Here is a 60948-nt window from a genome sequence, read left to right as displayed (position 1 = left end):
GTAGAAAGCAAATGGTTTGAGAAGGATGATGGCAACAAATGTACAAATGTGTTTGACACAATGTCTATATGTATAGTTTGTGTTAAGAGTTGTATGAGCCCCCAATAAGATGATTTTTTTAAAAAGAAGGGCTCTTCTCTGCTGCCCCATCAAACAAAGTAATTTATACTCTGTGCCTTAGTAAGAACAGAGATCAAAGGCAAAACACTTCAAAGAAGAAATGGTGATTATTATGGTGAAAAATTTTTCTTGCGTTGTTACAGTACTTTTATGTGGACAAGTATTCAATTAAGAATGTCTGTTGCTTGTTTATTGTTTTGTTTATCCACATAAATGGGTATAAGATCCTTCTGAAACATAAATGATGAAAACCAAAAAAATAAATAAATAATGACCCAAACCAAGCAGTAGCAAAAGGTATAACCTTTTGTAATCTAGTTAATAGAAACAGTAAGTAGCCAAAGCCATGAACTACTAGAAAATGGTGTAAGTCCTGCACTGTATCCCAATGTGCTCCTGACCTGCTTTCCCCTTCCCCATCCAAAGGAAGGACGCATGTATGCATTCCTGTCGGCATTCTTAGTGTGAAGGCCTGCGTAGCCCTTTGACAAGAGTGGTTTCAGTTTGCATTTTGAGAGAAGTATTTCTGATGAACCTTCTGTTTTTCTTCAACTTAAAAACAATTACTTGCAGTGCTCTCTTGCTGAATTGCTCATGTGCTGATTTTCTACTTCACAGCTATTGAACAGCAACTCCGTTTGTGAGGGGCTGTGCTCGACGGCAATGGAGAAAAGATGCTGACAATTTCTAAAGCTTAAAAAAGAGTCATTGACAAAAATAGCTAGACGATAGGTTTGGATAACTTATCCGTGTTTCAATTTATTATTCTAATTCAATGTTTTTCCATGAGGTATGCTTCTGTGGTCGTGTGATTTCTAGGTTCTGGCTATTTTTATTAAACTTTCTGTCATCTGAAATCTTCCTAGTGATAACATTTTATAGGTAATATAATCTTTCAGTGTCTTCATATGATGGATAGAGATGCTTTTATGGTGTTGTGCTTATCAGATGACAAATCAGGAAACTAGAATGAAAGCAATCTAAAAGTGGCCATTTCCTACTTCAGAAAATTTTTTTTCAATAACAATAGCAACAACTCTAATAAATAGATTCTGAAATGTTTCCAAATCAGAGTGACTGGAGCAGCTGAGCAAGAATGACCGCGGCTAAGCTATGTCCTATGGAACGCTCTTGGGAAATTGATGAAGTCTTCCAGATAGATAAAGAATTGGCCTTTGCTCTGCCCAATCCACAGGTAAGAGAGGATACGGAAATAGGTCAAATGCACATATTTTTTTCATTACTTACCTGGGCTAGTTAACTTCTACTGGAAAAACGTGGTTTAATAGTTTTTATTAAACAAATGGACAAAATGAAAACATTGGAGAAAGAATTGTAATAACCTCTATTTCACTTAGCTTTTCTTAAATGTTATGCCTAGAAATTTAGTCTTAGAGACCCTCCTTATTTACTGTACACAGGTAATAGAGAGACGAAATAAGGAAATTTTAGATTATTTTAAAAACACAAAACGATAATAGCATAGAAATAAAATTTAATTTAATTCAAATGCATTTCCAGAGGCATTTTAAAAAGCCAATATTCTAAATGCCCACACATCAAGGGGAAAGTCCCTTGCCACTTGATGCATTATATTGTATAAAACATGAGATACTAATTAGATTAGGTTTCTGAGAGGGCACCTCTGAACAACTTTTGTACTGTATTAATATGCCTTTTTTTCATTAAGCATTAGCTTGGAATGAGAATTTAAAGTCTTTGGTGTTGTTGGCAATTTAGCTACAAAGAAGTATAATTCGTATGAGTAAATATATTTACCATAAGAACTACCTTTTCCTAATTTGTCTGAGAATGAATACCAATTCCAATAGTAACGACATTGCTGGTAATGTGCAAAGTCCATGAGAAAGACAAATTAATAGCACAGTACAATCTGTGCCATCAGACAGTGAGATAGATACAAGGTGCATGGGTTTTTGAAAGTTGATATACAAATGACAATGCTTTATCAATATTTTAAATATAAAATACTGATATAGCGTTTTTGTAAAAAACCTCCCAAGCATTAACCATGTCAGTTCCATAACCATCTAAAAAGGTATGTATGCCATTATGCATATTTTCCTGGTGAGGAGAGAATACATAAGTATCAGAATTTAAATCATTGTTCAAGTTCCTAGAGTTAGGAAGTACCAGAGCTAGGTAGGACATGAGTCTAAGCCCAATTTGTGATCCAGAGAAGATGAAATGATGTTGTTGTAATTATTATCATTATTATTTACTCATCAGTTAAAAATGTTACATGTATTACCCGGAGAAGATTTGATTTTTCTCCACTGGATCCATCTTTTGATAAGTTAATACATTTACAAAGGTATATCTTTATTTGTACCTCATACTACCTGTATTCACTAGCTAGAAAACACCTATACATGTAACAAATCCAGTAAATGAACTATATTTGGAAATAAAATCCTGCAAAGATGTTGCATAACATAGACAAAAATAAAGCAACTTCTTCCTCTCAACTTAAGTCTCCTCTTCAAATGATTGTTATTTTAGAAAATTACATGAATGTTTTATGTTAGTTACTAAAAGCACCTAGCTTTTATATGTACAAGTAGATAATATTCAGATTAACCTAAACACTCCTACTCCAAACACATACACACAGGTCAGGACTGAGTGATTTCAAGGAAATACTTTTAATAGTACAATAAAGCAATCTTTATTTGGAAATGGCTATTACTTTACATCAAAAAATTTAAGAGTTTTGTTTTTAAGTAAAATAGCATGGCAAATATGGAGACTGCTGAAACATATCTCAGGATCAAAGCAGATCTATATAGAAAGAATATCATTTTCTCAGCTAGCCTCAAATATGTAGGCTCTCAGAAGGAATCTTACTTGGATTTCATATGACTGTATTGGGCGTACACTGAGTTGACGGTGAAATCAAAGTCGGCAGTTAGCATATTTGAGTATAAACACAGTCCTACTTGCCCAGGACTCTGTAAAGTCCTACGAGAAATATCCGATTAAAAGCACAATATAATCCTTACTATCACCAAGTGAGAAAATAAAACAGGATTTTAAGGTTGGAAATACTTTATATAAATTAGTTTACTATATGCACAAACCAAATTACATATATATCTAATTATGAGGCAGATATAAAAGCCAACTTTTTCAGCTGTTTCAAGAATTGAATGAAAAATATATAAAGAGGGCAGTGGGTAGGATATATATTAATAAATTTAATTTTTCTTCCATTCAAAGATACTTTAAAAATTACTTGACAGTAAACAATAGATGAAAATAATCATTTAAATTAAATTAAAAATAATGTTAAAAAGTGAATCTACTAGAGGGTTTCTAATAAGGGATTACTGAAAGGCACAGTCAGGGTGATTTTAATGGGACTTTGCAGGTGAATTTAGAAAAAAAGTCAATGGAAATGTTTGAACAGTGTAGGAGAGCAGACAGACAGAGAAGATCTTGCAGGTGTCAATGCAGGGACTGCTACTACTAGACACACAGGTGAGTACCAGGGCACCTTTTCAGGGAATGAGTGTGGGTCACCCCAGTCTATCAGTGGGATGCTAATTCTATTTTACAGTAAGATCAATTAGTACCTAAAAGTCCTGTTTCTCCATATAACTTTCCTCTAGTTCTTAAATGCTTCCTCCCCCCACTATCATGATCCCAATTCCACCTTACAAATCTGGCTAGACCAGAGGATGTACATTGGTACAGATAGGAACTGGGCACACAGTGAATCTGGGACAGATATCCCCTCCAGGACCAGTGGTGAGAGTGATGATACCTGGAGGGTGGAGGGAAGGTGGGGTAGAAAGGGGGAACCAGTTACAAGGATCTACCTATAACTTCCTCACTGGGGGACAGACAGCGGAGAAGTGAGTGAGGGAGACATTGGACAGTGGAAGATATGACATAATAATAATTTATGAATTCTGAAGTGTTCATGAGGGAGGGGGTGGAGAGGGAGGGGTAAAACGGAGGAGCTGACATCAAGGGCTCAAGTAGAAAGCAAATGTTTTGAGAATGATGATGGCAACAAATGTACAAATATGCTTGACAAAATGGATGTATTATGGATTGTGATAAGAATTGTATGAGCCCCCAATAAAATGATTTTAAATAAATAAACACACAAACAAACAAATAAATAAAAGTCCCGTTTCTCTTCTTCCAGGAGGAACTACCTGAGAAGTACGCTGAATGGATTTGTATTGCTAAAAATCTGCCTGCGCTGATTGAGAATGACGAATTACGAGCAAGAGTCAAAGAGGTTTGAACTGTGTGTTATGTAATCGCCTCCTTTCATAGATTCTTAGTCTTGGTCTTGAAGCAACACCTTTCACCCAAACTGATTGGAGTCAACCACTCCTTGTGCTCTCAGGTGCCTGAGCTCAGCATTGATGACCTGAAGGGGCACAAGTCGCAGCGCCTGGCACACCTGGCCCTGGGCTACATCACCATGGCATATGTGTGGAACAAAGGTGGTGACGACGTCTGTAAGGTATGGAGTTCTCCTCATATCGCTTGTGCTACCTGGCAGCTATTCCCATTGAAATTTAAGGTAGCTGATTCTCAAAGCAATATAACTACATTTTGCTAAACTTGAATGTCAGAAAAGTAAATGGAAAAATAATCCAGCGGCTTAAATTAAATTAATTTTACATTAATATTGATCATTATAATTTTATTTTATATTATGTAATGTTTTATAATATTGACTATTAACATTTTATTTTAGCCATTTACTTATAACACAGTGGCTTTATTATTTTCATATATAAAATTTCCTTTCTTCTTTCAAGTAAATAATGTGAACTTTTTTTAGTTGCTACATAATTAACATTTAATGTAGCCCTAATTTTTCATTGAGTTTCTGAATTTTTACTTACTCGGTAGTCTTTTGATACATTTTACTTGTTTTTAATATTTTCTGTTATCAATAAAATCATATCAAATACCTAAAACATGTCACATTGTAATATTTTATAAATATTTTATGACTCATATCAATGTTTTGAACTCATCTTAATTAAAGCAAAGGCATTGTCTTACATCTGCCACTATAGAAAGATACATTTGATGGTCCTGTGAGCTGGGAGCTGGGTTGCTACTGACAATTAGTGATTCAAACCCACCACCTGCTTGAAGGAAGAAAGATGAGGCCATTTCGCTCCTTCAATAGTATAGCTTCCGAAAATGTATATAGAATCACTAAAGAATCACCTTGAAGACAGTGAATTAGTGTATGTTGTTATTATAATCTCACCAAGTGCCATTTTAGTACGTATTTGTGCTAAGTATATTCTTACTTTTACATAGAAATATAATTATGAATACAGACATAAATTTACCTTTCATGGCAATTTCTGACCATGCTCATGGTATAAGTATACGGCACTTGAGTGGAAGAGGTAAAATATCTGCAAACTACTGTCATTCTCTACCTAATTTTAAAACAAAGGCTTGTATTCTCATTCCATGTAGGATTTCAAAATTTGGCAGGGAAAATACAGATATCAAGTTTAATTTGAAAACTAATAGTTCAGCATTGAATTTTTTGTTTATGTAGACCCATTGTATAATGCAAAGTCACTTGAAAGTCCTGTATTTTATATTAAAACCTTCATTCCATGGGGATACAAACAGGCTGACTGCAATGCCTAACCAAAAACAATTTGGGCGCATCTTTATCGATTGATGGGAGTATACTTCTCTACTGGTGGAGACACTTGTCATGATATTATTTTTCCTTTCTGTTCTCTGTTTAAGACTTGATCAGCCTTTATTGTTCACCTATGTGATCAGTTATTTTCAGAAATTAAAAGAAGAGGAACTTTTACTGCATAATGATGGGGACACTTATAGTCATTGGAAGGAATTCCGGTGACACCCTGTGTTAATTGTTTGGTCTGCGAATCAAACACGTTTGGCTTGGTCTCACCAGCTCTGATTTGGGAGAAAGGTGAAGCAGCCTACTTCTGTTAAGGATTATGAAAAAGGAAGGAAGGAAATGAGAAAGCACAAAGGGAAAAGAAGAGGCTACGTTACAATCTAAATGTTCATTTCTAGACCTCCTCTGAAAAGGGGTGCATAAAAGCCAGAGTTGTCATCCTGATCGATAGATCCTTATATGGAAACATAGAGCAAGAATAAACGAAATTCTTCTTTCCACTACTGTAAATGTTTAAGGTTAAGTGTCAATATCATTTTATAAAATATTCAGACAAGAGTTTTTTTCTACATTGCGGTCCAAATCAGCAATCTAGCTGCATTCTATTACATTTTATTTTCAAAATTCTTACAAATGACTGCCCTAGTTTATCTTTATATCCATTAAGTATCTGTTGGGTGAACAGATGAATGAATGGATACAAACAACTTCCATGACAATTACAAAGTCAAGGGTAAAACAGATCCATCCATCGGGCCTGGTTCCACTACCTCTGCTCTTCTCTGGGGTCAGGTTTTGTCCACATTAATGCAAATTCAAAGGATGAGCATGTAATGATTACCAAGCTTACGTTCTGAAAGGATGGATAAAAATTAATATTTGTTTGGTTTCAAAGTTTCATCCTATAAAATAGATAATACTCGACATCCAAGAAGTATAAGAAAAGGTGAGAAACTTCATACTTCAATAATAAATAGTGTGTTTTAATTAGATTCTGCCAAGAAACATTGCTGTTCCGTACTGCAAACTCTCGGAGAAGCTTGGGCTACGTCCTATTCTGGCTTATGCAGACTGCGTCTTAGCAAACTGGAAGAAAAATGATCCCAAAGGGTATGTACTTTATGATTAAAACATTAATAAAAATCAGGCATTTTATTTAAATTAAGAAGCAATTATACATTGCTTTCATTCTTGCCAGCACAATTCTGCTGTTGGGTATCTTTCCTTTGATTGTCACATCTCAGCTACTGAAGAATGTACATATGTGACAGTGGTGCAAAAAGGGCAGACAGTAAAATGCCCAGATCTGTAGTTTTCACAAATCTCTAGAAGGTACAAATTATTTACCAGTCAATTTCTGTCAACTCTCTGGAACAGGCAAATTTATTCTTATTTGTTTCACAAAAACGTTTGCATGTATTCTTTTTTTATATATCTTGTAAATGAAATAGAATATGTAAATCATGTAAATATATTTCAATGAATATGTTTTTAAAATTCTAAAAAATTATTTTAAGTACCTAGTTGAATTAAATAAGAAAACATATAAATAAATAAAACAAAAACATATCCACATCAATACATGAATAAATTTGGGGTCTTGCTCAGGGACCAGCCTTCTCAGAACCCTTTAGTGATGGGATCTTACACAATAAAGCTAGATTGTAGCCAAGGTCTGGGAATATGTCTGCAGATGTGTGTTTAGTGCATAGAAATGCCTCAAATGAAAGGAACTGATTCTTATTAAACAGTCTTCAGCATCAACCAGTTTTGACTATCCACGTATGCTCCTTTCTTAGTGTTTTAATTTCACTTACAAAGACCTAAGTGCTCGCAGTTCCTGCTTAGATACATAAAATCATATCTGCATTTATTAATCATTTATTATCTATATCTTACCTTTGATAGTTTAATAACATCAAACTGTTTGATTGTAAATTTCTTTCTTTTCTTTTTTCCAAATGACCCATTGTATTCTGGGTGTTTCACAGGCCGATGATTTATGAGTAAGTATTTGTTTTTTTGGTTTTACTTTCAACATTACATATTATTCAAAGTGAATCAAGTTTATCAAATCCCCCAAGTGGATTTTTAAAAACTTATCAGTTAGATTTTGTTACAAAAGTAATTGTTTATAGGGCAAATAATTACATCCCTTGACTATATCTAATGACTGTGTCTGCTTGACAATATAACTATGATTATGTGCATAAATATTACCTGCATTAATATTGAGGTAATCAATTTTAAACATAAAATAAACTCCTCTATGTTTCTATGGCTCATTGAACTCTATGGCCTGAATTAGTTACGATCATCAATAAATTGCTGTTTTGTGCAGTGGATGCAGTTGCCTTTGTGCAAAAGGAACTACTATTGATTAATATGTACTCATACATAAAGTTGTTCTTTCACCCAATTCGTACTCTGTTTTCCTCATGTACTAAGTGTGGGTTAAGAGCTAGGAAACAAAAGCAAGTGTCTTCAGTATAAGTCTTCCCTGGCGTCCTCGAGTGGTGAGAACAGTTAACACACTAAGCAGCTTATTTAAAAAGATTGGACCTTCAAGTTCTCTATGAAGTACCAGGAGTGAAAACTCTAGAGATATGCTTATGAAATATCAGCCATTGAAAGTCCTATGGGGTGGGGGAATGGGAGGGAGGAGAAAAATGAGGAACTGATACTGAGGGCTTGAAAGCAAATGTTTTGAGAATGATGAGAACAACAAATATACAAATGTGCTTGGCATATAATGGATGGATGTATGGATTGTGGTAAGAGCTGTATGAGCCCCCAATAAAATGATTTTTTTTAAGTTAGACATTTAATAAGATTTCTTTTATGATGCACAAAAGCAATTGGACGACAACTAGAAAGGTGCACCTTAATGAAAAGAAACTAATGAAGCAAAAAATAAAATATATAAGAACTACGTATAAAAAAAGACAATAGAAAAGATGCTAAAGCACCAGGAGCACTAATCAAATGTACATGGTTACGGGGTAGGGAGGGACCCCTGGAGTGTGTCATGGACGCTGAGCCTCAATGGCTGAGTGGGAGTTAGCTGCTGTTGCTAGGTGCCTTTGAGTGGCTTGTGAACTTAGGAGTGATCCAGGTGACCGAGGAGAATTCCCATATGCTTTTCTTGGCTGTGGTGGTAACAGAAGTAGATTGCCAGGTGTTTTCCTGCAAAACAACAAACTGGTTTTCATCACTAAGTGTTCGTTTCGTAGGCACGTGCCTAAGAGTTGTGTTGCCAGTCCTCCGAAGGGATGAACTAGCGGAAGGGAAAGCGTCGTGCTTCCCCCAACTCCAAACCATCGATACTACAGAAAACACAGTGTAGAATCAGGTCTTTGATTCTTACCAATTCTTCGTGAGGCAGTTACATGTCCTTGAGAAATGGAAACATATTCATAGATTAAAATGTGAATATAAATATGTTTATTGAGCTACAGAAAAAGACTTTCTCTATGTGCTATATCACCTAGAGAGTTGTACAAATATTGAGAATATACTATTTGGTAAATATATATATATATATATATATATATATATATATATATGCACAACAATGAAAATGGAGCATAATTGGTCTTTGGAATTGTAAGAATACTGAATGTCTGGCCTTTTTCCTTAGGAACCTGGACATCCTGTTCTTCTTTCCCGGGGATGGCTGCGACAGAGGGTTCTTCCTGGTGTCCCTCCTGGTGGAGCTAGCAGCGGCTGCAGCAATCAAAGTACGTCCATCATCCCAGGGTCACTTAGCTCTTGACTGACATACAAAATAATCATCGAGAAATAGAAATAATTCTAAGCAGAAATTAAATTAGGTTTAATGTATGCAATGCTCAATACTTTAATTGAGGATTGGTCATCACCTGATATATATGTGTATATGTACATATACATACACTCACATATATTTATATAAATACTCGCGTGTATATATATTTTATATGTACTTATATATAATGATAAATTGTATCATATATTGTGAGGAAACAAGATGCTAAAAATAACTGCAATTGGATTTCTGACAGGCTCATGAAAGGGCTTGGTTCAGTTTGAAAGAATACATCTCCCAGGATCAAGCTCTTAATCCTAAATCACTATAAGGTCTGCAGTTCAAACCACCTGCTCTTCAGCAGAAGGAGGGATGGGACTTTCTACTCCTGTAAATAGCTATCGTCTCAGAAATGTATGGGTCCAGCTCTACCTTGTCCTATGAGCTGGCATCAATTTGATAGCATTGGGTTGTGTTTAGTGACATAATGTCAATGATTTGACTATTATTAATTCAACTATATGAATATTTTTTTAAATTGAGGAAGAATTATATACATTTATGTCAAATTCAAGCTGAATGAAATCAAATCTAAGTTTATATAAACATAGGACATAAGCCATCTGCTTGCTCAACCCTGGAAAGTAGCAGACATATAGAATATTTCTTTAAGAATGAAGGCATGGACGTTGTTTACTACGTGCCAATGTTCATCCTAGGAAATCTGAAGTGTCTTCCTTTTTCTTTTCTTCCTTTTCTTTAAAGAAAATTCCTGATTTATTTAATGCAATGAAGAAACAAGATCTGGTTCAATGTAGAGATGCGTTGACAGTGATAAAGTCTTGCCAGCTGGAAGCCCTCGAAGTGTTTAAACAAATCCACAGTAAGTATTGTCTGCAGTACTGTTCTCTTGGCTACCAGGCAAATGCTTCACGGGAATGGTAGAGCTGTGCAGGACAAAGGGACCAACCACCATTCATTCAGTATGTTTTCACTTCCAAAACTGTCTCAATATTATACTTTCCATGCCGTGTATTTTATTATTTGCACTTTCCAGATATGACTATCTTGATTCATGGAGATAAGTATCTAATCTGAGTTTGCAAAGTATTAGATGGAAAGCGTGCCACATGAATCAGCTGTTTTAAATTCTAGACAATTTGTTGCTTTGTAGGAGCTCTTGGCTACATTTTATTTTTCCTTCACAAAGCTACAGAAGAAGCAATATAGAAGAGTCATGATAAGGAAGAAGACCATGAGGGAGGCAATCCATAGGGTTTTGTCTGTGTGGGGGGCTTTGCTTGTGGTTAGTATTGAGCTGTTGTGTCAATAAACACACAAAGCAGTGCTGAAGAAAAGCTGACAGCTTAATCTGTTCAACCATCCAAAGCTGAGTGAGCCCAGGCTCCTACATACCTGGCATTGACCCTGCTCAGGGGAAGCATGTGAGGAGAGGGCATGCAGAGATGCACCAGATGCTTATGAGCTTGACCATGGGTGAGTTGTTCGATAGAACTAATGCACTATCTTTCCAGAGTCTGTCAGAATTCCAGTTTGTAACATCTTGTTTTCTCACAATATATAATGTAATTTCTCTTGCTAAGACTCATGCTCCTTAATTAAAAACAACTGGTTTTGTTTCTTTTTCTTTTTTTTTTTAACAGAACATGTGGATCCAAATATATTTTACAATGTTCTTCGCACGTATTTGTCTGGGTATGTAGTCTTATGCTTGAGTTTGTTTTCTATTAAAAAAATTAAACCAATTGCTATAGTGTCCTTTCTGACTCACACTGAACCTATAAAGCAGAATATACCTGCTCTCTAGGATTTTTGAGTCTGGACGTCCTTATGGGAGCAGAAAGACTTACCTTTCTCCGGAGGGAAATAATTAAACAATACATTAAGTCTCCCAACATAGTCCCAATAGGCATCAAACTTGTGCAATCATTTGATTCTAATTTGAAAATACACTTTTAGATAAAGAAGAAGTTCTCTTTTATTCCCTGTCTAGGGATGCACTGGAGAGATAAGAAAAAGCTAGTAATTTTAAAGAGAATAGAATGATTTGTGGTGATACTAAGTTAAAACTCCATTTTTAGAACATGTTGTTCACTTTGCTCAGATTATGTTATTGCTAAGTAGATGGGTTACTGAAAAATGTTTGGCAGTTTGAACCAATCAACAGGTGTCTCAAAGAAAGGCCTGGTGATATGATTCCAACAGGTCATGGTTGTAAAACTGTATGGAGTCATTCTACTCTAAAACACATGGTTCACCATGAGACGTATCGATTCGACAGTGATTGAGTTATCCTTTCTACTATCACGAATCTTCTTCACCCAGGAAAAGAATCAGAAATAAATAATGTGCAAGAAGATTTGTGAAATCTGCCTAGCCTATGCAGCCTTATATTCATCCTTTGTTGTAATTAATCAAAAGACTTTTTCTTTTCCCTTTCTGTTGTAGTTGGCGAGGCAGCTCACTGCTGCCGGAGGGTCTCCTGTATGAAGGGGTCTGGGATACCCCCAAGCAGTTTTCAGGGGGCAGCGCGGGCCAGAGCAGCGTCTTTCAGTGCTTTGATGCCCTGCTGGGCATCCGGCACAGTGATGGTGAGTGGGTGAAGACAGACCATAATCACCTTTTGTGATAAATGTGGTAGTGTCATAATATTTCAAAGAGCCTTCCTATCAGCATCTCAGCTGAGCTCATTCGATCCTTTAAGGACATATGGTCATTTTTCCATGTCCCAGATTGAGGAAGACCCTTAAAGAGAATACGGGTCCATCTCCCATTAAACCAGTTAGAAAGTAGCAGAGTTCAGACTCCAACTCGGGTTCATCACACTGTTCACCTCAGCATGGGAATGTAGAAGAGGGGAGAGCATAATTGACTGTGTTGAAACCAACACCGCATGTACTATGTAAGATGAGAATCAGAAAGAGAGAGCTGCCTGCCCTGAAGACAGGGCTGAGCACTGGAGCATGAGCCCGCAAGTGCCTTCAAGCTCTTGGAGCTCAATAGGACCATTCTCTGTGTGCTCTCCTGCCCCACAGGGGCCCAAGTTCAAAAGTGGCCAAGTTCAAAAGTGAGTCATAGCCATTGCATTCCATTTGGGGACTTAAAAGGGGCGGGGAGATTCTCTTAGAAGAACTTGTTTTAACTCCTCCGTGCTTCCTTAACTTCTAACAACAGTAAAGGAGGAAAATATTGAGTTGGATCAAACAGCTCATGCCATACCTTAGACATTTATCTAAATATGATCTCTGACACTCTTCTGGAATTGGACTCATGATTGACAAATACAGATTTGATATACTGTTGTTGTTTTTTTAAATTTGGTCTCTCTACTACCTCAACTTTCTTTGTCCATTTAGGATCCTCCGCTGGGTTCCTCCAGGAAATGAGGACATATATGCCACCAGCTCACAAAGCCTTTCTTGAGTCACTGGAGGAAGGTCCCTCAATCCGAAACTTTGTCCTTTCAAAGGGTGACAGGTGCCTGAAAGATGCTTACAATAAATGTGTGAGAGCTATGGTGTCCCTGCGGGACTACCACTTAGGAATAGTAGACACCTACATTATTAAGCCAGCAATGGCAAAGCAGATGGAAAAGCAAAATACCAAGTGTTCATCAAATCAACCAGAAACGGAAAGCAAAGGAACTGGAGGCACTAATATCATGACATTCCTACAGGCTATAAGAGATTCAACAAAGGGATTCATCTTGGTGTCAGGTGAATGACAACAGAGCAAGGGTAATTTATGCTAGAAGCAGGCAACAGGATATAGTCTGGCTCTGGCTCCTTTGATCACACCCAATCGCCACTACTCGCTGCCAATGGCTAATTCCAACTCAAATAGCATGTAATCATTTATAAATCACACATTATAAAATATTGCAAAATAAAAAGATTTTGTAATCTGTGGATTAATTGAGAAAATAACAAAAAATTAAAATAATAGAAGTATGATTGCAATGAAATATTGTAATGCCATGATTGTCAAATAAATATTAGCATGGTTGTAAGTGAAATATTAGAATGGAATAAAGAAATTGAATAAATAAAATTTGCTAGAAGGTAAAATGTGGTCATTACCATTGTGAAGCACCCATGCGTCAATTGTGATTCATAGCCATGCTGCGCACAGCACAGCGGAACAATGGCTGCTCCTGCAGCAACTTCACACTTGTTCCTATGTCTGAGCTCATGCTTGTGGGCCACTGTATCAAGCCTCCCTCTTTTTCAGTGACCCTCTGTGTTACCAAGCATGATGATCTTTTCCAGGGAGGAGTCTCTCCTGCTGAAATGTCCTAAGTATCGGAGAGGAAGTCTCACTATACTCACTTCTAATGAACACCTCTTACTATGCTTCCTCCAAGACAGATTTTATTTTTTGTTTTTTGGGAAGTCCATGGTACTTGCAATCTTCTTCACCAACACCATACTTCAAATGCAGCCACTCTTCTGTGGTCTTCTTCATTCATTGTTCCACTTCCATATGCATATGAAGTGACAGAAAATCTTATGATTTGCTAGGCACACCTTGGTCCTCAAAGTGAAGTCCTTGGTCTTTAACACTTTAAAGAGGTTTCGGGCAACAGATTTGCCCAAGGTAATATGTCCTTTGATTTCTTGACTGCTGCTTCCATGAGTGCAATGTTGCATCCTAGCAAGATGAAATCCTTGACAATTTCAATCGTTTTTATTTGTGGGTTATCCCGAGACTACCATTGCTCCACTTGTGAGGAGTGTCGTTTTCTTTACATTGAGTTGTTATTCACATTGAAGATCGCAATCATTGGTCTTCATTAGCAAGTGCTTCAAGTCCTTCTCGCTTTCAGCAATCAAGGTTGTCACTGTCGGCATGCAAAAGGTGGTACCATCTGCATATCATATGCTGTTTATAAGACTTCCTTCAATGCTGGTGCCATGTCCTTCTGCATATAAACCAGTTTCTCTGTTTGCTCAGCATACGGATCGAATAAGCATGGTGACAGGATTACCACCCTGATATACACACCTTTCCTAATTTTAACCCATATAGTATTACTGCCACTGGGTCTCTGTCCAATTATGCATGAGCACATTAGGAAGCACTTTGGATCTCCCCATCAAACACCTTTAACATATTCGGGAAGACATAAGTCAGTAGTTCCCCTGATATGCTCTGCTTTAAGTCCTCATCCATTTGACATGATTCTTGCCAGATTTAACTTTGAATCCAGTTTGAATTTCTGCTCAGGATGCACGTACGGTTGCAACCCTTTTGATTTAACTTCAGGAAAATGTTACTTGACCATGAAAATATCGTTTTACAATTTTCTGCATCCTGGTAGGTCCTCCTTTATAATGGAGAGAACGATGTACTCCTTCCAGTCAGTGACCAGGTAGCTGTCTTCTGAATTTCTCGCCATAAAAAAATTAATGCTTCCAAAGTTTCATTTGCATGTTGCAACATTTCAGTGGGTTTTGCTTCAATTCCCGGAGGCTTGTTTTCCAATAATGCCATCAGTTCAACTTGGACTTTTTCCTTCCACATCATTGGTTCTTGATCATGGACCACCTCTTGAAGTGGTTGACAGTTGAATAGTTCTTTTTGACATAGTAACTCTCTGCATTCCATTTATCTTTGTTTGATACTGAAAAATGGCCCAGTCAAAACAGTGACTTCCAAAATTATCTGCTGAACCAGTTAAATTGAAGAAGAGATGTAGGTTCAGAAATTTATTGTCACTCCTTTTTAAGATCTCAAATTGGTAATCCTGGTAGATTTTCTCAAAGGTCATGGGATAATAACCAGGGATTGTTACGAAGAAGTTTAAAAAAAATTGATATGAAAACCAGGAGTCGTAAATCTATAGACAGTGAGCAGATGAATAGTTCCCTGGGGTTATGGCAGGGGAGGTTGGAGGGAAATGGGGAACTAATAATGATGAGAACACGTTTGAAGAAAAAATTTTTTAAATGATGTTGGTGATGATTGTACAACTCTTCTTGTTGTGGTTTAGCCATTGCATTGTCTGATATGTGAATTATGTGACAATAAAACTGTTGGGAAAACAAAATAAAATTATTACACACACACACACACACACACACACACACACAGTAAATTGGGAACTGCCTTGGTAGAAAAACAAAACAAAACCAAAAAACAAAACACCCACAAGAGCTGCACCAAGGAATTTTTTTTTCTCTTATTACTGAATGCACATGCTCTCTTGGAGAGTAACCAGGTCGGTCCAATGAGAATTTCATTGAGAATCCTTACTTGATCCAGTCTGGAAAACCTGATAGTGTCCCTCCAGTTTCATTTCTGTGCAAAGAAACTCAAACAACATTGCAAAGGAACACAATTGGATTCCCCAAAGAATTTTAAACTGCCATAAATTAAAATGGAAAAAATTAATATGGAATCGTTAGAGAGATGGAAGCAATACACTCAGAAGTGTATACATAGCTGGAGAATTTGTTGGAAAATATTTAGACAGTTTCATTTAATTAAGGTTCCCCTAGTTCTGTAGCAATATGCTTTGATTTATCCTTAGATAGCAGATATTAGAGAATATTTATCAAATTAATATTTGAAAGTATAAGTGGCAACTGAAACTACTGAATTGGCAAGAAGAGATCACCTTTGAAATACTACTTCTTATAAAAGGTCTAAAATATCTCCTATATAATATTTTTACTTTGCTTGAATATATTTAATAATGGACTATGTTTAATATTGCTATGTGCTGTGAACTCATTTATGACGCATAGTGACTTCATGCATAACTGAATAAAACGTTGCCAGTCTTGTATCATCCTCACAATGATTATGTTTAAGCTCATGGTTCCAGCCACTGTCAATTCCTCTCCTTAAGGATGTGCCTCTATTTTATTGCCCTTCTACCTCTTTATCGCTGAAGCCCCAGTGACTCAGTGGGTTACACAATAACCCGCTATGCTAAGCAGAAATTCAGAATCCCAAAGGACCAGATTTATTTGATTACAGCGAGTTTGTTCTTTTGGGTATGTCTTTCTTGCTAACAGGTCCAAAATTTGTAAGATGAAAATTCTCCATCCTTGCTTTCAAGGAACTTCTGGTTGTACTTCTTTCAAGACAGAATGTTTGGTTCTTTTGGCAGTCCATGGTACTTTCATCCACAACATAATTCAAATGCTCAGATCCTTCTCTGGTCCTGTTACTTGATGTTTTACTTTCACATGTACATGAGATTATTGAAAATACCACTGCTGAGTCAGGTGTAACTTAATCCTCAAAGTGATATTTTTGCCCTTGACTGGTCTTGTGCAGTAGGTTTATCCAATACAATCCATCATTTGATTTCTTGAGTGTTGCTTCCAGGAGTGTTGATTGTTGTCACAAGCAACATGACATTTTTACTAGCTTCAATCTTTTCTCTGTTATCGTATTAGTTAACTATTGGTCCAGTTGTGATGATTTTTTGTTGTTGTTTGTTTGTTTGTTTGTTTTAAATCACTTTATTGGGGCTCATACAATTCTTATCACAATCCATACATACATCTATTGTATCAAGAACATATATACATTTGTTGCCATCATCATTCCCAAAACACTTGCCCTCTGCTTGAGCCTTTAATATCTGCTGCTCATTTCCCCCTCCCTCCCCACTCCCCCTACCTCATGAATGCTTCATCATTCATAAATTATTATTTTGTCATATATTACACTGTCTGACATCTCCCACCGCCTTCTTCTCTGCTGTCCATCCCCCAGGGAGGAGGCTATAAATAGACTCTTGTAATCAGTTCCCCCTTTCTACCCCACATTCCTTCCACCCTCCAGGCATCGCCACTCTCACCACTGGTCCTGAAGGAGTCCTTTGTCCTGGATTCCCTGTGTTTCCAGTTGCTAACTGTACCTATGTACATCCTCTGGTCTAGCCAGATTTGTAAGGTAGAATTGGGAGCATGATAGTGGGGGGGGGGGAGGCATTTGAGGAAAGTTATATGTTTCATCATTGCTACCCTGCACCCTGACTGGCTCATCTCCTCCCCACAACCCTTCAGTAAAGGGTGTCCGGTTGGCTACCAATGGGTTTTGAGTCTCCACTCTGCACTCACCCAAATTTTCAATGATATAATTTTTTGTTCCTTGATGATTGATACCTGATCCCTTTGACAGCTTGTGGTCACACAGGCTGGTGTGTTTCTTCCATGTGGGCTTTGTTGCTTCTGAGCTAGATGGCCACTTGTTTATCTTCGAGCCTTTAAGACCCCAGACCCTATACCTTTTGGTGTCTGGGCACCATCAGCTTTCTTCACCACATTTGCTTATGCACACGTTTGTCTTCAGTGATCGTATCAGGAAGGTGGGCACCCATTTATGTGATATTTAGTTCTTTGATGTCTGATAACTGGTCCCTTCTACACCTCGTGGTCAGCCAAGCTGGTGAGTTTCTTCCATGTGGGCTTTGATGCTTCTCAGCTAGATGGCCTCATGTTTATCTTCAAGCCTTTAAGACCCCAGATGCTATATCTTTTGATAGCTGGGCACCATCAGCTTTCTTCACTACATTTGCTTATGCACACATTTTTCTTCATCAATCGTGTTGGGGAGGTGTGTATCCTGGAATGCCAATTTAATAGAACAAAGTGTTCTTGCACTGAGTAAGTGCTTGAGTGGAGGCCCAATGTCCATCTGCTACCTTAGTACTAAACCTATAAATATATGCACATAGATCTGTTTCCCTACACTCATATAAATGTATTTGCATACGTACATTCCAGTCTTTAGACATCTATAAATACCCTTTGTCACCTAGTTATTTCCTCTATTTCCCTTTACTTTCCTCTTGTCCCATTATCATTCTCAGCCTTCATTTGGGTTTTAGCAATTTCTTGCCCTTGCTGAATCGCTCCCAGGTCACTCACACCCTCGTTGCTACTGATTTTGGATCATTTATTGCTCCCCTGTCCCTGGGTTGGTCCGCACCATCACCTTGACCCCTCTCTTCCTCTCACATGTCCCCCTGGAACCATTGGTTCCGTTGTTTGCTTATCCAGACTATTCACCCAGTCTATGTTATTTAGCTAGGTCTGTTGTGATCATAATGTGCACCAAAAATCAAGTCATAGCAAGACAGGCGATGAGTGAGAACACAACTATGACAACAAATCGGAAACCAATTATCCATAGAAGAATAAATTAATTGAAAGAAAAAAAATTAAAAGAAAGAAAAACTTGTAAATAGATTAAAGTCTGATTTTTTATCTCTAGGTGTGTCCTTTAGTCAGGTCAAATGGGGGTACAATGCTTTGGCCCCAGCGTCTGTCCTTTGTACTCCCTCCTCTGCTCTCACAGTTGCTCTGCCGCATGCCTTTAGGGGTTTGCCTCAGTGTCACAGGTCGATCTGGGCCAGTTCTGGTCCTGAGTCTCCAGTGTTGTCCCCCTTAGGGCCCTGGGCCTTCAAAGGATGGTGGGTCTCATAGTGGGATCAGCCATAATGTCCACTCTGTCCATTGGCTGTTCAGAGCAGGGATATTGTCCTCCAGACCTGATGGGCCAGGATGTGCTCCACTCTCTCATCCTCCCTCTTCTTTGCTCCCATTTGCCCTGATCAAACATGCCCCTCTCCCCTAGCTGCAGTTTCAATGCCGTCAGGTGAGGGGCAGTTGTCCACGTAGCTGGTATGGGGCAGAGCCCTCAGGCCCCTCCACTGGCTCCCCACTCCTTGCCGGCACACTGTATTCATCTGACACTGGCTTTATATCTGGTCCCTCTTTCCCTGTGGAGACACAAACAATACCCTCCCCTTGGGTGGGTCAGTGCCCTATTCCCCCCATCACACACCTTTTTTTCCCCTTTCCTCTCTCTACCCCCATTTTAGTTGGCTACCATATGTACCCCTGGATTTGGTCTGGCCCCTGCCATATTACCTGGACCGTACCCCTGGAGTGTTTGTATATAGTAGCTTTTCCCCTGTGTCCCTTTTGCCCTTACCTTGCTGTTCTCTTTCTATATATAAACTTACTTCAGTGGACTCATGTTATAGTTGTTCTATTGTGCTTGGCTTACTTCACTTAGCAAAATTTCCTCCAGTTCTTCCCATGCATCAATATGCTTCATGCGTTCATCACTGCTTTTTAGTAATGCATAGTACTCCATTGTATGTATGTACCATGGTTTTTTTTAATCCATTTGTCTGTTGAGGGAAATTTGGGTTGTTTCCAACTCTTTACGATTTTGAACTGTGCCGCAATGAACATTGGAGCACAGATGACTCGCCATCTCTTCTTTCTTGCCTCTTCTGGGGATATGCCCAGTAGGGGGATTGCTGGGTCGTATAGTAACTCAATTTCCATCTGTTTGAGAAATCGCCAAATCGATTTCCATAGTGGCTGTATGTACTTATAGGTTCACCAGCAGTGGATGAGAGTTTCTATTTCACCACAGCCCCTCCATCACTTGTTGCTCTCTGATGTTTTGAATTGGGCTGTCTTTGAGGGTATTAGGGGGTATCTCATAGTTGTTTTGATTTGCATTTCTCTTATGGCTAATGAGCGGGAACATTTTCTCATATGTTTATTGGCCATCCAGATTTCAGAATCTGTGAAACTTCTCTTCAAGTCTTTTGCCCACCTCCTCAGTGGACAATTAATTTTTCTCTTATTGTAAGCTTGCAAAGTATTATAGATTTTAGTAATAAGGCCTTTGTCTGATGTGTCATTGCTAAAGATATTTACCCAGTCGGTGGACTCTCTTATTGCTCTCTTGGTGAATTCTTTTGATGTACACAGGTGACTTATCTTCAGTATATTCCTTTTGTCTATTTGTGACTCCTCTGTATTTGTCTCCTTCCCTATTTCGGATAGCCTTTGTATACTCCGTGTGCCAAGGTTCTCAGGTTTTCCCCAATTCCCTCATTAATGGCCCTAATTGTTTGGAGTTTTATCCCAAGGTCTGTGATCCACCTTGAGTTTACTCTTGTGCATGGAGTGAGGTAAGGTTCATTTTTCTGCAGAAAAATTATTTATTGAAGATGGCATCTGTTTCCCATTTAATATTTTTGGGCCCTTATCAAAGATCAGTTGCCTGTATGCTGATGTTTTTATTTCTGGGTCTTCAGCTCTTTTCCATTGGTCTGAATATCTGTCATTAGGCCAGTACCACACTGTTTTGACTACTGTGGCTGTATAGTACATGATAAAATCAGGTAGAGCAAGCCCTCCCACTTTACCCTTCTTCTTGAGGAGTTCTCTGCTAATTTTTGGCTTCCTCCATCTCCATATGAAGTTGGTAATCTGCTTTCCAATTCTTTGAAGAGGGATGGTAGTATTCGTATCAGGATAGCATTGAACTTATATAGTGCCTTGGGTAGAACTGACATCTTTACTATATTCAGTCTGCAATCCATGAGCATGGGATATTCTTCCATTTGTTGAGGTCACTCTTGATTTTTTGAAGTAGTTTTTTATGATTTTCCTCATACAAATCTTTCATTTTTTAGTCAGGTATATCCCTAGGTATTTCAATTTGTGCTTGGCAATTGTAAATGCTACTACCATTTTAATAATCTCTTCTGTGGTCTTGTCTGATGTGTAGAGCAGTTCAATAGACTTCTGTTTGTTGATTTTATAGCCTGCCACTCTGCCATATTCTTCCATTGCTTCCAACACTCCGCTTGTGGAGTTTAAGGGATCTTCGATATATAGAATCATATCGTATGAGAATAATGATAATTTTGCCTCTTCCTTCCCCAGCTGAAAGCCTTTAATATCTTTCCTTTGTCTTATGTGGTTAGCTAGGCCTCCAATATGATGATAAATAGGAGTGGCGACAAGGGACATCCTTGTCTGGTCCCCTTTTTCAGTGGAATTGTTTTCGTCTTTTCTCTGTTAACTACCACATTAGCTATTAGTTTTTCATATATGGCTTGTATAATATTCAGGGATTTTTCTTCTATTCCTATCTTCTTAAGTGTCTTAAACAGGAATGCGTGTTGGATGTTGTTGAATGCTCTTTCTATGTCCATCGATATTATCATGTGGTTCTTATCATTTTTCCTGTCAATGTGGTGAATAATGCTGATGTTTGTTTGTATGTTAAACCATTCCTGCATCCCTGGTATGAATCCCACTTGGTCGTGGTGAATTATTTTTTTAATATGCTTTTGTCCATGTCTTCCAAATTGTTGAATTCGTTAGAATATAGACCTTCATAGTACTGTGTAATTATCCTTTTGATTTCATTAGGGTCCATTGTAATGCCCCCTGTTTTAGCCCCTGTCGTCCTTGCAAATGCTGTTTGTTCCTTCCTTTCTTTGGTTAAGTTTGCCAGAGGTCTATCCATTCTGTAAATTCTTTCAAAGAACCAACGTATAGCGGCATTCATCTTTTCCATAGTTTTTTTCTTGTTTTCCCTCTCCTGTATCTCTTTCTGATTTTTATTATATCTATGTTCTTGCTATTAGTAGGGTTGTTCTGTTGACTCTGCTCTAATTGGTGTAAGTTTTGTGTCAGCATATGATCCATGAGTCTCCCTTCTTTTATAATGTGTGTGCACTTATTGCTCTCAGCCTTCCTCTGATAAATGCCTTTGGTGTATCTCACAGGTTTGGGTACATAGTACTTTCTTTCTCATTGGTTTCTAGAAACTTCCTGATTTCATCTCTGATCTGGGCCAATACCCATTCCTTTTGCAATAGGAAATTGTTCACCCTCCACTTGTTTACCCTTGTTTTCTACACTGTCCTGTTCATTTCAGCTTTATGGTGTAATGATCGCGAGAGATGTCTGTATAATCTCTATGTGCTTGAATTGACTCAAGTTCGATTTGTGTCCCAGCATGTGGTCTATTATTTAATATTTGCCATGTGGGCTTGAAAAGAATGTGATTTTGTCTGCATTTGGTTGGAAAGTTCTGAAAATATCTAGCAAGTCAATTCGTCCAATGGTGCTATTTAGATCTGTAGCCTCCTTGTTGAGTTTCTTACCCAATGATCTGTCTTTATCAGAGAGTGGTGTATTAAAGTCACCAACTTTAATGGTTGAGCCTGTGATCTCTTTTTTCATCTTTTGGAGAGTTTGATTTATGAATTCTGCAGATCTTTCATTACATGCATATATGTTTATTATGCTCACTGGTTCTTGGTCTATTGTTCCCTGCAGCATTATATAGTGCCCCTCCTTGTCTCTTGTTATGCCTATATCTTGAGGTCAATTTGGTCAGATATTAAGATCGCTACCACTGCTTTTTTTGTACAACCATTTGCTTGGTATACTTTTCTCCAGCCTTTAATTCTCAACCTGTTTTTGTCTGTAAGCTTGAGATGAGTCTCCTGGAGGCAGCAGACCGATGGGTTATGTTTCCTGAGCCAGTCTGTTAGCCTCTGCCTTTTAATGCCTGAGTTCAGGCAATTGATATTCTGTGTTATTATATCCATCTGTGGATTCTGTGATGTTATATTGTACCTTTTGTGATGGATATTTTCCTATCTACCTCTCTTATCCACTTGTTTTGTGTGAGTGGCATATGATGTTTGCCTTCTTTCCACCATTGAGCTGATGCTGTCCTGGGGGCTGTTTCCTCTTTGTTGCCCTATACAGGCAGGGCTTCCCCAGCTATGTGTAGAATCACTGAGAGGGAAGTTGGGCTTGTTGTCCTATTTAGTCTACTAGTGCTTACTAGATCAAGGATTTTATTTTTTAATTTTTTTTTCAATTAGCAATAATCGCGCCTCGGGTAAACCTCATTGGCTACGATATTGCCACTGCGCAAAGCTAAGGATTTTATTTTTTTATCCCAATGTCCAGCTAGAATAAAATCAAGTGAAATTGTCTCTCACAGTCACTCAGCTGCAGCTCCTTGCTGTTTAAATCTGACACTTTCTACAGTGGGTTGTTGTTATGCTAAAAGCCCCTAGGCCCTGTAGCTGAGTTCTGGCATTCCTTGCTAGGTTTCTTCTTATGTAGATTTATGTTAAGTGCCTCCACCTATGTGCTCCTTGGAGCTGAGCAACCAGACTTGGGTTTGAGTTTTAAACCAATAATATATATTTCACCCTTTAAAAAAATATGCCTGTGATGTGCTCCGATTTGGGGGCTGCCAAACTGACCCCCAGAGGGGGAGATCCAGCTTATCAGGGGGCTTGTTTCCTTCTCGGCCAATTGGAACTAAATTTGCTCCCTGGACTCCCGACTTTCCACCTATTTTCCCCCACACCGTCATCTTCCTAAGGTAATAATATATTTTTTCTTCTACTCTAAATTATGGCTATCTGCCACCACTCCACTGGCCATGAGCTCAAGGCAGCCAACTTCCCGGAGAGCTCCGGAGTGGGGTTCCCCTCATGTCTGGGATTCTGTCCCCTCTCGGGCTTCTGCCTGCAGAAATCGCTGCTCCTGGCAAGGGCACAGCCGGCTCCTGCAGGCTCGCCAAAGCTAGAGCGCTTTAAAGCGTTCTTGGTTTGCTTCGAAAAGGGGTTTAGGAGAAACCCTGGTACCCTAGTTCTAATTTCAGGACTCCACCTCCCTGTTTCCTTCGCTTTACCTCCCAATTTTCTGGTCTGGCATCAGGAGCTCTAGACAGATGAGTCCTATCTGGTCGCCATTTTCTCTCCTCCCTTGATTTTTGTTTTTTTTTTACATTGAGTTGTAATCCATATCTTGATCTTTATATAAAGATATGTTAAACCTGGTTAAAAATTTAAAACTCATCTGAATCTAACTCTTTATTTAAATATGACTAAGCTTATACTCAGAAGGGTGAAGTAACTCAAGGTGACATGACTTGTTTGTTACAAGTGAGAGGAGAACATAAATTTTTTTGACAACTCCCATAATTTCTTAACTCTTATTTGGAATATGCCAAATTAGAAGGGAAAAGACTAGTCGAAGGATGCGGGATGGATTTGGAGGGTTTTATGATTTAGTAAATGGTTAGCCAGAAATCAAATATACTATGGAAAATAAGAGAAAAGAAAGACATTGTGCTGTAAAGATCCCACCCTGATCCCAAGAAACCAAGTGGAATCTTTCTGCTCATAGCTAGATTTCACTTGATTCTTTAGAAAATGCATTCAATGCCAATCATGGTCCCTCTTATGTGATGGAATCCCTTTTTAATCAATGTTCTTTTCTTTTTCTCAACAGTTTTATTGGCACATAATTTATATATCATAACAATCATTCAATCATACAAGGGGACTTGTGGAAAGAGTGTTGATTCACACACTGTTGTTAGGTGCCAAGTCAGTTCTAACACATAGTGACTCCATGGAGAACATAACAAAACACTGCTCAGTCTTTCACCATCCTTACTCAACTGTTGTTACATGCTAGCCTATCATTATAAAGACTGTGTGTCAATCCATCTCACTGAGGGTCTTCCTCCATCTACTTGACCAAGCACGGCGGCGTTCTTTTCCAAGATAATGTGCCCCAAATGAGGTCTCAATTTCCTCACTTTTAAGGAACATTCCGGGCATACCTCTTCCAAGATAAATTTCTCTTTTCTTTTGGCAGTCTAAGGTGGTTTCAATAATCATCAACTTCACTCTTTCAATTGCATTGGTCTTCCTCAGTTCTCCCTTATTCAGTGCTAACTTTCACCTGGATGTGAAGTACTTGAAAAGACCATGACTTGGGTCATGGACCTTAGTCCTCAAAGTAACATCTCTCTCTTGAAACAGTTTAAAGAGGGCTTGTGTAGCAGATCTCACCCAATGCAATGTGTTGCTCGATCACTTGATTACTAGTTTCATGAGCCTTGATTGTGGAACTAAGCCAAACTAACTCCTTGACAACCTCATTATTTTTTTCTATTTACTGATCAATCCACTTTACATAAAGTGTAATCCAAATTGAAGGCTGCAATCATTGATCTTGAACATCACCAAGTGCGTCAAATCCTCCTCACTTCCAGAAAATTGTTAATAAGCCTTTCTTCAATCCTGATGCCACATTCTTCTCTGATGATTTGCTCAGCATACAGTTTAAATAAGTATGGTGAGGGGATAAAGCCTTGATACATATCTTTCCAGATTCTAACCCCTGCACTGTTCTCTTGATCTGTTCCCACACTGTCTCTTTCCCCCCTGCAATCTGGTTAATATTTTATTTACTTTAACTTTTGTAGATTAGGTGAAAGTTTACCCACAGATCTGATTTTCATTCAGTAATTCGTACACAATTTGCTTCATATCATTGATGGTACTCCTCACAATGAAATAATCCTTCGGGTCTGAAAATGAACCTATCTCCATGACTCAATTTTCAGCCAAACGATGTTTATAAGGGAAACAATAACACTAATGGGCTAAGCACACGTTTGAATATTCACTTAGTTGAGACAAGAAGGACAGCATTTACCCAAGGACAAAGTTTCAAAGGATTAGGGAAGAAGGAGAAAAGGAAACAGAAAACACAGGAAAGAAATGGGATAAATGATCAGTTACATATTAAAAAGGTAAATCTTAAATTGAGCTTTTGATGTGTGGGGTTTTTTTTCTTTTCAAGCAGTGACTAAGTTTGCTTTGCTTTTGACTTCATTGAATAGCTGTTTGGACCTCCTAAGACTGGTAAAACGTGCTTCACACCTCCTTTAGTACCATAGGGGACTATGATGCTCAGCCCACCCCAGGGATGACAAAGTGTATTGCAAAGATTTTTTTCCTCAACTGAAGAGTGTGGCTTATGACTAAATATTACTCGATTTCCTGGTTTGTAAATTTGGTATTGGGCTGCTTATGACAAAGCAGCAGCTGCACACCGTGTTCAAGTCTGTAGCCGAGAGGACTCAGCAAGGATGGAGACCCTAGGGCCAGGACCCACAGTGCTTTGTGGAGGTCAAAGACTGCAACAGTGCTGGGTGTGGTCTGCCCAGTGACATGATTGAAACCTTTTCACCAAGAAAGCATGCGAGTCTCAATACTTTAAATTTAGGTTGATCAAACACTATACTTGAGTCAAAGATGATGAATGTACTTTGGAGAGAAAGTTTCTGCCTAACAGTGTTACCATAACTGCCTCTTGATCCATGTAAAAGTTCTGCATGAGCACAATGTACTATTCTGGAATTCTAATTCTTCTCAAGGTGATCCACAGTATGTTATGATCCACACAGTTGAATGCCTTTGCATTGTAAGCCATATTTGGTGATGGAAAAAAAGAAAGAAAGAAAGAAAGAAAGAAAGAAAGAAAGAAAGAAAGAAAGAAAGAAAGAAAGAAAAAGAATGCAATGTCTTCATCACTATCTTTAGTGGTTGATGCATAATCTGAAGAATAGTTGTACTTACTGGATTTCCTTCAGTGTAGACAGATAACATCCTATCACAGACATCTGTACTTTAAGACAGATCTTGAAATATCCTTTTTGAAGATGAGTCTGATGCCATTCTTTTTGAGTTTGTTATTCTGGCACAGTTAGCCCTATGATTATTTGATTAAGAAAGGTCAATAACAGCCCATTTCAGCTAATGAATGCCTAGCATATCCATCTGTATGCATTCTATTTCATTTTGATGACTTCTGATTTTCCTAGATTCACGTTTTGTACATTCCTAGTTCCAATTAGTAATAGATTCTTGCAGCTGTTTCTTCTTATTTTAAGTTATGCCCTACCAGCAAATGAAGGTTCCTAAGGCTTTACCCCATTCTTGTCACTAAGGTTGACTCCACTTTGAAAAGGCAGCTTGTGGTAGATGTATAATTGTTTGTCAATTTGAGACTTAAGAGTGTAGAGGTGGAGTCTAGCTTGTCAATCAGATCATAGCCAGTGAGGCTTCTGTGTGGGCATGGCCTACTCCTGAGAGTTCTGGGACACCCAGTACTTCCTCCTTGGAGGTGGGAGACACTTCTCTCTCTCTGCCACACCCTGGGAAACACAGCAGCTGACAAGAAACATGGACCCACCCTGATGCAGAGACTCCTGCCCGTGCTGAGATGTTTCGAATGACACTGGATTCAAAGACTTTCTACCCACTGGCATTCTGCATTCGGCGTCATTGTGTGTGTTTCGTGAGTCTGAAGAGCAGCTGTTCTTCAGTCATAATTGGAGTTACTTCTGAGCCAGAGGCCACATCTTGTGGTGTTATCACTGACAATATTCTGCTGCCATTCATGAAGTTTCAGTGACTCATTCTTCAGAAGTGGGCAGCCTATTCCTTCTTCAGATCTGTTCTTGGTGTAGAAGCTCTACTGAAACCTGTTCATGCTGGGGAACCCTACTGGTATTTGAAATACCAGTGACATGTCTGCTATCATCACAGCAACATGCAAGTCACCATAGTAAGACAAAGTGACAGACATGTGGTTGGTCTTATCAGGTTAACACACACATACACATGTGAAGGACATATGTTATGTACATGTGAATGCACATGTGTATAATTCTTAATGTCCGACTGTGAAGACTTTCAAATTCCAAACGTTTTATACACTACTGAAAGCATTACACCAGTAACAAAAAACATAGACATTAATTCATTTTCTGGCATTATCCAACGTTGTGACCTAAGGCAAGTCTGTAAAATGATCATAATAACACATACCCTACCTCCTCCAAAGTGTGGATGGAATATGAGTGTGGAGTGTCTGGGCAATTGCCATGGAGTGGCTCCAGTTCACGGGAATTGTTGACTGTCAGGTTGTCACTGTGACTCACACGGTGCTTTTCGGGAACTTCATCAGAAAGCTTGTCTTTCAAGGTGACTTCAAGTGGCCTGAAACCTCGGAAGTTTTAGTTAGCAGTTGAGCACATTAATTACTTGTGTCACTCATAGACCTTTGAAGCTAAATCAGGGAATTGTATGTCTTATTTCCATAGAAGGAACCCTGGTGGCATAGTGGTTCCGTGTGGGGCTGCTAACTGCATGGTCAGCCATTTGAAACCAGCAGCCTCTCAGCAGGAAAGAAGGGGGTTTCTACTGCCACAAAGAGTACAGTCTTTGATACTCACAAGGTCCTATCTTGATCTACAGGTTTGCTATGGGTCAGCATCGACTGGATGGTAGCAAGATACTTGAATATAATAAAGTAAATTGCTAAGAATTTTTAAAATAATTTTATTGGGGGCTCATACAACTCTTATCACAATTCATACTTACACCAATTGTATAAAGTACATTTTTACATTCGTTACCCTCATCATTTGCAAAATATTGGCTCTCCACTTAAGGCCCTGGCATCAGCTCCTCATTTCCCCCCTCTCTCCCTGCTCCTCCTCCCTCATGAAACCTTGATAATTTATAAATTATTGTTTTATCATATCTTAAACTATCTGACGTCTCCCTTCACCCACTTTTCTGTTGTCCATCCCCCAGTGAGGAGGTTATATGTAGATCCTTATAATTGGTTCCCCCTTTTGATCCACCCTCCCTCCACCCTCCCGGTATCACCACTGGTTCTGAAGGGATCATCTGTCCTGGATTCCCTGTGTTTCTAGTTCTTACCTGTACCAGTGCACATCCTCTGGTCTAGACAGATTTGTAAGGTAGAATTGGGATCATGATAATGGGGAGGGGGAGGTGAGAAAGCATTTAGGAATTAGAAGAAAGTTGTACGTTTCATCATTGCTACACTGCACCCTGGTTGGCTGGTCTCCTCCCCGTGACCCTGTAAGGGGATGTCTAGTTGCCTACGGATGAACTTTGGGTCCCCACTCCGTAATCCCTCTCATTCACAATTATATATAAATATATATATATATATATATATATATATATATATATATATATATATATATATATATATATATATATATATATATATATATATATAGTTCTTTGATGCCTGATACCTCACCCCTTCGACACCTCGTGGTCACACAGGCTGGTATGCTTCTTCCATGTGGGCTTTGTTGCTTCTGTGCTAGATGGCCGCTTGTTTACCTTCAAGCCTTTAAGACCCTAGATGCTATATCTTTTGATAGTCAGGCTCCATCTGCTTTCTTCACCACATTTGCTTATGCACCCTCTTTGCATTCAGAGATTGTGTCAGGAAGGTGAGCTTCTTAGAATGCCAGTTTAATAGAACAAAGTATTCTTGCATTGAGGGAGTACTTGAGTGGAGGCCCAGTGTCCATCTGGTACCTTAATCTAAACCTAAAAATATATGCACATCGATCTATTTCTCCATCCTCATATATAAATATATTTACATATGTACATGCCTTTATTTAGACCTCTAGAAATGTCCTTTGCCTCCTAGATCTTTCCTCTATTTCCTTTTACTTTCCTCTTGCGCCACTGTCATGTTCAGCCTTCATTTGGGTTCAGTAATTCCTCTTGGTTACATTACATTGATCAAGCCCTCTACCAGGCCTCCTACACCCTCCTCACCATCAATTTGGATCACTTGTTGTTTCCTTGTCCCTGGGTTTGTTAACACCACTTCCTTTCCCCCACCTCCCCCTCTCCCATGTCTTCTGGAACTGTCTGTCCCATTGTTTTCTCCTCCAGATTGTTCATCCAGCCTATTTTACTTAGATAGACCTGCAGAGATAATAACTTGCACAAAAACAAATTCTGATAACAATTCTGTGCATCTTTTGCTTTTCTGTCACCTTCACGTCTCTGTTTCCACAGTTCTAGTAAAGTTGTCCTTCAAGAAATTCTCTCCTCCAGCGTCATCTCTTCCTCCAGCGTCATCTCTTCCTCCAGCGTCATCTCTTCCTCCAGCGTCATCTCTTCCTCCAGCGTCATCTCTTCCTCCAGCGTCATCTCTCCTCCAGCGTCATCTCTCCTCCAGCGTCATCTCTTCCTCCAGCGTCATCTCTCCTCCAGCGTCATCTCTTCCTCCAGCGTCATCTCTCCTCCAGCGTCATCTCTTCCTCCAGCGTCATCTCTCCTCCAGCGTCATCTCTTCCTCCAGCGTCATCTCTCCTCCAGCGTCATCTCTCCTCCAGCGTCATCTCTTCCTCCAGCGTCATCTCTCCTCCAGCGTCATCTCTTCCTCCAGCGTCATCTCTCCTCCAGCGTCATCTCTCCTCCAGCGTCATCTCTCCTCCAGCGTCATCTCTCCTCCAGCGTCATCTCTTCCTCCAGCGTCATCTCTCCTCCAGCGTCATCTCTTCCTCCAGCGTCATCTCTTCTCCAGCGTCATCTCTCCTCCAGCGTCATCTCTCCTCCAGCGTCATCTCTCCTCCAGCGTCATCTCTCCTCCAGCGTCATCTCTCCTCCAGCGTCATCTCTTCCTCCAGCGTCATCTCTCCTCCAGCGTCATCTCTTCCTCCAGTGTCATCTCTCCTCCAGCGTCATCTCTCCTCCAGCGTCATCTCTTCCTCCAGCGTCATCTCTCCTCCAGCGTCATCTCTCCTCCTCATTTGTTTCCTCCCGGATGATTATGCTTCTCCTCCAAATTTCCTTTTGGGAAATTTTCTTCCAAGAATTCCCTTACTACTTTATCAGTAAAATTTTCAGTTTCGTCCTGTCCTGATATTCCAATGAGATGTAAAATATTTATCTTCATGGCGTCCCACATCATCCCCAGGCTTTCTTCAGGTTCTTTGGCTTTTTTTGTTTGATTGCCAAAGCGCACATGGCACTTGCCTCTCATTTGCTGAAGCGTGAATGGTTGTCTTCAAGTTCACTGATTCAATTTTCCTTTCCGTCCATTCTATTGCTCAGCTTCATACCTTAAAAAAAATTTTTTTTGCTATCTCATTAGTTTCTGGGTTTCTTCTGGATGTGAGGTTCATAGTATGTCAATTTCTTCTTTTAATAAGCTTGAGCTCCAGATATCTTGTGTGGTTCTTAACATCATTCTTCTGTTTTCTCTTCTGGACATTCTAGGGTTTCTTTTTCTGTACATTGGATTTCGTTAACTTTCATTTTTTAACTCTCGTTTTGTGGTAACTGCTGTTGGCTGTTTGCATGGCATAGTGCTCCAGCAGTAGGTGGTGTTCAGGGTTCTGGGTTGTTTGTGGGGGAGTTGGCTTTTGGGGTGAGAGGAGGAAGGTCACTTAGGAGCTGGAAATCATATTTGTGGAAATGAGGATAATATGATAGAGCTGGGGGGTAGCACAGATAGGAGACAGGGGCTCAAGACTAGGCTTTCAGTGATGGGATTAATCACAGATTTCTGGTTAAATATAGTGATGTTTGCTAAATTACAGGAAGTGTTTTACCAGGGTATGCTAGTACTTGTTAGTTTTTGTAAAAGTGTGTCTCACTGAGGAAGGGGAGCAGGGTGTTGAGGTAGTGGTGTTAGGGTAGGTTGAGAATATATATAATGATCTACCAGTGTCACTTATCAACCCACTATATAATATAGGGCTATTGCAGATCAGTGCTACTGTGTTTATAGAAGAGGGCCCTCAGTTTGTCAGCACACTGCTTCCCATTCTAAGGGAGGGAGTGCCCTGCGGGAGATAGTGGAGCTGGGTGGAATTTTTGCCCCATACAATCCTGTCCACCATCCTCCCCAGGTTCCCAAGGCAGAAAAAGGCAGTAGGAAGGAACCCTGGTGGTGTAGTTGGTTACACGTGGGACTGCTAACCACAAGGTTAGCAGCTCAAAACCACTAACAGCTCTGAGGGATGAAGGTGAGACTTTCAACTTCCATAAAGAATTATAGTCTTATCCACTCACAGAGAGGTCACAGGGAAAGGATGAGTCAACAAGGGCCTAGTAACGCACCAGTGAAACACACAATATTCCTCTGGTTCCTTAAGGCTTCCTCACCCCCCACTATCATGACTCTAGTCCTGCCTTTCACTTATGGCTAGACCGGAGCATGTGCACAGCTACAGAAAAGATAAGAGCTCATGACACATGGAATCCAGGACAGGAATGGGGGTAGTGATCCCAGAAGGGTAGGGGAAAGGTGGAGAGATGAAAGGAAGAAGAGGGTGGTAAGTGCCAGCATAGGTGAGTCTCTGATCTTGCAGAAGGGGAGCTGCTGAAACTGGCTAGTATGCCGAGTTTCAGGTTCTTTGGGGGGAAATGTTGTGTTGTGTTTATGTGTGTGTTTACAAAAAAAGGGAAAAATAAAAAATATTCTTGAACCACCCCGAGTTCAGGTTATGCATCCAGCTTACCTGGGTGAAGTTGTTCCCTGTGAGATTCAGAGTGAAACTGGTTGAGTTTGCTGGGAGTTTCTATCTGGCCACCATTGGAGCTGAGCTCTTGCAAGCAGCTAGGGGAGAGAGAGAGTTCTACCTTATTAATGAATCAACTTGAATTGTAGAGCATTCTCAGTCTCTTAACCTTACACTTTACACTCATAGCATCTCCTTTACAGCATCACACATATTATAACATCAAGAGATGGACCAAGCAGAACAGAAATGAGAGAATATTTTTTTCCTGAAACTGTAGATTTTAGGTTTCAGAACTCCTGGCTTCAAGTATTTGTACAAAGAGTTCAGAGCCTAGCTTCATAGATTATATCCTCCTTTACTAAGCTTCTGGCTTTTTCTCTGTCATCTCTAGACATGCAACATCACAACAAAACTTTGGTCATCTCCTAAAGAAGTCTTACTCCCCCGGGCCCCATGTTATGTGGTCTCTGTCTGTTACAGTGAGTCCTCAGATCCACAGGTCCCTTCATGGGAGACACTGAGGATAAAGGTGGTCTCATTATCAGAGAAGAGTTTAGCTAGGTGATACAAATTTGTGGGGGACCAGCCTCCACAACTGAATGGGTCTATAAGAAATCAGACAAGATCAAACATGAAAGGCCTCAATTCTGTCATGATGGAGGACAAAGAATGAGACTGTACTTTATTCCATCACAGACATACAATCTTGGGCAAGAGAGCCACAGTAAGCTCAAGCATAACAGGAAGTGGTTATATTAAAAGCATACACCTAGCATGAGGGGGATGAGTTAGGGGTATACATGCAATAGGAGGGGCTGTACTGGGGGCATATATGTGACAGGAAAGTAAATATGTAAAGAGGTGGATAGATTCTAGAGTCAAGATGGCAGCCTAACCTTGGTCTTCTGAGTTGGCTTGACCTTAGCTATCTTTGAACTCTTCTCCAGGGAGAAGGGAGTGGGCCCTATGTAGGGTTAGATGGTCTGTTTGCTTTTGATGCCAGATAACCTTCAGGCAGATATAGCCTTCAAGCAGTTGGCCTTCAAGAGTATAGTGAGTGACCACGTGTTTGCAAACACGTGCATTATGTTGGAGGGACATTGAGGGGAATGACTTTACTGGAATGCATGTCCAGCTATAAATGTAATGGTTCCCTCCACGGGAACCCTGGCCTTCCACACTCCTTCGCCTATGAATGTTGGGAATTTGTCTTCATACACTCTCTTCCAAGTTTTGTTTCCCACACAAATTCTTAGGAAGACAGATTTCATTTTAACTGACTGAATGTCAATTACATTCCATATTATGTCCTAGTAAAACCTGAACTTCAATGTGACATAAACTTCACATGTTTTGGGATGATTTTTTTTTGATGAGTAAGAAAGACTTTAGTTTAAAATATATGTCTTTTTCATATTAAGAATTCAGTGAATTAAGCATTCTTTATCCTCTGACCTCTATAATGAACTCGTACATTATTTGACTAAAGTTGTTTAGGGTGGGTAGTATAGTGGGTTATGCATTTGGCTGTAATACGAGGTCAGCAGTCAGAAAGTATCAGCTACTCTGCAGAAGAAAGATGAGATTTTCTATTCCCATAAAGAATTACAGTCTCCAAAACATGCATGGACTGTCATACTAGGTCTTTTAGGTTCCCTCTGAATATATACATATTAATATACACTCTGAATATATATATATATTAATATACACACAAACATATCTACTCATATTCCTATAAATGTGTGTACTTTTATACATACATATATAATATACATAATTTTACTATAATATACTAAATAAAATATCCCACCATATAGAAAAATATTTTGGTCAATTCAGTCAAACTGAACTCTGAACTCCTCAACACCCTTTATAAAAAAAATACTGCAAAGAGTCAGATCCTTGTCATGAGCCAGAAGTAGAAATGTACTCATTTCTACATAATTGATTACATGACATTGAAAATTTTTAAACTGAGATGACTCAGAGACTTGTCATATAAACATGTACTAAGTAAAACTGCAATATCGTACGCAATTAAGAAATCACCACTCCAGTTCTTCTAGTAAGGACCATCGGAGTGAAACCCACTGCTATCGGGCCATGTCTCATCCCTAGCAAGGCTGTAAGACAAGTTCAACTGCTCTCTAGTGTTTTGCAGACTGTAGTTCTTTATGAGATCAGATAACCCCATTTTACTCCTTTGGAGAAAGTGCTAGATTTGAACGGCTGATCTTGCCATTAGCAGCCAAATGTGTAACCCAGCATTTGGGCTCTTTGCTAGCAATACCAGGAAGCATGTATTTAGTGCCGACTCCACCAATCACTGCTTCAACAGGTTTTAAACATTAACTCATTTTCTTTTCAAAGCAACTTATTGTAGCAGATATTTTTTTCTCTATTGTACATATTAGAAAACAGATGCAAAGAAGTAAAGACATTTTTGCAGTTATATAAACTAACTTACTATAATACCACATTAACATAAATTAACATAATTAGCATTAAAAATAGAGCCTGGGGGTCTTAAAGGCTTCTTTCCAAACAAGCAGCCATCTACATAAGATGTTAGTTAAGTCCATGTGGAAGCAGCACACCAATATTCATGACCTAAGTGTTGTGAATTATATAATCCATATTCAAACGTACCATAATAACATAATTAACATACCCTAATAACATAAATTAACTAGGAGATCTCTAAGGTGAGCCACAGGCACACAAAAAAACATATATTTAGAAAAACATAAAACAAAAATTCAAGAGGATGACCCCGAATGACATAACACATCTGAGGTAGACCCCAACATGAACAAACAAAACTTACATAAAACGTTGAAAACCAGATTAGGCCAAGCATGCATCAGCATGGGGATCGGTTGACAAGGTTTTAACCGTTCAAGTCAGGTTTATTCTTTTTGTCTTCTACAGTCAGAGTTTCAGCGCGCTCTGTTTGCTAACCACTTTCCTCCCATCTGTTTATAGCAGAGTGAAATCACCAGAGGCTTCAGAAACCCAGGGTTGATGAACCGACTAGGGCAGCAAGCAGAATAAAGGTTCCTGGGGAGTGCAGTGGTGGTGCTGGCGCTGCTGGTGGTGCTGGCGCTGGTGGTGGTGCTGGCGCTGGTGATGCTGGTGGAGGAGATAAAAGGGAGGTGAGATCAAGGTGTTCAGAAAGAAAAATAATGTTTGGAAACCAATTTTGTTAGCAATTGTACAATAATCCTTGATGTGATTGAACTATGGAATGATGTGGTATATGTAATAGCTTCCCCCCCAAAAAAACAAGGTTAAAAAAAAAGAACCTTACTCTTAACAAAACAAAACAAAAATACAACAGAATCAGGAGTGGATTTGGGGCTTGCACTTCATCCTAGCTCCAACCTAAGAACAATTAGTTCTTCTGTAATGGCCCTGTTCCCTTGATACACACCCTCATGAAGGAAACACAGAAGATATGGGTGCTATAGCAAAGTGTGGTCTAGAAACTAGATGGTGCCTGGCTATCAGACAGAACATGAAAAATAGCATCTGGGGTCTTAAAGGCTTGTTTCCAAACAAGTGTAATGTCAACTAAGTCCACCTGGAAGAAGCACACCAATATCCAGGACCTAAGGGTTGTAAATTATATAATTCATCTCCAAAGGAGTACATAGTATCAGAGCTTAAACTGTGAGGTTCTGGTGTGCAGACGGCTATGGATGACAGTGGAAGCCCCAAACACATTTGCAGGATCCACACAGGAAATAAGCCTCTGGTGATTTCCCGCTAACCATAATTGAGGGATGGGGTTAAACTGGTTACCAGACAGAGAGTACTGGACAGATGATTATAGTAAACCAGAATAATAAACCTAACTCTAATGGTTAACCCTGTTACTTGATCTCCTCTGTGGTACACTTTGCGTTTTACATCTTATTTTCAATATTCTCTCTCTCTGATTTTGTTTTCCTTCTTCCCCTTTTGGAGTTTACCTCTCTTCTATTTTGTCTTTGTGGGTAACCTCCTTGGATCTTTGTTATGTTTATCTGTTTTTGGTATATGAAACCCAGGGTACATTAACCTATAAAGAAAACAACTAGAATAAGAGTTCAGGGTGGGTGAGGTCATGGGGACTGGGGAAAAGGGGAGCTGATATCAAGGAGTTTAAGAAGGAAGAAAATGTATTGAAACCGATTTTGGTAGCAATTGTACAATACTGCTTCATGTGATTGAACTGTGGAATGATATTATGTCTGGATTAGCTATTAATAAAATGGTTTGGAGAAAACAAAAAGCATTAGTAAACATCTCTCTTGTATTTCCTACTTAGACACAAATTCCATCTGAAATAAGTAGTGAGATCCCCTGTTCCACATCCTCATTTGAATATGGTCTGAATTTCCCGCCTTGTTGCTACACTAGTGCAAGTGTTGCTGCATGATCTTCAGCAATATTTTACTTGCACGCAACATCAATGATACTGTTCTACAGTTCGAGCATTGTATTGGTCACCATTCGATGTCTTACTATCAATTGACTAGTAAGTTCTCTTCTAAATTTCTTGCCATATGTAAAAGGCTGCTTTCAGTGCTTCCTAAGTATGTCGCAACCTTGCCATGCTTATTGCATTAGTTCCTGTAGCCTTATTTTTTCCTAAGGGGCACTGGTGGCACAGAGGGTACAGGTGGTGCTGCAAATGGCAAGTTGAGCAGTTCCACACTACCAGCCTCTCTCTGGAAAAAGACAGGGCTTTCTACGCCAATCACCAGTCTAGGGAGCTCACCAAGACAGTTCTATCCTGTCCTGTAGGGTCTCTGTGAGTCAGAATCAACTCCCTGCAGTGTGTGAGTGAGTGTTTTTCCCTAATACTTTCAGTGAAAGTTGGACCTCTTCCTTTATTGCTTATTAATGATAAACCTCTTGCAATTGTTGCTCATAGACAGTTGTTATTTTGGGGGGGCACAGTGACTGAGTATTCTTTGTATTTTCTTTGGATGCTTCCTGCATCCCTCGATATTTTACCCATAGAGCTTTTTATATTGCAGCTCGAGGCCGGGAGTTTTCCCTCCACTCTTTCAGCTTAAGATGCAGAGAGTGTGAGTTTCAGTGTCTAAGTCAGCGTCTTTGCACTTTCAGTATAATAGTTTTCTTTTTCTTCTGGAAATGCTCTTTGAAATTCTCTGTTAAGCTCTTTTTAAATATTTGAAACAATTTCAACTTCTCCTTAAAAGAAAAACATTCTCCTCACTGGTTTTTTTTTTGGTTTTGTACACATGTTTTTTAAATAATCGTACTGTAAATTAGATGACAGCAAATCAGTTTTCCATTTCACAATTCATGCACATTTGGCTTCATGTTAGTCATTGTAATATAACATCACTTTTATGGTTCGTTTCCCATTTCCATTCCTCCTTCCTAACCTCTTAAACTTGTCCTTGGGTAAATGCTACCCTTTTCATTTCAAATGATTGGTTATTCTAAATGCATAACTCCTTAATGTTAATTGTATCCTGTATAGACCCAACTATTGATTGGCTGAAAATTGAGCAATGGGAGTAAGTTCAGTTCCAGGCTGAGGACCATATCTCATGGGTGCTACAAGATTCTATCCAATCAGTAAGACTGTTTTTGTTTTAATCATTTTATTGGGGGCTCTTACAGCTCTTATCACTATCCATGCATGCATCCATGTGTCAAGCACATTTGTACATATGTTGCATATATAAAATATAACAATCAGCTATATTTCTTTTTCCTCCCCCAAAGCTTTTCTGGGGAGGTAATACTGATATCACATCACTCCAGAGTTTGATCACATCAAACAGTTGTTTTCAATTGCTATCACTGTTCAGGGCTTTTATTTCATCGTTTATTCTATTTACATTAGCTACTCTGTGATCAAAAACACGTTTCAGAATTTCTTCTGATAGCCACTTGGATAGTTTCTGTCTTTTCTATGACCTTTTGCTTTCTTTCTGTATGATGTTCTTGGGGTCACCCCACAGGTTCTCAGGTTTTCTGTTTTAGTGTTCAGCGCATCAAATCCGGTCCTGAGATGTTCTCAAAATTTATGTAGGATCTACTCAAAGTCATACTTTGGCTCTCAGGAGATCGTTTTCATTTGCTTCAGGTTCAAGTTGACCTTACAAATGAGTACGTGAATGTGAGGTTGTCAGTTACATAACCTTTATATACAGCTCTCTCTTATACATGCGTTTCTGTGGATTTGTTTCTCTAAAGTACCAAGACTAGTACATTATGGTACCTGGGGAGTGGGGTACTGGAGAAACAAATCATAAGATGGAGAGTAGATGTTTGTTGGACCTCTCTCTCCCCCGTGGTAGTTTTCCTTTTCTCGCCAGAGGTCAGATAAAGCCACACTTTACTTGGTTGTTTTCTGGGAAATACATGGGAAGTATGAAAATAGAAAGTTTTAAAAACTGCTTGCTTTGAGCCATTAAAATTTGATCTTTAGATGGGATTGGGCCACGCCTGCAAAGAAAGCAATGCAAAGAAGTGTATGCCCAACCCAGTGCTTTGGAGTACTCAGGAACCAGTTGTCTTTGGCAGAAGCTGGAAAAAATCTGGAACCATGAAGAAAACTCCTCTCTGGACTGAATGTTAAAGGGAGCCTGTCAGCAGTCTCAAATGCTTGCTTGGTGACCAACTGAATCTACTTGTTGAGTGGAACTTGGAGAAATGCAGCAATAAAGAGATGGGTTGAGTTTGAGCACTGACACCTGTGGACTTGGTTTACAGAGAAAAAAAAGAGAAAATGAGAGTGAGTTGACTGGTCTAAAGTTCATGATCTAGCACAAGGGGGCTAGGCTTGTTGAGTATTGGTGAGAGCCCATGGTCTAAAGACAAGGCGACCAATGGGCATCCTGTGAAGGTTGAGTGAGGCAGCCCATATTGAATTGAACAGAGCCTGACCAAATGGAGATTTTTGAGACTGTGAACTAGTGCATATTATTGCTGACTTTATGGGTGGCCTGTCCGGATTTGACTTTGCTTATGGATGCAGAATTTACAAGGTTCCAACTCGAATGAAGACTCTTCATGTCGAAAAACATGATTGTCTTCTCAGAGAACTGGGTTGATATAAATGGGCAGTATATAATCTGGATACTCAAAATTGTGGGGATAAAGGCATGAAATGGTTGGCTTACAAACTTTCATAGGTGGGGGAACATATCCACAGGATTATATGATTAAGATGTTACTTAATTGCAATCGCTAAACTAAAGAATTATGTACAGGTGCCAGGTTGGCAAGGGGTAGATTGAGGTACTTAGTTTATTGTGCCAACCTGGCCAATAAACAAACCCATGTGGGGTAAATGGAATGGTGGAGGGATAAATGGCTCGGTGAGCCTTGCCTTTCTAGTTCTCAGGCCTCTTGCTTTCTGATTGCCAGTTCCATGCTTCAACTGACAAGGCTCACTTCCTGCAAGACATCCCTGAGGAGAAGCCATATGGACCTACCCCAATGCAGCCCTGGGTGCTGGAGCAGCCATGTGGAGACCCCTGCCAGTGCTGAGATGCTTACACTTTCACTGACTTGGCTTTTCTCCTGTAGTCGGCGTCATTGCGTGTGTTTTGTGAGATGGAGGAGGACTTTGTGGATTGGTGTTGGACATATGGGTTAATGTTGGACTTGTTGGCTTGGACAGCACTGGGCTGGGATGTTTTCTTGATGGGCACTTAACCTTCATATAAAACTCTCTCTTATCCATGAGGTTCTGTGGATTTGCTTCTCTAAAGTACCCCGACTGGCACAGAAGGCCTATTCCAGTGTCAGCTTCTGGTCTTGTTCTTGCTATTACTGTTGAGCTTTTCCATGGCCTCATCCCATAGGTGGAGTCACTTTTATTTCTGAATATTCCATCTGGAGAAGTCCATATGTGTTGTAGAAACAACATATTTGTGATGGAAAAGTCATTGTTCTGACAATATTCTATCATGTAATCTACAGCTTTGTTTCTATCTCAAAGATTATATTTCCCAACTACTGTTCCTTCCTCTTCATTCCCAACCTTTTCATTTCCATTGTCAATAATTACTGTCTAGTTATGCAATTCCATGTCAAGTTGACATAAGAATGAAGGGGCAATGTCTAGTCTATCAGTCAGGTCATAGCCTGATGATCCCTCCTGTGGCCGAGGCTTTTGATGAGAATTCTGGGAACTCTCACTCACTGCTCCACGTTCCTGTTGATAAGCCACATGTAGCTATGCTGATAGTAGCCAGAGCCCTGGAGATGCATCTACTGCCATTGGATCCACAGGACTTTCTATCTACTGGCCTCTGATCTCCCTGCATTTGCCATCATTACATGTGCTGCGTGACTCTAAAGAGGAATTCGTGGGCTAATCTCGGTATTATGGACATGATCTGGACTAGGCTGGGATGTTTTATTGATGCAAAATTATTTCTTGATATGAAGTTCTCTCTTACACATATGAATGTCTCTGGATTTGTTTATCTAGTCTACCCAGACTAACACAGTTACCACTCCATCTTGATCACACATTTGATCACTTTTGTACTGAAGGAACTTTTAGAATTCTTCCATTTTTTCATCAGTAGCTTTAGTAGTTGGTGCATACATTTGGATAGTAGCTGTGTCGACTGGATTTTTCTTTTGATGATAGATATTATTCTATCACAGACAGCATTGTACCTCAAGATAGATTTTGAAATGTGCATTTTGCTGATGAACCCATGATGCCACTCATCTTAAATTTGTCATTACACACACATTACAAGCCCCATGATTTTCTCTTAGTCACAATGGCTGACAACTGTCCATTTCCATTTACCAAATACTTAGTATATTAATGTTTGCACATTCCACTTAAGTTTTGATGAATTCTAATTTTCCAAGATTCAAAATGTATAAATTTTAAGTTCCAATTATTAACCGATGGTTTCAGCTGTTTGTCGCCTCTCTTTCTGATTTAGAGTCATGCCCAAGTAGCACATACAGGTCATGAAAGTAGTATTCCATCCACATCGTTGAGCAACTCTGTTTTGAGAAGGCTGCTCCTGCTGGTTGAGGACCTTCCAAACTGAGGGGTTCACCTTCGGCATGGTACTTGACAGTGGTCTGCTGCTCCTCACAAGATTTTCAGTGGCAAATTATCAGAAATGGAAGCTACTCCTTCAGAGGATGTTCTTAGTCTAGAAGCTCTACTGAACTTATCCACCTTTGTGATATTGTTCACATATTTTCCCCTTTGCTTTAACAGAAATTAATTTTTATAATTGTTTAGGAAGGTAGAATTCCAAATTCAGGGCACTGGCTCTAGGTGAAAGTATTCCTTCTCTGTTAGCTTTGAGGGAAGGTCCCTGTCTTTTCTGTTTGTTTTTCAGTTTTTGTTCCTTGCAGATCTCCATGTAGCTTGGTAGCAAACTTCCCCAAGATTTAGTTGGTTCACAATATTCATCTCCTTTGTATCTCAAAGAGAGTGATTCAGAAGATATCCTGCACCAATTCTACCTCATTAACAGGTACAAGATGCAATGTTGTTCACCTTCTGGTGCTTCCAGCATCACAACAACATGCGAGTCACTATAGGAAGAGAAACTGACAGACAAGTGGTGAGTCCTAAGGAATGCCATTCAAAAAAATAAAGCATATGTAGGCAAAATGAGCTTTGTTCTTTCTTATGTAAAAAATAAAGAATTTATAAAGTCTAAACCTATCTCTAAGCAATAACTGATCAGAGCAAAGCCTTGAGCTAGTTACTGGGAATAGACGTGTGAAAAAACCCTTTGCTCTACTCATTGTAAAATGCCACGTGTGCCAGAGTAGAACTGTGTTCCATAGAATGTTCAATGGCTATGAAGTCAAGCTTAGAGTGCCCTGACTTTCTTCCATGGCGCTACTTGCTGGGTTTAAACCTCCAACCACAGAGTGAGTTGCCTGCTGAAAACTCTTTTCAGCTCCCAGGAAGTCATTTAACAGCAGATACTTAGTCAATGCACGTAAGACTATTGAAAGTACCATGGCTTTAATTGAGGATCCAAGTAAGATGAAATCCTTGGCAACTTCAATTTTTCCTTCCTTTACCATGATGTTATCTACTGGAGCAGTCGGGAGAACTTTGGGCTTCTTGACATTGAGTTGTCATCCATACTGAAGGCTGAGGCCTTTGAGCTTGATCAGCAAGTCCTTCCAGTCCTCCTTACTTTCAGCGAGCAAGGTCGAGTCATTTAAATATAACTGGATGCTAATAAGCTTCTTCTGATCCTCTTGCCACATTCTTCTTCCTATAATTCAGGTTTTTGGATTATTTGATCAGAATACAGATTAAATTAATATGGAGAGAAGTCACAACCCTGACACACACCTTTCCTAATTTTAAACCATGTAGATCCTCTTGTTTTCTTCCTACAAATGCCTCCTGATCCTTGTACAAGCTCCACATGGAAGGTTTACATGAAATAAAGAAGACTGAAGAAAAATCCATGGCTTTGAATGATGGTGCTGGGGAAGCATATTGGAAATACCATGACTGCCAACACAACAAAGCATCTGTCTTGGAACACATGTTGCCAGAATGCTGTGTAGAGGTAAGGACGGTGAAACGTGTCTCATGTATTTTGGACATGTTATCTGGAGAGACAAGTTCCTGGAGAAGGACATCATGCTTGGGAGTGTGGAGGGGCACCCCCCCAAAAAAATGGCTTTCCACAAGATGAATTGACACAGGGGCTGCAACAATGGGTTCAAACACAGACAACAGTGAAGCTGTCACAGGAGCAGACAGAGTTTTGTTTTGTGTGTGTGTGTGTGTGTGTGTCACTGTGAGTCCCACAACTATGGGTCACTGTGAGCTCACAACTGAATCCATGGAACCTATGACCCCTAACAACAACTTAGTAAATATCAGATGAACCATTATGCCAGGTGAAGCCAAGGAAAATGCTCCAAAGATGGAAAGATATGTGGGATGAGAGATCCAATAAGAAGCAAAATGTTGGGAGTCAACCACCTGGAGGACATGACTCAAGTCCTTGAATGGATGAAATCACTCCGGGGGTAGCATTTCTAGTGAGAAAGGTCTACGCCTCCACTGTGGAGATCAGTTACCTTAAATTGTAACAAGAAAGCTGGGAAAGAACACCCAAAGAAGGGAGGCCATTCCTTTTAAAGTCAGATCGTCTGTGCTCTGGTCCTGACTCTACCACTTACACAAAGTGTGACCTTAGGCTTTCAATGAAGTTTTGTGAGCTTCAATTTCTTCAAATGAATAATAGACCTAACTCCCATGGTTTTTGTGAAGGCCACATGAGATATTTCCTAAAAAATCTACATAAGGCTTGGCACGGCAAATAAATCGGCATTTTTGACATTATTTTTAATATTGTTTTAAATGCAATAAAAGCTGGAGACATAGATGTTCCAAAGAGAGTTGTTGTTTTTTTTAAAGGACCCACATGGATAGATTTCTATTCTTTCCAATAGGATCAGGAAAAAAAGAGAAACAGTTATAAAGCTAGGTATCTGAATAATCACTCAAGCAAAGGACCAGTAAGTCTAATGATTTTAGGTCATTACTTAATATGTCAGAAAAAAATTAGTCTCAATCATTGCTTTTGATTATTTAGATTTAGGACTTTAGCAATTTTGAAAAGACCCTGGTGCTGCCCTCAGTAGTTATGTAAGTGCTTACATAAACTTTCAAATATGAAAAACGTCTTCCTTTCTTTAGTACTCCTTTATTCATTTACATAAGATCTTTGCACCTCAAATACCCACAACAGAGTCTTAAACGGGTTCGGGACTGGGAGGGCAATGTTTTGTTCTGCAACATATTCGGTCACTATGAGTTGAAGTAACCTAATGTCACCAGCAATCACAACCCCAGTTTCAGGCAAACTGAATTTTCATCATCTCTTGATTACACTTTGATCCATGGAAAAGCTGAAGATAGGGCCCAAGACTCAGAAATATCCTGATATGCTGTGGTGAACATATAATCATTTGTCAATTTAGGGGTAAGAGCTTAGGGGTGAATTCTAGCTTGTCAATCATATCATAGCCAAAGAGGCCTCTGTGTGGACATGACCTTCTCCTGAGAATTCTGAGAAATCTGGTACTTCCTCCTTGGAGGTGGGAGATTCTCTGCTTATATCCTGGGAGACAGAGCAGCTGATAAGACACATGGACGCACCCTGATGCAGAGACCCCTGTCAGCGCTGAGATGTTTCCAGTGACACTGAATCCAAAGACTGTTTATCCACTGGCCTGTGATCTTCTATATTCAGCATCATTCCATGTGTTTAGTGAGTCTGAAGATGACTGGATAGATTGTTATCAGACATATGGGCTAATATCAGACTTATGGACTTGATCTGAACTAGGCTGGGGTGTTTTCTCAATGTTCAATTGTTCTTGTATATAAAGCTCTTTCTTATTTACATATGTGTGTCCATGGATTTGTCTCTCTAGTCTACCCAGACTGACACATATGCCATTAGGAGAGGAAGTTTCAGGATATCTGCTCTCTTGGTAAATGGGAAAGATCCCAGGCCGTGCTTCTTGGGGAATGTGATCCATGTTCTCCTGACTACTGGGGTCATGTTTAGGCCCAATTGTCACATCGGAGACAAGTACAGTCTTCTCCGATAAGATCAAAACCATACTTCTAAAAATAGATCCTCCACAAGGAGTGTTGTGAGCACATTCAGAGGAGTACCATTTACTGAGAATTAGGCAGTATATGGGAGCGTGGTGGTTACGGTGGTTGGTTTCTAACCACAAGCTTGGTAGATGGAACATCTGTACACAATGGGCCTCCTGCAGGAGAAAGATGTGGTGATTTGATTTTATAAAAATCAAATAAAAATTTACTTCCTGGGAAACTCTAGAGACAATTATACTAGTCCTATTGAATCTATGCATTGGAAATGACAATAATTTTTTTGGTTTGGTTTATTGAGCACCAGTCACTGGGATAGCTGCTAAAGGAAGTGCAAGGTGATAATTGATATAGATGCTATCTTCAAGGTGGTTATAGTAAAAAATGGAAGTGGAGATCTATACAGTAATACAATCACACCGTAGAACACAATGTGGTATGAAAGAGCTACATGGTGACTGTAGAAGTGTGCAGCAAGAGAGAGATTCTATTTAAGACAATTTTAAAAAGCATTCACAGCAGGTTAGAATTTGAGGTGTGTCTTTGAAAAGCGGTGGAATTTAGACGTGTGGAGACAGTCAAGATATTTTTGGAAAGCGGAAATATTGTGAGTAAAGAGACAATGACAGCAAAGTGCTACACACTTCAGGGGTAGAACTTAATTTGGGGACCTTGAGGATAGGTCTTATGTACCATTATAATGGTTCCTGAGGTGATTGGAAAAATTTAGTACCCCTGACATGAAAACAAGCAAACAAACAAAACCCTACAACATCTTTTCACCCAAGCTGGATGGAAAGGAACAACAGGAAGTGATTTAGCCCACAGTTTGGAAGATAACATTTAGGAGGCATATGGAATTGAGCTTTGAGACTGATGAGCTATTGGACTGAAAAGCAAACAACCAAATCACTGCTGTGGAGTCCATTGTGACTCATGGTGATGTTACGGAACGGATCTGAACTGAACTTTTGGGTTTTAGAGATGGTAACTATTGGAGCAGAAAGCAGCTAATGGTTTTGAACTTGTCCCCTTGAGTTTAGCTCCCAATGTGTAGCTACTCCACCACCAAAGAGTATCACTGAGGATGGTCTGTCAGTGTCTCATGATGAACCATATGTCCACAGGCTGTTCAGGTATAAAATCTGCAAAGTTGAAGCTTCCCTAGGATTTACCACAATCACTTAAAATCACTGTCTAGTGGTAAAATCTGGTTTTCATAGACCACTTCTTTGAAATAAGATCCACTTGTGAAATCTTATGATAGGCCAAGTTCTAGTAAGAATATTTGGGATCACCTTGATCTGAGATTGGACCCATTTTACCTATTACACAACTGGAGCATATCAGGGTCTGGGTTTATAGCCAATATTGTCATATCTGTATTACACATATGTGAAAGGGAAGGAAGGACTTCGCTGAGATTTTTGTTTGTTTCAAATAGTTATCTTTAACCATTTGTTTAACTTCATGCCAGAGAAACTCCTAGATAGTCTACAATGTCATCTCAGGACAAAATTCTGGGATACTGTCCAAATACTGTATGACCAACCTATGCTGTGATGAAGCTCCCTTATGCTGGATGCTTGATATGCTCATGTTTAAGACAGTCTTATCTGCAGTACAACTTCAGTGTGGATATGTCCAAGAAAGGATGGAGACTTAGAATCAGAACTCAAAGACAACAACACTAAAATTGTCTTTAGAAACATTTCACATTTCTAAAGTTTATGGCTTTCTTCCATAAATTCTATGGCAAGGATAAAACTTTGAACCAGGTCAGAATAGGTTTTCTTTTTATAGTAGCTCATATTATTTTCATTTTGGTAATTGATATGGTTGTTCCAGAAGCTTGGTGAAGCAGTGGGTTAAGAGTTGGGCTGTGAACTGCAATGTTGTTGGCTCAAATCCACCAGCTGTTCCTTGGAAGAAAGTTGTAGTTGCTTGCTTTCTTAAAAACTTAGGGTCATTATGAGTTTCAAGCAAATTGATAGTAGCTTTTAATTGGTTTGATTTTGATATGGTTGTTGAGAAAGGTACAATAAAAGTAACAATTATTGACTTGAAAAATACACAAAAGAAGAAAAAAAAGCAGCAGAATCACCAAACATAAACAAGTAACAGCTACAGCAAAGAATAATTCAAATAGAGTATTTTAATGACAGCTTATTTAAACAGACTCCAGGGCAAGAAACCTTTAAGAAAATACGTATTTATCAAGAAAAAGGCAGAATTTGATATAGATAACTGTGTGAGCAAATATAAGATCACATGATGCTTCTATGGTATAGAGTTTTACTGTGTGATGTAAGGTAATAGAAAGGTCCTCCAACATTAAATAAACATACTTTCTTTATTGCAGATTCAAATGTTACACACGTAGCATGTTAATGGAAAAATCTGTGAGCGAATGTACTCTTTTTTTTTTTTAACAATTTATTGGGGCTGATACAATTCTTTTCACAGTTCATACATATACATACATCAATTGTATAAAGCACATCTGTACAGTCCTTGCCCTAATCATTTTTTCTCTTTTCTTCTTTTACATTTTATTAGGGACTCAAACAACTCTTACCACAATCCATACATATACATACATCAATTGTATAAAGCACATCCATACATTCCCTGCCCCAATCATTCTCAAGGCATTTGCTCTCCACTTAAGCCCCTTGCATCAGGTCCTCTTTTTTTTCCCCCTCCCTCCCCATTGCCCCCTCCCTCATATACCCTTGGTAATTTATACATCGTTATTTTGTCATATCTTGCCCTATCCGGAGTCTCCCTTCCCCCCTTCTCTGCTGTCCCTCTCCCAGGGAAGAGGTCACATGTGGATCCTTGTAATCAGTTCCCCCTTTCCAACCCACTCACCCTCCACTCTCCCAGCATCGTCCCTCACACCCTTGGTCCTGAAGGTATCATCCACCCTGGATTCCCTGTACCTCCAATCCTCATATGTACCAGTGTACAGCCTCTGTCCTATCCAGCCCTGCAAGGTAGAATTCGTATCATGGTAGTTGGGGGGAGGAAGCATCCAGTATCTGGGGGAAAGCTGTGTTCTTCATCGATACTACCTCACACCCTAATTAACCCATCTCCTCTCCTAAACCCCTCTATGAGGGGATCTCCATTGGCCGACACTTGGGCCTTGGGTCTCCACTCTGCACTTCCTCCTTCATTTAATAAGATATATATATACATATATACACATACATATATACATATACACATATATACACATACATACACACACTTATATCTTTTTTTTTTTGCATGATGCCTTATACCTGGTCCCTTGGGCACCTCGTGATCGCACTGGCCGGTGTGCTTCTTCCATGTGGGCTTATTTGCTTCTGAGCTAGATGGCCGCTTGTTCACCTTCAAGCCTTTAAGACCCCAGACACTATCTCTTTTGATAGCCGGGCACCATCAGCTTTCTTCACCACATTTGCTTATGCACCCATTTGTCTTCAGCGATCCTATCATGGAGGTGTGCAGTCAATGATATGATTTTTTGTTCTTTGATGCCTGGTAACTGATCCCTTTGGGACCACTCGATCACACAGGCTGGTGTGTTCTTCCATGTGGACTTTGTTGCTTCTGAGCTAGATGGCCGCTTGTTTATCTTCAAGCCTTTAAGACCCCAGTCACTATCTCTTTTGATAGCCGGGCACCATCAGCTTTCTTCACCACATTTACTTGTTCACCCACTTTGGCTCCAGCCGTTGTGTAGGGAGAGTGAGCATCATAGAGTTCCAATTTAATAAAAGAAGGTATTCATGCATTGAGGGAGTGTTTGAGTAGAGGCCCAAGGTCCTTCCGCCACCTTAATACTTGACCTATAAATATAGACACATAGATCTATTTCCCCATCCTCCTATATATATTTGCATGTACATGTCTTTGTCTAGACCTCCATGAATGCCCTTTGACTCCTAGCTCTTTCCTCCATCTCCCTTGACCTTCCTCCTGCCCTACTACCATGCTTCATCGCCACCTGGGCTAGAGTATACCTCTTCTCTAAGCAACCTTACCCTTGATCATTTCCCACCATGCCTGCCACTCCCCCTTCTCTACCATTTGGGGTCCCATGTTTTTCCCTTGTCCCTGGGTTTGTTAACACCACTTCCTTATTCCCCCTACCCCCCCACCCCAAGTCCCCCCAGAAGTGTCGGTCCCGTTGTTTTTCCTCCAGATAGTTCATCCAGCCTGTCCTATTCAGACAGACCTGTGGAGTCACTAACATGCACGAAAACTAGACAGAGGAAAACAAAGCAACAGTATACAACCAGACAACAAAACAACCAAAACAAACCACTGAAAAAGAACAGAACAAAACAGTTCACAAGAGAAAAGCTTGTAGTTAGTTCAGGGATCGTTTGCTGGCCCTTAGGAGCGTTTTCCAGTCCAGTCTGTTGGGGCACCACGCCCTGGCCCCAAAGTCCACTTTCAGCATTCCCTGGGGACCTTGCCACTCCATTCCCTTGCTGTTCCGCTGCACTCCCCCAGTGATTTGCCTCGGTGTGGTGGGATCAGGTCAGGTGCAATTCCCACACTGTGTCTCTGGTGCTGTCCCCTGTATCGCCTTTAGTCACTGAGGAGCATCATGTCTCATAGTGGGGCCAGTCATGTTGTTCTCTCTGTGGACTGGCTGCTCTACTCAGGAACATCATCATCACGGCCTGGTGGGCCAGGCTGTGCTCCACTCTCTCCTCCTGCCCCTTCATCTGCTCCCGTGTGCTCTGATCAAATATGTCCATCTCCCATAGCTGCAGAGTCAATGTCATCCTTTGGAACAAATTCTTTTTGGGGGAGGGGCAGGAATCCACTTAATTTACAGTGCTGGGGCCAGCCTCCCAGACCTCTCCACCGGTTCCCTCCTCCACGCCGGGATATTGCATTCACACCTTGCGACACTGGGTTGAAGTCTGGTCCCACTTTCCCTGTGGAGATATAAACAATACCCTCCCCGTGGGTGGATTAATGCCCCATGACCCCACTACCCTTTTCTTCCTTGTATTCATCCTTTTGTTTTCCTTTCCCCACCTCCTCCACCATTGCGAATGTACTCTTAAACTATTTTGTGTCACCACCACTGATAATCTTGATGTGAAATAATTTATCTTGATTTGCTAATTGCATAGAAAAGAGAACATGAAGGACCTTAGGTGCCTGAGGATTAAAAAAAATGAGGTCCGTGGTCAGAGAAATTGCCGAGAAGAGGAACAAATGCTTGAGAACAAACAGTACTTATTTCTTAATTTCCTCTTCTTGAACTGTGACACAATTCTGTTTGATTAGTTAACACTTAACCAATGCCATTTAAAATTTATTTTTATTTTAAAGTCTAATCTGAGTGGCAAAATGCTAAAAATATAAGACTCCTTGGAAATAATCTGGTTTAAATCCCCATCTCTTATACTTGGGCTGCATGAAGTGCTGCCCCCAGAGAATTGACCTGCCCAAAGTCAGTGTAGTGTCAGAAGCAGGTTATAACTCAGATATGGTGACAACTTTTTTTCCTTTTCTACTGCTTCGTATGTCAATTTTCTTAAAAAGCTAAGGATTTGATGTTTGGTGTCATAGGATGTGGTGGTTACATAATATGGGGGTCAATTTGAGGATTAAAAATGTGGGTGTGGGGTCTAGGCTGTCAATCAGGTCATAGCCAATGAGGCCTCTGTGTGGGCAAGGCCTTCTCCTGAGGATTCTGGGAACTGTATTTCCTCCTTAGAGGTGGGAGACACTTTCTCTCTGCTCACTCCCTGAGAGACTCTTTCCTGACAAGACACATGGAACTACGCTAGTGTCCTGAGCTGGAGAAGCCACATGGAGCCCCTGCCGGCGCTGAGATGCTTACAACACCACTGGATCCACAAGACTTCCCACCCACTGGCCTTTGATTTTCCTGAATTCTGCATCATTGCATGTGTTTTGTGAGTCTGAGGAGGATTTTATAGATTGGTATCGGACATATGGACTAATATTGGACTTATGGATTTGAATTGGTCTGGACTGGGCTGGGATGTTTTATCAATATTCAACTGCTCTTGTACATAAAGCTCTTTCTTATACACATGTGAATGTCTATGAATTTGTTTCTCTAGTCCACCCAGCCTAACGCATAGGATTAACTTGTTAGAACATTTTTTTCTTCCCCTTTAGGTCTGATTTACCATTTAACTATGGTTAAAAACATTGTGATTCAATGGTCTTGCTTGACTAAGGAGCCCAGATGGTAGTGTAGTTGATTACAAGTTGGGCTGCTAATCACAAGGTCAAGGCTTCAAAATAAACAGCCATTCTACTGGAGAAAAAAGAGACTTTTTGCTTCTGTAAAGGGTTAGAACTCCAAAGGGACAGTTCTACTTTGCTCTATCCCTATCACTATGTGTCAGAATTCACTCCATTGCAGTGTGGTTTTGTTGTTGTTTTCATTTTTTAACTTTTATGATCACTTGGGTGAAGGTTTGTAGAGCCAATAATCAGTTTTTCATGCACTCATCCATACACATTTTCCTTCCTCTCCTTCATCACAATTCCTTCAATGCATCATCGATTATCTGACCTCTTCCGTCTGGTTCCCTTCTGAACTTTGTCCTTGGTTAAATGCGGCATTGTGGTTTCAAATGTTTGGTCATTCTAAGATCGGTCATTCTTGATAGTGCTATTGTTACCTTGTAGTCCTCTCTTATTCAGTTGAAAATTGAGCCATGGTGTGGTGTGGGGAGTGGGAAGTTCAGTTTCCAATATATAGGCTAGCAGATTCCTGGGGTTCTACCCATCTCTAGCTGACCAATAAGCCTGGCCTACATTATGATTTTGAGTTGTGTTCCATATTTTCTCCCACTCTAACCTGGGTTTTTTAATGTGATCCAGTTGAGAAGAGTTGGTAGAGTCTCAGGGTATAAGAGGGGGCCGCAGATCTCAAATTTAATGGGAGCAGTAAGTTTTAATTAGGAAAACACAGACAAAGACACATCATCTAGGTGATTGCAATAGTAAAAGAGCTGACCTTGTTGAGAACCAGGTCGAGTCTCATTATACAAGTGGCTGAATTACGACGGCAACTGAATTGCAGACATAGAGTAGTGTCTGAAACCAAAGTAAGGGCATTATTTGGGAAAAGTTGGGACCCTGAAACATGGGATGGGAACATATGGGCTGATGATCCAGAAGAGGAGGATATTGAGCCCTTAGAAACACCTGAGCTGATTAGCCAAACTATTCAAGTTGATATGCCAGGTGGGGCTGCATCAGTAGCATTACCTGAGGAAGATGCCTTACAAAATATTGCTGAGAGCACCCAGGAAATACTCTCACCACCCATTATTTCTGCTAGACTTGTCACTAAAATTAAGTCTCAGAAAGCTCCTAGAGGTGAAGTTGAGATGATTGTCCAAGAAGAAGCGCGCTACACACATAAAGACCTGCTCGAGTTTTCAAACATGTACAAGCAGAAGCCTGGGGAATATCCCTGGGAATGGTTACTAAGGGTGTGAGATACGGGTTCACAAAATGTAATACTAGAATAATCTGAGTTTCTGGCTATGGGACACTTAAGCACAGATTCTTCTTTCAATTTATCTGCAAGACAGGCTAGAAAAGGATCTAATTCTTTATTTGGTTGGTTCAATGAAGCATGGACTGCCAGATGGCCTAGATTAGACCAACTTGAAGTACCTGACCTACCTTGGTACACTGTAGAGGAAGGCATCCAAAAGCTTAGAGAAATTGGTATGTTAGAATGGATCTATCAGGATATTCCCATAGACTTCAAAAAGGGGGTGTCCTGAGGACATTCTCTTTACCACAACCATAAGGAACAAGTTTGTGAAGTGGGCCCCAGCATCTCTTAAGACTCCTGTGATTGCTATTCTATGTGCACCAGGATTAACAGTGAGCACTTCCCTAAGCGAACCCCGACATTTGCCCACAATGGGGCTGATTGGTTCCTGTGATGGTAGAGGGCAGGTGTCAGCACTGAATCAACAGAGACAGGGTGGGCGTGGTTATAATAGACAACAAGTTTTCAAGAGTAATCAAAGCAACCTGTCTCATGCGGAATTATGGCATTAGCTACTTAGCCATGGTGTCCCTAGGAATGAAATAGATGGGAAACTTACTAAATGTTTACGTGATCTGTACAGGCGAAAGAATGGTAGATCAGGTGAACAGCAGAATAGACAGTCACGATCGCTCAATCAATTCCCAGACCTGAGCCAGTTTACAGACACACAACCCTTTGAATGAGGGGGAGGCTGGATCCCTTTGAAGGAGGACACTGCTACATCACCAAAGGTTTATACTGTTAGTCTTTCTTCTAGCCTTCCCCAAAGGGACCTGCAGCCTTTCACAAGAGTGACTGTTCATTGGGTGGGGGAAAGGAAATAATCAAACTTTTCAGGGATTACTGGACACTGGCTCAGAACTGACACTAATTCCAGGAGAACTAAAATGTTTCAAAGTCCCACCAGTCGGAGTGGGGGGCTTATGGAGGTCAAGTTATCAATGGAGTTTTAGCTCAGGTACGCCTCACTGTGAGTCTAGTGGGCCCCACGACCCATCCTGTGGTTATTTCCCCAGTTCCAGAATGCATCATTGGAATAGACATACTTAGTAACTGGCAGAACCCCCATATTGGATCCCTAAAATGTGGAATAAGGGCTATCATAGTAGGAAAGGCCAAGTGGACACAATTAGAATTGCCATTACCTAGGAAAATAGTACACCAAAAGCAGTACCGCATTCCTGGAGGGATTGCAGAGATCAGTGCCACCATCAAAGACGTGAAAGATGCAGAGTGGTAATTCCTACTACATCCCCATTTAACTCACCTATTTGGCCTGTAAGGAAGAGAGATGGATCCTGGAGAATGACAGTGCAGTATCGTAAACTTAACCAGGTGGCGACTCCAATTGTAGCTGCTGTTCCAGATGTGATTACATTGCTTGAGCAAATTAATACTTCTTCTGGTACTTGGTATGCAGCTATTGATCTGGCTAATGCCTTCTTATCAATACCAGTCTCAAAGGACCACCAGAAGCAGTTTGCCTTCACCTGGCAGGAACACAATATACTTTCACAACTCTCCCCCAGGGATACATAAACTCTTCTGCCCTGTGCCATAATTTAGTCTGAAGGGACCTTGAACACCTGTCTATTCCACAAAATGTCATACTGGTCCATTATATTGATGACATTATGCTGATTGGACCCACTAAGGTGGATGTATCAGAGACTCTAGATTCATTGGTACAATATCTGCATACAAGAGGTTGGGAAATTAATCTAATGAAGATTCAGGTACTTTCCACGTCAGTAAAATTTCTAGGGGTCCAATGGTGTGGGGCATGTCAAGATATTCCTACTACAGTGAAGGATAAGCTATTGCATTTAGCACCCCCAATGACTAAAAAAGAGGCACACCCCCTAGTGGAGCTCTTTGGCTTTTGGAGGCAACATATCCCTCACTTGGGTGTTCTACTTTGACCTATTTATCAAGTGACATGAAAAGCCTCCATTTTTGAGTGGGGCCCAGAACAAGCAAAAGCTCTTCAACAGGTTCAGGCTGCCGTGCAAGCTGCTTTGCCACCGGGACCATATGATCCAGCTGACCCAATGGTGCTAGAGGTGTCAGTTGTAGATAAAGATGCAGTGTGGAGTCTTTGTCAGACTCCTACTGGTGAATCACAGCGTAGACCATTGGGATTTTGGAGTAAAGTCCTGCCATCCTCTGGAGACAACTACTCCCCCTTTGAAAAACAGTGTTGGCCTGTTACTGGGCCTTGGTGGAGACTGAACACTTCACCATAGGCCACCAAGTCACCATGAGGCCTGAATTACCTATCATGAACTGGGTATTTTCTGACCCACATAATCATAAAGTTGGACATGCGCAGCAACACTCCATTGTTAAATGGAAGTGGTATATATGAGATCGGGCCAAAGCAGGACCTGAAGGGACAAGTAAGCTGCATGAAGTGGTCCAAATGCCCAAAGTCTCCACTCCTGTCACATTGCCTCCTTTCTTCCAGTCTGCACCTATGGCCTCCTGGGGAGTTCCTTACCATACTTTAACTGAAGACCAAAAAAGTCATGCTTGGTTTATGGATGGCTCTGTATGATATTCAGGTGCCACTCGTAAGTGGACAGCAGCAGCACTACAGCCCCTTTCTGGGATCTCCCTAAAGGACAGTGGTGAAGGGAAATCTTCCCAATGGGTAGAACTTTGAGCAGTGCACCTGGCCGTTCAGTTTGCATATCAGGAAAAATGGCCAGATGTGAGACTATATACTGATACATGGGCTGTGGCTAATGGCTTGGCTGGATGGTCAGGGAATTCGAAGGAACACGATTGGAAAATTGGTGAGAAGGAGGTGTAGGGAAGATAGACCTCTCTGAATGGGCCAAGAAAATAAAGGTAATTGTATCTCACGTGAACGCTTACCAAAGGATTACCTCTGAAGAGGAGGATTTTAATAATCAAGTGGATAAGATGACATGAACTGTGGAGACTGGTCCTCCTCTTTCCTTTGCCACTTCTGTTATCGCCCAATGGGCACATGAACAAAGTGGACATGGCAGCAGGGATGGAGGTTATGCATGGGCACAGCAACATGGACTTCCACTCACCAATGCTGACTTGGCCACTGCCACTGCTGAGTACCCCATTTGCCAGCAGCAGAAACCAACATTAAGTCCAAGATATGAGACTATTCCTCAGGGAGATCAACAAGCAACTTGGTGGCAGGTTGATTACACAGGACCAGTTCCATCATGGAGGGGGCAGTGTTTTGTTCTTACTGGAATAGACGCCTACTCTGGATATGGATTTTCCTTCCCTGCACGAGATGCTTCTGCCAAATCTATTCGTGGATTTGCAGAATGCCTCATCCACCGGCATGGCATCCCACATAGCATTGCTTCAGATCAAGGAATTCACTTTACAGCAAATACAGTGTGGCATTGGGCCCATTCCCATGGAATCCACTGGTCGTATCATGTTCCTCATCATCCTGAAGCTGTCGGCTTGATAGAACGATGGAATGGGCTCCTAAAGACACAATTAGTGCGCCAACTAGGTGGCAACAACTTGCAAGGCTGGGGCAATGTTCTCCAGGAAGCTGTATACACTGTAAACCAGTGACCAATATATGGTGCTGTGTCTCCAATAGCCAGAATTCATGGTTCCAGGAACCAAGGGGTGGAAGCTGGAGTGGCACCACTCACTATTACTCCTAGTGATCCACTTGCAGCATTTTGCTTCCTGTCCCAGCAACCCTATGCGTTTCAGGTCTGGAGGTCCTGGTCCCAAAGGAAGGAACTCTCCCATCTGGAAACACAGCATGGATTCCACTGAACTGGTAGCTGAGAATGCCACCTGGCCACTTTGGGCTTCTCATGCCTTTGGATCAACAGGTCAGGAAGGGTGTCACTGTACTAAGTGGTGTGACTGATCCTGATTACCAAGGAGAATTTGGACTGGTACTATATAATGGAGGTGAAGAAGTATATGTCTGGAATCTAGGAGATCCCATAGGCGGCCGGCTCTTAGTGCTACCATGCCCTGTTATTTAAGCATATGGTAAGTTACGGCAACCCAATCCTGACAGGACTTATAATGACCCAGACCCCTCAGAAATGAAGGTCTGGGTCACCCCGCAAAAAACCACAGCCAGCTGAGGTACTTGCTGAGTGCAAAGGTAATCCAGAATGGCTAGTAGTAGAAGGTAGTTCTACCTATCAATTATGACCACATGATCAATTGCAAAAGCGAGGTTTGTAATTGTCAGTGTATTTTCTTTTTATGTGCTTATTGCATATCTTTTATTTGTTCAGGTATGATATATCAGATACAATTTGACTCAGTGTGTTTCCATTTATTTGTATGATAGATGATTGATGATAAGTATAAATGTGATTTCATCAACGTCTGGAAATTATATAAGTATATATGGCTAAAGAATTGTGTACAGGTGTCAGGTTGGCAATGGGTGGATTTTGATAGTTTATTGTGCCAGTGTGGCTGATAAACATAAGTGGGATTAATTGAAGGGTGGAGAGATAAATGCCTTGGTGAGCCTCGCCTTTCTTATCTCTCGCTCTTTAATTATCAGACCAGTGTGTGGCTGCCTTGCTTGTTCTGTGCCTCAATTGAAAGGGTACACTACCTGTGGGATGCCTAGCCTGTGGAATGTGTCTCTGTAAGTTGAGGTCCCTTTAAGCCCACATGATTGGAATGCACCTCTCTAGAGTTAGGGACCGACAGTTAGTGACTGTTGGTGACCTGCCTTGCTGTTCGCTGCCTGGGTATATATAACCCAGTTCTCGATACAGAGGAGGTACTCGCAGCCCTCAAGACTTAAAAGACTGCTAGTGTCTCACTGCCTTATACTTTATAATTTAACTGTTCATTTATTTTTTTTAGAAATTAAAATCAGGATTTTAATTTTCACAGAATACCAAAGGACTTTAATTGATCATAAGAAGCATTCCAGATTAACATGAGAAAACATTAATAATGACACTTGTTATGAGATGAGTATCTGCTATGAAATTAATGGGGCCAGGTAATAATGTGATCCTTTTGTCATTATTTAAATGTAAAGATAATATAATTTTGTTTGAATTAAAGTTTAGTAAATATAATTTAGTGGCTATTCTGAATTTTTTAAAAAATAATTTATTAGGGGCTCATACATCATTTCTTGTATTATATATCCATCTATCTGTATATAATTTAATGGTTCATTTCTTGTGCTATCTATCTATATATAATTGCTAGCAATCTGGTTTTGTCTCTCTAGAGCCCTGTCTAACACAGTGAAGGAGACCATTATCATGAGGTTAAAATTGCATCAAGAGTTTATGAGAACCAGAGACTTAAAGGATACTGTCCAAAAAGCATGAATGGCAGCAGATTAATACATCACAGTTGCAGGCAGGACCACAGAAGTGAGAATGGGACCAGGATTTGGATACTTTCATTATACTAGACAGAAGCATTTACAAAATAGGTCCTGTGTCTTTGGCCAAGGCAGACAGGATGTGGCTTTCATCACCACCACCTGTCAACCACTTTCTCATGCACTCTACCGGAGGGCAAAGCTTTTCATGATTTTGGTTAATAATTCAGCAGAGGCTGAAGTTATGTGGAGATTTATAATGAATTTAGGGCTTCCAATTTAAAATGCAACCTTCCACAAATTGACTGCTCATAAATTTAAGCTCTAGTACAGTTGTCATAACCTGGCATTATATTGTTCTTCAGGCCTCAAGGTCCTAGAGACCAATATTTACATGATTTATTGAATGAATTGTTTCCATGTCTCTTTAATTTCCATCTATGTTCTTTCCTTCAGTCAGGGAGAGACCAATCATTTTACTAACTCCCAACAAACTTTTCAGAGCCTACTCACCAAAGGAGGATATCAAATATTGTCTTTGTGGAGTAGGTTACATCAGTTGATTTTGTGTCTCCTGAAACCATGATCCTGAGCCTCAGGCCAGAGACTTACTTCAAGATTGTTGGTTAGCTCTAAGAAGTTTTCATAACTTTGCTCCAAATGTGATCCATCATGTTTGTGGATGTATTTTCAGACAAGAAACAATATCCATGTATAAATAGCCCCTCCAAAATCAATGCATACTTATTGTGAGTATACTCTCACCTTCCCTCCCTCCCGAACCCCAACCATCTGTAGGTCTCTCTAGCCATCTATACTTATTTATACTTTGATCTTCAATATTGAAGCAATGTGTTTAAAAGTATTTACCTCACCTACCTTAAATGTCTGAACGTCTCCCAGTGTTTTCCCAGCCTACATAACTTGTTGGCAACCTGGCTCTTGTTGCATCTAGCCTTCCACTTGATCCAAGTCAACACGTCTACTCTATTTCTTTTTTTGTTTTTTCAGTCATTTTATTAGGGGCTCATACAACTCATCACAATCCATAATACATCAATTGTGTCAAGCACATTTGTACATTCATTTCCCTCATCATTCTTAAAACATTTGCTCTCCACCTAAGACCCTGGCATCAGCTCCTCATTTTACCCCTCCCTCATGAACCTTGATAATTTATCAATTATTATTTTGTCATATCTTGCCCTGTTTGACGTCTCCCTCCATCCACTTTTCTGTTGTCTGTCCCCCAGGGAGGAGGTCACGTGTAGTTCTTTATAATCGATCTATCTATTTCTTATGAGTATTTCGCAGGGATACAAATGAAGATGAAGTGCAGTTACTTTATCTCAAAGATTCTCTGCAAACTGTTGTTAGTGGGCAGTGCAAGCAATGACACACACATGAATACGTTCCAACTCATTCTTACTCATGGCATGTGGGAGCAAAACTGCTCCACAGAGTTTCCAATGGCTGAGTTTTCTTTCCTTTTCTTTTTTAAGGAGGTTTGCCACTCTTTTCTGAGGTGCCTCTTGGTGGGTTCGATGTTCCAAAGTTCTGTTTAGAACCTGTGAAAGTTAACAGATTTTAACACCCAAGAGAAGTCGTGACAAGAGGGTGTTATGCAGGGTAGAGTTCTGGATTGTGTGATAACACTGCCATTCTCATGAGGGCATCAACTCTTCCTGTTTGCTAGGGATTAAAGGATTCCTGAAAGCTTGGTTGTCAGTTCTGATGCAGGAATGTCCTGCATAAACTGCAGTGAACTATTCACCCTGAATTGCTCTTACTTGAATGAGTCACAGATATCAGCCCCAGTGTTCAGAGGCATCAGAATGCCAGCTGCCCATCCTCATGGGATCATGTGATGCCTGCCTATGAAAGCACTTGAATACTTTCTTGTCAGGCTCCCATGCGGAACCGCCTTACTCTCACCCAGTGCTCCTCGAGACCCTCATGCTGTGTGCATAATTTCTTCAGGACCATTGCCATCCGCCTTGGTTCACATGGAATAAATGGACAATAGGTCAACTTGGTTTAGTCTAATTTAAGATGTACACTGAGCTGGGAAAAATAACTACTTAAGAAGTCAGTAAACAATGGGCGAGGCTGTAATAGCTGTTTGCCTCTATGTTATTTCCTTTTATATAAAAGGAACACAATAAGAAATAATAGCCTCAGTACTGTCGAATTACTAAGCAGGATGAAGTATGTCTTGTGGGTTCCTAAGAAGAAATTTCTGCTGCTAGCTTTAATACAAAATTCCCTGGCATGCTCATTCTACTTCACCAGCATCATATTTTCCAGACCTTTTGAAATGCAAGTCCGTGTTTCGGTTTCCATTTTCTTTAACTGCTTGGAGAATTGTGAGTGCCTCCCTTTTTTAGGAAAAGGGGTGTATGGCAAGTACACTTTCACGAGAATGTGCCAAGTTTCCTCCAGAGGTCCAGAGCAGTGTAGTCACCAGCATCAACAGGTAATAGTTTTACAACCAACATGGATGCCTTGCTTATCCAGTGTTTCCATATCAGAACCACTACAAGTTGGTACTTTGACAAACATTTATTTTCTCAGAGGTTTGAGTCTTCACACCTGGATTCAGTGCAGGCTCTAGGGGATGGATTTCTTTCTCTGTGGAAGAAAGTCCTGTCTCTTTGTGCTTCTGCCCCTGGATAGTGTTCATATGACATATCCGATCCTAACTACAATCCCTTCCTCTGCTATCTGTTTGCTCCATCACAATCTATAATACTTAGGCCTCAAAGAGGATTATCACATAGGCATGGGGAATGGGATTTATTAAACA

At 40.1% G+C, this 60948-nt stretch overlaps 1 protein-coding gene and 1 pseudogene across 1 annotated transcript; one reads left to right on the top strand and one right to left on the bottom strand.

Annotated features, from left to right (window-relative positions):
- The first annotated feature begins 1216 nt into the window (after positions 1-1216).
- On the top strand, positions 1217-30896 carry LOC142455484 (indoleamine 2,3-dioxygenase 1-like). The gene is made up of 11 exons (XM_075557216.1): positions 1217-1315; positions 4298-4393; positions 4505-4624; positions 6786-6904; positions 7786-7800; positions 9435-9534; positions 10347-10464; positions 11246-11297; positions 12051-12193; positions 12959-13318; positions 30142-30896. The coding sequence occupies exons 1-11, from the start codon at positions 1217-1219 to the stop codon at positions 30894-30896; spliced, it is 1977 nt and encodes a 658-aa protein (XP_075413331.1).
- Positions 23234-23340, bottom strand: LOC142455668 (U4 spliceosomal RNA; annotated as a pseudogene).
- Positions 30897-60948: the final 30052 nt, after the last annotated feature.

Source organism: Tenrec ecaudatus, chromosome 8 (genome assembly GCF_050624435.1).
Source record: "Tenrec ecaudatus isolate mTenEca1 chromosome 8, mTenEca1.hap1, whole genome shotgun sequence".
NCBI lineage: Eukaryota > Metazoa > Chordata > Mammalia > Afrosoricida > Tenrecidae > Tenrec > Tenrec ecaudatus.
The sequence above is the reverse complement of the archived record's forward strand: the minus strand, read 5'-3'. Positions and strand labels throughout refer to the sequence as shown.

What these genes read in the sequence shown, in the direction of transcription:
- LOC142455484 (XM_075557216.1), top strand. Translation starts at nt 1,217, where the DNA reads ATGACCGCGGCTAAGCTATGTCCTATGGAACGCTCTTGGGAAATTGAT. An exon ending in AGTGTTTAAACAAATCCACA is followed by an intron (nt 10,465 to 11,245) that starts GTAAGTATTGTC and finishes TTTTTTTAACAG; the next exon opens with AACATGTGGATCCAAATATA. An exon ending in GGGATTCATCTTGGTGTCAG is followed by an intron (nt 13,319 to 30,141) that starts GTGAATGACAAC and finishes CTGTTTCCACAG; the next exon opens with TTCTAGTAAAGTTGTCCTTC.